The following is a 72089-nucleotide window of genomic DNA, read 5'->3' as shown; positions in this document are numbered from 1 at the left end:
GTAGCTCCAGTGTCCCAAACTGATTCAGGTCAAGGACGGAATGACCATATGTAAGCCTTTGAATGCTGAAATGAGTCCTCTGTGGCAGAAGGTTTAAACAATGATGACACGGTGATAAATGAGGGGTTTTTCAGGATTTATATGGGAGAATTCTCGATACCCACTTGATTGACGCCAGAGTGGGCAAATCAAGTAGAAAAGGCTGAAGCACAGTCAATGCAGAAGGTTGAATGGGTAAGACCAAGCAAATATAGAATGCTGGTTCTGCACCCTTGGCAAGAGCTAAACTGAAGAAACATAACGGGTAACTACCAAGAAAAAGGGATTCACTCAAAACAGACTTGTGTTCTAACTATCTGAGAGGGCATAGGTTGGAAATCAATCAACAAACAAAAATTTTCATGCATGTTTATTAAAGAGGCATTATAAGTATCTCATCAATGCGAAGAGTACTGCAGTACAAGTGTATTGATGTGTAAAGTGCATGTATATCCTATTCAAATCCTAGAAATAGGTGTGAATGTGTGACTGTCTAGCAATTTTTTGTACTATTCTCTAAATTATTTCACAGCGAGAATCGAGAAGTAAACATTGCAGCAGTCTGAGCAGCAAAGGAAGCAGCAAGTTTCTAAGAAGATCCATCTAGTACGGTGGGTGTCTAAGCTACTTTACTCATTGAATCATGCATCTAATAAAAATTAATCTTGAACTCTTGTGTAATTGAGAGTCTGTTTTCAAAATGACACCATTACAATAACATAATAATATTTTTATTCTTTTTTTATCATACCATTACAAAAATTTAAAGATGTTGAATTTGTGCCATTATCAGAAATGAAAAATAATAGTTTCTAATTTAAGCATAGTGCATGTAAAATAAAGGGAAGCAGCTATATCTACACTACCTCACAAAATTTCAATCACCTAATGTGGATGCTTACCATGATTCCCTATCTTCTTCTTTTGCCTGCAAAACAGTTAAAGCATCTGTCAGAGGAAGAACTCGAGACTGTGAATTCAACTTTAACTATTAACCTGAACATCACCTAATCTTACCCCAATTTTGTCAATCTCTTTTGTTATTATAGACAATCCATAGTCACTCAGCTTTGCAATCCCATTCTCATCAAGCAAGATATTTTTGGTCTTCAATTGGTTGTTGAAGAAACCAGGAAGCATTCCAGTATGTAGAAAGTGCACAGCCTTGGCAATGCCAATTGAAACTGCCAATCTCTCTGACCATTTGAGGACCTTCTCTGGGCTACTCTCTTTAGAGGGAAAACAATAAATAAATAAATGCATATAGCATTTAACCTCATCGAAACATGATGTATTATAAATAAGAGATGGTAGATGATGTATACTCATAATTCACAAGGCCTTTGTTTTCTAATGTACCCATATAAGTAGACATGGCCGGAATGCTTGTTAAAACATTGAGTTGTTGCAATTACTGATGTAGAAAAAAGAAAAACAATTTGACCATAATGTACTTCTTATGCTTTAGACTTGGTCATTCTCATTTTTGGAAACATTTGCAGACATTACTCTTCTAAATAATTGATACCATTCATGTCCACACCTAATATATACTCACCTGATAGATGAGAAAGAAGGTCCCCCTTAGGCACATATTCATAAATAAGAAACACTCTGTTGACACTGGAATCATCTTTTTCACCACCATCAATGCAATGCCCCAAAAGGCAAACTAAATTTGGGTGGCGAAGCTTTGAAAGCAAATCCAGCCGAAGTTTCAAGTTTCGAATTGAATATCTCTTAAACAATGCCAAACACCTAATGGCAACATAGGTTCCATTCTCCAATCTTCCCTTGTAGATCTGAAAAGAATTTGATAAAGTCAACTTGGTCTGTCAGAAGGTACAAACAAGCACAAGCATTTGAATCACGCAATCATTTGTTTCTCTTTATCATTGTACAAGACAAGCTATATGTGGTGGTACCCATCAACTATGTCTATAGAGGCGGAATATTTCAAGATGTGATCAATCAGAAACAATGTATAAACAATCAACCTTTTCTTGTGAAGAATTTGATTGGGGCGGAGAAGGTCATCACAGATGGATGTGTTTGGAGGGAATCCAGGACTAGTCGGTTGGCGAGCACTTCTGAGGACACACAAAGGAGAGGTGGTTGGCGCTACTACAAACTGTGGCAGAGTCCAAAGACGTTGTGGAGGGGATTAACAAAGCAATCAAACTGGGTTGGCATTGCATATGGATAGAGTATGACTCCACTGAGGCAGTTAATTCATTTCAAAGCAGCAGAGTACACTGGAAGGTCAAAGCACAGTGGGAAAGAATCAAGAACAAGGCCAACATCATTCTGACTAACTAGTACATGGAGGGAACCGAATTTTCGAGCTGACTTGTGCGCTAAGAAAGGAGCTACATTAGAAAATGGAGTGAAACATGGTGTAGAATCAGCATCTATTTCAGATTGCTTTTGTAATTTTCTAATGCTGGAGAGACCTAAATAAGGTTCTCACAAGCACAAACTGTAATACTTTTATATTTTGATGCCAATACAATTACGCTTTTTCCAAAAAAAAAAGAGGGTGGGGGGGGGAATGTAAGATTAGTTCCACATGTATATTTTTGTTTGTGCTACTGAATGCTGGCTCTGGTTCAATTAAATGTTGAAGTGCATCCAGCATTCAGCGTGACTGTGTGACTTTTTTGATAGTTCAAAAGTTCTGAAGGCCGGACAAATTTCAGAAAATAAGTTTGAATGTAAAATCCATAGATGAAACTAGACCCATATATCTTGTTAATGTAGAATTTAAGGGAAACGAAGAGAGGTTCAGACCAAGAAGAGAGTAAGAAGGTAAGAAACTGAATCTTGTAACTTTATTTCTTTTAGTATAGTAAAATCTTCTGAGTGCGCCATGGAATGAAGTACCCAGTTCGCTGAGCGACTCTAATTCTTGGTTTTGTATCTAGATACGTACCTCGCCTATTGATCCTTTACCCATAAACATTGACTGATCAAAATTGGCTGTTGCTTCCTTTAGCTCGTCAACAGTAAATATCCGGTAAACCGGAATACCTTGCGTCCCTAGCTTACTTGCTTCAGATAAAAACCCTGAAGGATAAGAGACAGAGAACATGCAACATTTGTTTTAATTATCAAAGAAACTGTTTACAAATTTGTAGCAAAAACCTCATACGAAAAAATAATTTGAACTATGAAAAAAAAAAAGAGACAAAAGATAACAAAGAGAGTTCCACAAGTGGATAACTTACTTGCACTTGCAAGAAGCTCGGAAGGGATCGCTGACTTATCTTGTGTGGATTTTGTCAATAAACGCTGCTCAGATGTCCCTCGTGGACAATATCTTCTACACAGAACTACAAGGCCAAATGCTAGAAATACCATCAATAAAACAATTCCCCCAACAACAGCAACTAATACCCCTATTTTCTTTCCGGCAGACCTATTTCGTTTTGACACTCTATCACAGTATGAAATCTGATGCTGGTTTTGTAAATCAACAGACAAGCAATTCCCACTGAACTTAACAACTCTATTTCCCAATGAAGATCTCAAGCAAGAAGGCAACTCCCCAGCCAATCTATTATTAGAAATATCCACAAATCCAAGTACACCACTGCAATGTAGATGGTTAGGAACAGTTCCAGTCAGCATATTGGAAGCCAAATTCAAATAACTGATATTTGGCAGCGAAAACAATTTTGCGGGAGGTGTTCCACGGAGAAGATTAAACGACATATCAAGGTGTTGAAGCTGAAACAATTTTCCAAACTGTTGTGGAATCTCGCCCGAAAAAAAGTTCTTGCTTAGAAGAGCATTGACCAATCCTTTGGGCATCGAAGGTAGTTCAGACTCGAGCTGATTCTCTCTCAAATCCAATACATGAAGATTAGTTAAGCTACTTAAATCAGGTAACCTCCCAGATATCCTATTTTGAGACAAGACAAGATCAGTAAGCTTCTCAAGTTTCCGTATCGACGACGGAAATGTGCCATTCAATGCATTGTTCTTCAAGCCCAACATTGTCAAATTCGACAACGAATCAAACCAATCAGGAACACTCCCATTAAAGAAATTCTCATTCAGTGTCAGAGTCTGAAGCTTATCCATTACACTAATCTTAGGTGGGATCATACCATACATAAAATTAGAACATAAATCTAACGATTCAAGCGAACGCAGCCGATGAATCTTATCAGACAAGGACCCCCAAATTCCTAAAGATACTAAACTAAGTACTCTCAAAGTAGATAATCTAGCTAAAGTAGTAACAAATGAATCAATTGAGAAACCATCTGATAAAGTAACATTAGTAATTGGGAAGCCATAAAACTTACTAATGTTAAAAGAAGGCTTGTCCCCCATAATCCTGAGTTCAGTAACACTGTTATCTTGACACACAATGCTTATCTGTGGTGATGAAGGCAAGTAGCAAAGATCTTTGTAACTGTCCCAAACCTCTAGTGCCTTAGGGTACTCTAAATGCTTCCTTAGCTGCAAAAGAACTTGGGATTGTGAGGATTGTAACTGAAAAGTTCCAGGTAACAAAACAAGCGATGTAAGACATAGTATGAAAAGTATCCAAGAACACTCCATTGTGACAATATGAGGTTGTTAAACAAAATGCTGGGGTGTGAAGAAAAGTTCAAGAAAACCCATGAAGGAGAAACAAACACTCAAGAAAGCATAGAGTGAAAAGGAAGTGAATGGTGTGTTTTTAAGAAGTGGGGCTAGCTGAGGAAAGAGGTGGGTAATATTGTTTGTAGTTATTTAAGTGAGACCACATGGCCATGCATTCATTTTTTCCAGTGATGTTGAGAGGCAAGACCTGTTTTCTTCCTTACCATTAATGGAATGGGAGCAGAAAAAAAGTACAGAAGATGATAGACACTGACTATTTTTTTACTCAGTGAGGACAGAAGATTCAAGTGACATTATGGCAGTATGACAGAAACGGCTCAACTAGTGTGTGTGCTTGTTTTGACATCATGATCTCATATTCTCTTCTGGATATAATGGATATAAACCATTCCCCCGATCACCTCTTGATTACCAAGTGTCAAATGCCAACATGCATCAATGTGTATTATAGGCTTCAGTAACTCCTAAACAATGAAATATTATAGCTTCTTTGTCAAAACTTTAAGTACAAAGTACTTAAAATCATTTGGTAATTAGTAGCTTTAATTTTTGGCATATGATTGCTTTTAGCACGTGAACTTCTTTGACTACAGTCAAGGACAATAGTATCATCTCAAATTCTCAATAGAAAAATCCACATTGGGAATGTATTTGCTGGAAGAATCCTATGTTGTCCATCCACTGCAGTGGGTTTTGTTGTTTTTTTTAATTACTAGGGGTTACCGTGCCTACAGCCCGCAATGAACATCCACCCAATTAATTTTTCCCTAGAGGCTCATCCAACACTTTCTGTTGACTTGTAAGTTTGTGTGTCGCGAGCAGCTTTTAGCTAACTGTAAAGGTGTGATGTGGTATTCCCTTACAAACAGTCTCAGGGGACTGATGTGAATGGTTGGGTGAGACCGAGTTCGGCTTTTATGAAGCTGAACGGCCACGTATCTTCTCGGGTCATTTTGGCTCGGTAGAATCGAATGGCGTAGTTCATAGGAATTGGTATTTATAGAGATTGAAAGTGTATCCTCACCCTCCACGTGTAAAGGATGTCACTGGCGTGGGGTGTGGATCATGGGAGCACGTGAGAAATATCTACATAGGTCGCTTTGTGATGATGAGGAGTGGCGATGCAATGCGAAAGTAACTTGCGGCCGTGACGGTGGACCGGTTAGGATGAGTGCAAGTACACCTTGGTCATGATTGCTTATGGATAGGGTCATGTGTCTTTGCACTGGCGTAGTTCGCATGATGTTGCGATCGTCTTGTGGCGCGATGTTGGCTCATGGATGCGACACAGGACCATAGGTCGGTGCATTAGTTCCACCATGTTAAGCGTCTTTGGATAGAGAATATCACTCCCCTATTACCCCCCCTACCGGTAGGTTGTGGTAGCGACTGGCGAGAGAGAAAACGATAACGCCAGCGTCTTATGTGATATTTGGGAAGCGCCACGATCGGTGTAGAAACGGTGGTGTGTTAACGCGCGCGTAGCTTAGTTAGTATATGATCGTGTGGCGCGTAATGCGACGCGACGCGAGGATCCGGCGATTCGGAGAAGAAAAGCGTGGCGCCGTTTTTCGGGATCGCGAAAAAGACAAGGCGATTACTTGGAAAGTCGTGGATGGCTAGGGCTAGGGTGTAATCATAATGCCTTGGAAGCTGGAGGCGGTTGTTCAAAAATCCTACTTGCGTGGACCGAGACTTCATTTCTTTGCGCCGGTTGGTAGAGAACTTCATTAAGCGCATCAATCTTGAGGTTAGTGCTCGCCATTTTGAACCCGTTTCCCTTGTTTGGTGCTAAGCTTGCTTGCTAGAGTTGTTAGGGTACTCTGTTAGATACTAGTAGCTAGATTTGATAAGTTTAGAGGAGAAAGATGTCGGATTCCGATGACACTCGTTCGAACGAGATCCGTGAAGTTTCCCTTGGTTGGGAGGATGAGGAGGAGACAGATGAATCAGTTGGTATGCGGGGTGAGGGTGATGAGGCTGTGAGTGAGGAAGGCGATGCTCGATCACATACGTAGTTCTTGGCGTTGGCGCGGGTAGCGGTGAGGAGAGGTCTTCGGAAAAAGCCGCCAACTAGGGCTGTGGATAAACACGCTTTGAGGCGTTTTCATATCGAGAAAAAAGATATGGTATAAGCTGTAGCGGTGCGGAGATCCACGAGCGATCGAGGCGTCTTGGTTTTAGCGATAGGTACGTCCCACCGCGCCACGGGGTGATCGTCTGCGAGGGCGGTGGCAAATATATGGCGATACCATTTTCGAAGTTGGTTTGTCAATTTTTGAACCAACGTGGCAAAGCGCTGTGCGATTCGTTGGTAACGCGTGGCGGTTGTTGAAGGTGTTCGACTTTGTTGAGCGCTAGCGGTGAATACCGGATCGAAGTCGGCCGATATTATTGAGCACTTCACCTTGAGGCGATCTAGGGCATATAACTTTAGCTTGCAAACCCGAGCTACTCATCACCCGTTCGGATGGAGTGAGTAACGAGTCTTGGGATAAAAGACCGTTCTGTTAGTGGGTAAACTCTTGGCGAGTGGGTTCGGTGTTGACAAGGAAGCGTGTGATTTCACGGTGGGTACCGAGACGTTTTCTTAGGTTTTATCGCGATAACGTTTGATCTGTATTGATCTAATATTTGTTATGTTGTCTTTTTGTACGGATAACCGCCCCGCACGTGAGACGAACCGAAAGCGTGTCGAGAGCTTAAGCTAGGTTGATTTCGGGGCGAAAATTGCGAAGTTGCCGAGGTCGCGAATTCTTTAAGGAGCGTGGAGGGCACTGTCGTCGGAAGAGAAGGGAAGCTTCGGAAAAGTAGGGCTCGTGGTAAGGGGGCGTCAAAGTCACGTGTTATGGAAGCGTGGGCGTTGATCGGTGACCGAGAGGATAGAAAACCGGGCCGTCTTGGGGTGAAGCGACCCCTGGAAGTCTTTGGGGGGCCTCGAGTGCAGGTCGGGGATGGGTCGGGAGGATGCTCCGTTCGGCGTGGAGGGCGAGCGCCCTCCGGCGTTCGGATACCGACCCGCTAAGGCTGCGAGGGGGCCTGTACTGGTGGTGAGGTGCGAATGGGTGGGAGGCAGATTTTCATGACCGAGGTCGAGGCCGATGCCCGACTTCAGCGTTACAGTTGAGGACGGCCCGGAGGTTGTCCGGAGGTCATTCGACCCGGGTGGTTAGGGATGGCTCGAGGCAAGATGAAGGGGAAGGTTGGCTCGAGAGATACGGTAAGGGGCCGTCCGGTCTTGGCAAGGACGATTTGGGCGCAAACGATGTATGTGGAAGAATGGCGGGAAGAAAGCGCTATGTGAAGAGGTCGGTTGCGCTACAAGTCCGCACCCATAGCCGCTTGCTTGTTGGAAGGGATGGCGCTTGATGGTGATAGGAAGGACCTTGACTCCAAGGAACTAGAGTCGAATCACGAGCGATGGATAAAGGCGATTTGCACGGTAAGTGGTAGTGTTATTACCGATTGTGCTATCCCTTATTATTATTACTTGTTGCTTATCGTTTGTTTGTGGTACTATATGCGAAGCTGCGAGATGGTTGCGGGTATCGGCCCGAAGACAACTACCTTGTTTCTTTGAGATGGAGAAGTCGGAGGTTGAGTCCTTGAGGCTCGAGATCTCCGATCTCCGGCGATATCTCAATCGGGAAAGGTGGAGCTGGATCTGTTGAAAAAGCTGTTAATTCTGTTCTCTGGGAAGGGACGTCGTCATTTGTGAACGAAGCGGCCGGGCGGTGAGACATGAGGTCGATGATGAAGAAGAAGAAGGTCTTTGCTTTGCTATCGCTCGCGACGTTGTAAAGCTACTGCAATGGAGGCGAAGGCGGCCTATCTTGCCATCCGTGCTGAAATAGAAGAACTGGAGGCGAGGTATGGCGACCTGCCCGAGGAGCCAGCTCAAGGACCTGCCATAGATCCTGCTGGTTCTGCGGTCGTTCTTGCTCCTGTTGGTGAGGTGGTTGCGGATCAACCTCCCGTCGTTGGCGGTCTGGGTGGGACGTTAACTGAAGCAGTAGTGGCGTCTCCTGGTGATCCGAGCTGTTCCCAAGTGTTGGACGTCCCTCTTGTGGAAGGCTTCGATGGTGTTATTTGAGAGGTCGTTGTCTGGTTTTTGTGTTTGTAAGCGGCCTCTGGCCTAAAACAATAGAGCTGTTTTCCCGGGGTTACCTGGGCAGTTCGTCTTTTCCTTTGTCTGTCTTTATGATACTGATGTTTTAGTTGGGCTGGATTTCCTGGGTAGACCCAGCAGCTCGGCTTATCTGGCGACTGGTTTGGCCGTGGTCTTGGTTTGCTAATCATTTTATATTAACGCTATGTTGTTATCCGTTGTTTTTCTTCCTTGCGTACTGTATGTCTGTTTGATTTGTATGCCCCTTGGGTTGGCCGACTTGTGTCAGTCTTGAACTGTTTTGCGTGTAGACGGTGTTAGCGTCCTCTACTTACTCAGTATTGAAATGCATTGGAAGCGCCCGCGGAGCAATGGTCACTTCCATTCTGATCGCGTGTTTGGCACGTGTCCGGATATGAACGGTTTGCGAAATATGAAATGATGGTTGCCAGTTGGATTGGCGTTTGGCGTCTCGATGCCTTAATGAGCTGCCTCGGGAAGAGACGTTTCTTTTGCATAAATAGAACCTGTTCGAGGAGAGCGATGGCATTTGGACTTCCTGTTGCTGCTGCCTTCGCTTCGCTGGACGTGCTTGCTTTTGTTGGTCATCTTCTCAGGTATGGTTGTTCTTTCGTTCTTCTGATTGTAAAGGTGTTATCTCTCCCTCATTGCCTCTGTTTTGTTCTTTTTGCTTTAGCTTTTCTTATGGCTCGTTGCTACGCTTTTGGTGTGGGAGAAGGCAGTCTACGAGAGAGCTCTCCTCTACTGATGGAGGAAATGGAGTTCCATCCGCATGCGCACGATGACCGTGGCAAGAGGAAGGTGGTGGCATCGGGGTCGAAAAAAGCTAAAAACGCCCCGGAGGTCGGTTCCAAGCTTGGAGGTGTGGTGATCGAATTAAGCCCCATCGGGAGGGCGATACCTCGGGCTGCCGAACGGATGGACGACACAGGGCGGGCGACATCGCTTCGTGGGAGTTAGCCCTACCAGCGTTAGGGGCGATGGGGGCGAAGTTCTTCGTCGGAAGGTCGGGGAAGAAGCGTGTTGTAAAAGCGTCGATTGCGGCTTCCTCTGCGCTATAGCGGCGAGTCTTCGGAGGGTATTGTCTTTGGGCGGGGACAAAGGCGGAGGTCGAGGGGCGGCGACATGGATACTCTTGGGGACCATGGACATGGCGAAAATGTTGGTGAAGTCTGTTGTTTGTTAATTTCTCGGTTGTCCTCTTTGATTGATTTTCATCGCTTCCGGTACTTGTAGTTTCTTGCTGGCTATGATGAAAATTTGAAGAGGGTTGTCTGGCGTTCGATATCGATATCGATGCCCGAAGTCGAAATTTGGGATGTCCGCGAGCTTTCGGGTAGCCGATAAGAAAAAATTTGGAGACTATGTCGGCTAGATGTCGTCTTTATTCGCGATGAGAATCGAAACTTCTTTGCGTCTATGGCTGATCTGCGCAAGTGGAGATCGCGGAAGTCACCGAGAGTGCACTGCGAAGCAATGCCGGAAGGGTTGCCCGTAAGGCTTCGGACAGCGATATACTTGCACTTTGTAGTGAGTACGTAAAATTTGGACGAAATATTGTCGGTGAAGAAGGCGGATGGTGCTCAAAGAGGCGGTATGCGTGTTGTTCTGCGGTACGCGGACATGTTCCCTCAACCGATCGTTCGAGGATAAACATGTGGTCGCTCCGTGATCTTTGATTCGCGTCTATTGGTGAGGGTATGTTTTTTGTTTTGTTTGATCTAACCGCGCGTTTTCTTTGCCCCTATGAGGGTTAAACATTAGAGCTGCGTTTTCGGGCTTGCCCGACCAGTTCGCTTCTATTGATTTGGAGAACTGGTTTCCACGAAAGTGGCAGTTCGTTCCCTTTGGTATTTGTAACTTGGTAACCGACCTGGATTTTCTGGGTAGACCCAGCAGGTCGGTGCTCTGGAGATGATTTCACTGGGTCCGATATGTGTGCTTCTTTTGGTGAACAACTGATTAATGATGTATATGTTGTGAGTACGATTTGTTCGTGGCTTTGATTCTGTGTATGAATTTTGCATCTGAAATGTATTCTTGTTACATGTTATGCTGCTATGATAATGCCTGGGAACACGCTATGTAAGTGTTTGATCTTTTAGGACGAGAAGGGGCCTTGCCCCTGCAAGCTCGTGGGTTATGGTGCTCACTGGGAGAGTTTTTCGTTGGTGAACCCTTGGAATATCGGTTCTTGTCTAGTGATGATGGAAGAGGCTACGAGCCCGTAAGCTCTCTAGGGCGTCCCCTTTTTCGGATGAGAGTTTGTTAGTTGATTCGAAAAGTGTATGCCCCCAACTTAGCGAGACTTCGGGCGTTGAGCTGTAAGCTCTGTAAGCCCCGAGAGCGCCCGTATATATGGTGGCGTGTTTAGCCCCGAGGGCGTTTTGCTCCGGTAGGCGTTCTCGCTTTAGTTGATCCTAGAAGTATAGGTCCTCAACTTAGCGAGACTTCGGGCGTTGAGCACGTAAGCTCTGAGGCGCCCCGCGTATATGAGCGTGTTTAGCCCCGAGGCGTTACGCTCTGAGGCGTTCTTGCTTAGTTGATCCTAGAAGTATAGGTCCTCAACTTAGCGAGACTTCGGAGAGGCGTTGAGCCGTAAGCTCGAGAGCGCCTGCGATATGGCGTGTTTAGCCCCCGAGGGCGTTACGCTCTGAGGCGTTCTTGCTTAGTTGATCCTAGAAGTATAGGTCCTCGACTTAGCGAGACTTCGGAGAGGCGTTGAGCACTGTAAGCTCTGAGAGGCGCCCCGCGGCGTATGGCGTGTTTAGCCCCGAGAGGCGTTACGCTCTGAGGCGTTCTTGCTTAGTTGATCCTAGAAGTATAGGTCCCTCAACTTAGCGAGACTTCGAGCGTTGAGCCCTGTAAGCTCCTCGAGGCGCCCTGCGTGATGAGCGTGTTTATACGAGGCGTTACGCTCTGAAGGCGTTCTTGCTTAGTTGATCCTAGAAGTATAGGTCCTCAACTTAGCGAGACTTCGGAGAAGCGTTGAGCCCGTAAGCTCCCGAGGCGTCCTGGCGCGTATGTAGCGTGTTTAGCCCCCGCGTTTGCTTCTGAGGCGTTCTTGCTTAGTTGATCCTAGAAGTATAGGTCCTCAACTTAGCGAGACTTCGGAGAAGCGTTGAGCCTGTAAGCTCCTGAGAGCGTCCTGCGCGTATGAGCGCGTGTTTAGCCCCCGAGGCGTTACCCTCTGAGGCGTTCTTGCTTAGTTGATCCTAGAAGTATAGGTCCTCAACTTAGCGAGACTTCGGAGAGGCGTTGAGCGTAAGCTCTCGAGGCGTCCGCGGCGTATGGAGCGTGTTTAGCCCCGAGGCGTTTCGCTCTGAGCGTTCTCGCTTAGTTGATCCTAGAAGTATAGGTCCTCAACTTAGCGAGACTTCGAGAGGCGTTGAGCACTGTAAGCTCTCGAGGAAGCGGCCCCGCGATATGGTGTGTAGGTATGGAACTTGCACGTGGGAAGTGTGGTTTGGAGATGTGAGTAGGTCCGCCATTTATGATACCAACTTGAGTTTCTTTCATTTGAACTTTGTTGTGCACGGGAGCGGGAATTACAATGCGTAATACAACTATTGGTAAAATTGTTTAGCAAGTATATGTGTTCCATGGTGGTGGCGGCATCCTTCCTTCTTGGGTTTTAATCCAATCTGGCGCCGTTATAGCAGCGTTCCGCGATGTAAGGCGGCCTTCCCATGTTGGTGCTAGCTTAGCATCGTCTTGAGTTTTCTTCAATCTGAGATCCCCGGTTGAAAAGATCGTGGGTGTACTTTCGTTTGTTGTAAGATCTCTTGAGGACTGTTGGTAGTGCCACTTTCGGACGGTTCGCTAGTCGTCGCCGTTCCTCGAGGAGGTCGATCTCGAGCTAGAACCGAGTCATTAAGGCTGTTTTCGACAAGTTCAGATCGGGTTGTCGTGATTGTCATTTCGGTGGGTATGGCGGCTACGTTCCATAGCATAGGGAGAATGGTGACTTCGCGGTGCTTGAGCGGTTTGTAGTCGCGATCGCCCGAGTATGTTCTCGGTGATTGGGCCTTGGCTTTTGTTCTTTTCAATTTTCTTTTTCAAATTCTCGAATGGCCTTATTGCTTGCCTCTGCTTGTCCATTGCTTTGAAGCGTCTTGTGGTGTAGAGAATGCATGAACGATCTTCCATTTGGCGAAACTCTTTGATTGTTTTGCCTTTTTGGGCTGGGAGCCATTATCCATCACCGGTGTATGTGGTAGGCCAAACCGGTGATGATATGAGTCAAATGAAATTTCGACATGTGATTCTTTGGCGTGTGCTAACGGAATTGCTTCAACCCACTTAGTGAAGTAGTGCGTGGCGGCAAGGAATGGCGGAAGCGGTGCTCTTCGAGGATGAATGGTCCCATAATGTCCATGCCCCACATGTGGAGCGGCCAAGGACTCGCGATGTTAATCGGCCAGCGGTTTGGTTGTATGATGTTGTGACCAAATGTTTGGCATTTGACACATTTGAGGACATCACGCTTTAGCATCGATCCGCATCACGAGGCGAAGTACCCTCGGGGAGATCGCTTTGTGGGCTAGTGACCGACCCTCGGTGACGTGGTTGCCGCACTCTCCGCCGTGAATTTCAGCAAAAATTTGGCGGCCTTGCTCTGGATTGATACATCTCGGATGGGGTCCCCCGCGGATTTCGCGGAATAATCTGCCGTTCACCAAACAATAGCTACGTAGCTTGGTGTGGAACCTTCTTGGCTTTTGTGCGCTCCTGCGGGAGTGTGCCGTCTTTGGATATCTTGTATAATAGGCTGCATCCGGGAGGCGACTTCGTCGATCTTGAGAGTGGGAGCAGTCGCTAATTGTCAAGACTTGGTCCCGCAGTAGCGAAGTCGGTCGACTACCGATAATCGGTTGTCGAGGGACCGCGATTCGGTGTCCGAGTGGCCAAGTATGCCAAGCTATCTGGCGTGGCGGTTCTCGTCACGCAAAAATGGTGTATCGTCGCTCGCTAAATGGCGGAAGCAAATTGTTAGCAACTTGAAGGTATTTGGAGAGGTTACCTCGCCATTTGGTAGTGTACTCTTTTGCAACTTTGGCGAGCGACCGATTCGCGAGTCACTAAAGATTTGGATCTCCTTTACTCGAATTTTTGGATCGCATTCCCATTATTAGTGCCGTACTCGCCGTTGTTTGGCGTTCGCGAAGTCTATCCGAGCGCCTTCTCTACCATAGCTCCTCGGGGAGACTAAGGCGATTCAATACCACGCCTCGGGGTTCTTTGGAACCATCGGCGTAGAGGACCCAGATTGTTTGCATGCTCGCTTTCTTGGGTGCGACCTCTGTTTGACCTCCCAATTAAATTCGTCGGTTGGGAAATCTGCTAGGAAGTCCGCGAACGACGACCATACTTCGGATATGCGGCGGGGACGAAGTCCACGTGGTGCTTCATGACTCTTGGCCCATATTGCCATCCCGGTAGTCTTGTTTTCTTTGTGAAGAATCCTCTTCAAAGGGAGATCGCTAAGCACTTTGATTGGATGAGCACGGAAATCTGGTCTGAATTTTCTTGCCGAGTATAACAAAGCAAGGACCGCTCTTTCTATGTAAGAGTAGTTCTTCTCGGCTGGAGTGAGTGTCTTGCTTGTGAAGTAGATCGGCTTTTCTGAATTGTGTTCGTCCTTGAATAGGACCGAACTGATGGCGAAATCGGATACCGCCAGATAGAGCCCCAAAGTTTCTCCGTCGGTTGGTTTGGCTAGGACGGGAGGTGTTGTGAGGTACTCCTTGAGGGTGGCGAATGCTTGGTGGCATTGATCGTTCCATGAGAATTGCTCGCCTTTCTTGAGTATCTGTAAGAACGGTCGGCATTTGTCTGACGCTCTGGATATGAATCGGTTGAGTGCGGCGACCATACCTGACAACTTTTGTATCTGTTTCTTTGTTTGCGGGTCGGGCATGTCGATGAACGCCCGAATTTGGTCTGGATTTAGCCGATGCCTCGTTGTGAGACCGATATCCGAGAAAGAAATTTTCGGAGGACGCACCAAAGAGACACTTGTGCGGGTTCGGCTTCATTCGGTTAAATCAGTGATGCGGAGAACGCTTGCTCGAGGTGAGTGAGGTGGTCGGCTGCTTTTTGCTTTTTGACAACCATATCGTCAATGTAGACCTCCATGGTATCGCCTAACATGTCTGGAACATGTTAGTTACTAAGCCGACCGATAGGTCGCCTGCGTTCTTTAGTCGAAGCGGGAGAAGCGTTGTAACAATAAATTCCTTGCTTTCGATTGATAAATGATGTCTTCTCGATCTTCTTGACTAGTGGTATCTGATTGTACCCGCTATCTGGCGTCCATGAATGATAGCATTTCGTGCCCACAAGTCCGGTCGACTAGTTGGTCGATTCTTGGTAGGGGAAGCTGTCTTTTGGAGTTTCTTGATTGGCGTTGGTGAAGTCGGCACAAGCCGGATTTGTGCCATTCTTTTGGGATTTGCCACTATGTTGGCGATCCACTCTGGGTAGTCGACCTTCCGGATGAAACCGACTTGTTTGAGCTTATCTACCTCGTCGTTGATTGCTTTTTGAAAGCGTAGTGACAATCGTCTAGAATTATTTGTCGAACCGGTTTAGCGCCGGGGTTGACATTTAACCGATGGCATGCAACAGCTTAGGTCTATACGGTACATCGATATACGACCAAGCGAATACATCTTTATTCATGGACAGAAAATTTACAAGTTGAGCCTTAAGTGTGGGGTCAAGGTTGGCTCCCACATAGACGAGTTTAGGGTCGTCTTCGGTTCCCGAGTTCACTTCTTTGCTTTGTCTTGAGTCGGTGCTTGGCTCAATGGCGTTCGCGGCTCTCACGGAGGATTGTTCTTTGTAGAAGTCCGTGCTAGTCATTTGGTTGGTTTCGTAGTAGTCGAGGAGGCTGGGGCGTCCTCGTGGTTACGGCGAGTCCGGAAGTGGCTCTTTGTTAGCGTGATGGCGGATAACAGATTCCGCGCCCTTTCTTCGGTTGGAGAGGAGGTGGTGGTGTTGCCCGCGAGACTTTGTTTGTTAAGTGATGCTTTCCAATGGGGCGACCTCGGGATTTGTCTTTGTTGAATGCGCGCTTTGCTTTGATAGTGGGAGATCGGGCGTTACGTTTTTTGCGCTAGTTCTCACCCGACCACTAAATCTTTGGCCATTGTATAGTTGGTAGGTTCGTTCTTTAGCGAGAGATGGGAGGTTCCGTGATCTTGGTTCTGCGGCAATGATACGGTTGCAATGATGGGCCTCGGTGATTGCTTGAAGCTCCATCATTCCCCGGGCTAGTAGGAAACGGATGATGACGATGCGCGGTGGATGGGCGATGCGGCTGCATCGATGTATCCAACGTCGTCCTAGAATTACGTTATAGGGCGACTTGGTATCTAGAACGCCAAACGCGTGTTGAAGCCGACTTTGTCTTCCGGGATCCCACCTGAGATCGGGAGGATGATATCTCTATTGGATTGGCTCACGGGAGCCGTTGAATCGAAGAGGAGTGCAATGGGGTCTATGAAGACCGACTTTGGTAAGTTCATCTCTTGGATCGTGTGGTAGAACGAGAATATCGCAAAGAGTTGCCAGGGGTCGATCAAAACTTCGCTTTGACGCCGGTCCGGTCAGCGATTTTGGCGTGGACCACGAGTGCATCGTTATCGCGGGGAGGCGGACTTTGTTGAGGTCGGCCTCTCGAGAAGGTGATGTCTCCTATTCTTCGCCTGAACCGCTGGCGTGTACGCGGCTTGTGAAAGAAATTGTATACTTCATGGAGGGCGCCGCCAGCGCCTTCTTTTTCTCCGTGAACTTGAGGCGGAATCGTCTTGGAGAGTGATCATGTGGATGGTTCTACTCTTGCTTTCGGCGACCTCTGGATGGTGGCGGCGATCTTAATGGATCGCGTTCGGGGGCGCCCTCGGTATGAGGCGACTTGGAGACCTCGAATCGCTCGTGCAGGTGGACCTCGCCCGTATCCTGCGAGCCATGAGTTTGTGGCGCAGTCGCCCGTCCCGGTATATTAGTGTATCTCGCTTGATGTGCCCGGCCGATCGAGGTCTTGCAAGTAATGCTTTAGCCCCCAGACGCCGGTCGGCGTGGCGGCACCGGGCGCTGATTGAAAAGCTTGATAGAGGTTTAAATGCAGGCGTCTGTTGGCTGCCTTATCTGCAGTCGGTAGAATCAAAGACGTTTGATTTTTCTAGTATGTGACTAGGAGATCGGTGAAACCGCGGCGAATTCCGATCATTTCTTGGTTTAGATCCGGATGGTTGCCGCTTGTTGTCGGGTCGCTTCACAGAGGATGATGCTACTCGTAAACCCGTCCCTCTTCGGGCCGCTTCTTCTTCTTCTCGTTTCGCTTTTAGCAAAGCTTCTTGCAGCTTGATGTATTTGTCCACTCGAGCGCGCATTTCGCCAACGCGTTCGGGTTGGTCTTTCAAGAGCGACCGGTTAGGTCGGTGTTATTCGCGGCAGCGGCGGCGGTTGTGAAAGCCATGCGCAAATGATTCCTTGAGGCCGCTTTCCATGTCCAAGAGTTACGTTTTGAACCGGCAGAAGAAGAGTCGAAGGTTTCCTCCCCGCCAGAGTGAGTTGGAAGAGTGAATTGAGATCACCCTTCTTGCGTCACGGTTATTAATGCGTCGGGCTTTGCGAGCAGTCGGTAAAAGCCGTTCGAAGCTTCTATGGAGTCCGCCTCGCGGAGAAAAACCAATCGAGTGGCCGCCCCTTCTTTGGAAAGAGCTCGCATCGGAGATGGTCGAACTTCTGGCGCTATTTGTAAAGTCGCGAGGCTTTGAGCATATCGTGTTATATGTTGGCTGGGCATGTCGCGACCGTCATATAGTGGGAACCGTGGTTGGACAAAGTCCGGAGGGAGACCTGCGGAAGTCTTCGGCAGAAGAAATGGAGATCGCGCGATAGGTTTTCAACATTTTACGCACTATCATGGTGGAATCCTTCTTGACCGCGATTCTTGTCGAGCCTTTGGTTTAGCTTCGGTGATCCGTTGATCGACGTTGATGGCGTCGTCGTCTGCGATGGTGCCGGCTAGTGGGCTTTATGTATCTACTTGCACGTAATGTGACGTTTTCTTACGAGTTGGGCAATTTGTTCGATTCATTGTTCCTACCGGGCGGCCAAAGTGTTGAATTGAGTTTCGAGGCTTACCATGCTTCGTGGGCTTGAGAATCTTTTGGTTTGGTTTTGTTACCGATTAGTGTGAAAGTGGTTTGGTTTCTCAAGTGTCGAGACCCGCGAACGGCCAATGTAAAAAGGTGTGATGTGGTATTTACAAACGATCTCGGGACCGATGTGAATGGTTGGGTGAGACCGAAGTTCGGCTTTATGAGCTTAACCGCTTACGATATCTTACTCACGGGTCACGGGCTCGAGTAGAATCCGTATGGCGTAGTTCATAGGATTGGTATTTATAGAGATTGAAAGTGTATCCTCACCCTCCACGTGTAAAGGATGTCACCAACGTGGGGTGTGGATCATGGGAGCACGTGAGAAATATCTACATAGGTCTGCTGTGATGATGAGGAGTGGCGATCAATGCGAGTAACTTAGGTAATGCGGACGTGACCGATGACCGTGATTAGGATGAGTGCAAATACACCGGTCATGATTGCTTATGGATAGGTGCAGTCGTATCATTGCGGCGTAGTTCGCATGATGTTGCGATCTGTCCTGTGGCGCGATGTTGGCTCATGGATGCGACCTGGGACCATAGGTCGGTGCATTAGTTCCACCATGTTAAGTGCGTGCTGGATAGAGAATATCACTCCCCTACACTAACCATCACACTGTTTGAGCTCATTTAAAAATGTTATGTCACAACTTGTTGAAATTATATATAGCCTTTGGATGAGGGCCCCACCTGTATTATTAGATAGATTGGAAAATTAGCATCTCGGCAGTAATTTACAGGCAAAAGCCAATGTGAATGATGAGTTGTGATGGGAGCCCGTGTCTTAAAATTCCAAAACAAATAAGTTTGTGTACTGTTTCTGTGGCCCATGGAAAATGACATATTGCGCCCACTGATCCTGCAGTGTTTTCTGTCTTTCGTGCATCAGTAAAGGTCCAGTATCTACTGTCTACCACGTTTATAAGGTGATCCAAATCAACCTTACTCGGTCGGAAGAATAAGGGGTCGTTTGTTTTTCTGAGCCTATGAATGCTGAATGCTGAATGCTGAATGGCTCATTCTCTGAATGCTAAATGCTGATTGCTTAATTTAAAAAACGTGTTTGTTTTCTGTTTAGAATAACGCGGCGGGCGTGAATATAAATCATTGGACAATTTTACTCATCTTTATCTATTTTAAACACTAACTCGATTTTCGTTAAACAAAATATATATTATATTTGAGGGAGAAGAGATGGATTATCGAAAAAAATAAATGATAAATAAATTTATTTAAAATATGTTTTCACAAATATATTTTAACGGTTTATTTTCATATTTTGTTTATTTTCGTAATATATATATGTAATTCTATTTTTAACAAAGTGGATATCATTCACCCAAAAATGAAAAACCCGTGACGCCAACATCAAATTTTGAAGAACTTATTTTGAAGCCATAAAAGTCAAGATAGGAAAGTAGATGGGTTCTTAAGATTGGGTTCTTAAGAAATGGCAAGAAGGGACTTTCTTGTTTCAAGTATTAAATTCAAAGATTCGGAAGAAATTTTGGTCTTTGAATCTAAAATCTTAAAACCAATGAATGCTTAAACTACTTAAAAAAAACAAACAAGTTTTGAGCCTCTGAATGCTTAAAACTTAAGTTTAAGAGGCTCTGAATGCTGAATTAAAAAAAAACAAACAACCCCTAAATGTCATCGGCTCTATTCCCTTCCCTTCAAGCTTCATAACGAAATAAGCATTTCCAATGGATAGAAAAATATAGATTGGTTTGGTCAAGGTACATTAAATTTCCTGTGAACAATTACCAAGTCTGTTTTCATCTGGCCACTGGCTATATTAATGTTTACCAAATCATCTTTGGACATGGGTCTTGTCAGTTACAATTCAAAGAAAGATCAATCGGGTCGAAGAAACAAGACGGTGCCATGTGACAATTGACAATGTTTTGTTATCAAGTATAAAAATGTTATGGCATTTAATTTATGTTTTTATAGTATCGTCATTCCAAAATCTATATCAAATTAGGGGATCAAATTATGCAACTTTAAATTCTGTGATAATCTATGCAAACTAGATTGTGCATGTAACTAAGCGAAAAAAAAAGGTGTGTTCTATTCCAGATTTCCAGTAGAGAAATAGATCTTTGCGATCACGTTGATATAAACAAAGTGCAAATGAATCAGAGCCCTGAATACAGCTTGCCATTGTATCTATAACAACCTGTATGAAGCCATGTCGTGAACTCGTGAGCCACATTAACTTGATGAAACGGAGAGCACGGTCAAGTCCTCTGAGTACTCATTACCTTGCCAAGTGCCATGTGAACGCAAGGCCTTGGAAACCAATATCCATCAAAATGTTTAAACTTCTAACTGTGATTCATATATAATCTTTCCACCTCTTAATCCATCACTACTTGTTATGTCATCAAACTAACCTAAACATATCCAAGGATAGATCAGCATCATCTGGTTGCAATTGTTGGAGTAACTGCTATCGAGTGTACCTAAACAGAAAATTGCCAGACAAATACCAGAACCAGTTAGCCCTTCGATTCTTATATGGATAATCCATTTATCAGGCAATCAGTGAGCACACCGCTTCAACATCATCTTCATTCTCCCATAAGATCCATAATCTAAAGTTGCACTAGAACTGAAGCATTTTATCTCAGTTTCATAATTATCAATGACCCAGACATTTATCCTGTTTAATACCCCTGCTCTTATAATGGGGCACACACTTTGGTGAAGCTAGCAGCATTTTACAATTCTGGACCTTTTAAAAAAACAATCCCAAAAGACACTAAAACGCATAAAAACAAGCAACTGAAATTGATACTAATATTCAAGTCCGAATGTCCAAGCGATCCATAAAAGTTTCCTAGTGACCACATCAGGCAAGAACTCATTTAGAACACGCCTACTCACAGTTCAGACTTCACATTAAGTTACATATAACCACATTTACTGGAAGGAAAACTATGCGACAACATCTACACAGCCCTCTTCAATTCCAAGGATGTTTGAGCCCCTTTTCACATAAATATAGCCTTCATCTCCCCAATCGCTGCCCCAGCTGTTTTGCACGATCCACACTGGCTTTCCATACTTCTCGGCATATCCTACAAGCAACATTGCATGCCGAATTTCAGTGGGATGAAGTGTCTTGTTCACTTTGAAAGTATGTTCTACGTCAAACACACCCTGAAAATGTATGAAATGAGTTAGTAGCAGAGAATAGAAATTGCGGAATTGAAAATCTAATAGATGCTTACCCCTCTATATGAGAATAAAGGTCGGCAATCATTAACTTTGACAACAACAGGTCCTTGTACTACTGCCACCTTAAGAGTCTCTGCATTTGTGATTCTTTCCCCAAAGTCTTTTATCATTGCTTTCCTGGAGACCTGCAAGTTTTTTTGGAATCTCAAGAAAATTTTCATTTTTTACTAATAAAAGCCCTAGGCCAAACAATCCTAATTTCACTTTTGTCAAAGATCTTATTTAAGAGCATGAAATACTGTTCTTATTGATTCTTTTTTCACCTGCTATATAGCTAAATAAAAATAAAATAAAATAAAATAAAATACACCCATAAATATAAATCAACCTGATTCCATAAGTTGAATTCCTGAAAATAACAGTATTCTAACTGTTATATCATTTTTCCACTGGCTAACAAAACGGGATAAAAAACATCAAACACCTCAAAAATTTAGCATTCACAAAAAATATTGGAATTTAATCTGGAAAATCCACTATCCTCATGTAATACAGTTATATCTTTAGAAACTTTTTCAGAACTGTTTACGTACTAAAGACATTCTCATTTCTAGACACATTTTAAATGATCAACTGAGTCCTAGTTGTAATGATATTAATGAATCTTGTCACATGCTATACATTCATGAACAAAAGTTTGCCATATATGGGTTGCCTTCAGTTTTCCCTTAGAACTGAACATCTTTCTAACAACCTTAACATTGCAGATCTCATCATAAACCTTGTCAAATATTATCCACTGAAAGAATTTATGCTCTACCAAATTATGCTAATATACCTTACTTTGTATGGCTTAACAGAAACGATGTTATTTTCAATAAACCCGTCCTAAACCCTTCCCAAATACTCAATCAAGCCAAAAGCACCCTCATATACCAAAAAACCTAACATATCACATCCCAAAACTTTAAAGGAATGTGATGGCTCCTCTGGTAACTCACATCAGAATTAAGGCTTGATTGAGTATCTTATGTGCAAGTGGCCTCATAGTTATGTACCTACAGGAAGTTCAAGTGGCAAAAGGCCAGAAGAAGCAGACACCCTTGTTCTGATCAAGGGTATGCAGGAAGCTTGGAAGTTGGGAATCAAGAATAAAGTAGCTGTATCTTAATGTCAAACTTTGGTAGATCATGTAAATACTCATAGCAGTGATAAACTAGAAGTATCTTGGATGGTCTCTCGGATTAGGAAGGTAAGGAAACTTATCGCATAATAGATAAAGTGTACAAGGTCTGTCAGTATAGTTGCTGATGAACCAGCTTGTTGGTACAGTTGGTACAACAGTATGCTATGGAAATGTATGGACAGAATGTATGAATATACGTTTTTTTGCTATACATCAAAAATATTATTAAAAAAACCTTAATATAGAGTGAAAACTACCTGCCGAGACTCGTATTCCCTTTCCAGTGACAACCCATTTTGCTTGATATATGCCAATGCTTCGAGGACGCTTCCACCACAAGAGTGTTTTGCACAACAATCAATCGGGTCCTGATCACCACAAGAAGACTGGCTCTGTTTTGGGCAACAATCTAGCAGCTCCTTAACAGCTAATCTATCCGGTTGTCTCTTATTTTTAATCGCCAGAGCACTCTCAACCATACTAGTCGCGTGATATGCCCAGGAGCAATCTACAAAATAAACATTTTAGAGCTTAAGATTTAATAATCAAAATTCTCTATGGCAAATTTCATATAGGTCTATTTCAATTCATCCTTCGTTTTCTATTTTCTTATCCCTGCATCAATCTAGGCCGCATGTATGTGTTAAAACACCTCACATACCCTTCTTTTGTTGATTCCTTAAATCCTGTAATTACAAGCGCAGCCACCACATCTTCAAATTTTCAGACGTGCTGCTGCGCCTTCTGTGTTACCATTCTAGCACTCAAGTTTCTCATTTACTTAGCTAAGGTTCCCATGTACCCTACAGTTTTGATTTCAGTATATGGATCAGAGACTATCGAATTAATTATTTTATTTTACATCGAGGCGTACACCTTCCTCATACACCTTCGCGGCTAGCCTTCCCTTCAAGAAGGTGTTCTGAGCTGCGGCTCAAGAAAGGACTTTTAAATGTTGGGTACATGCCACTCCAGCTAGGGATAGTTTCGAAAGGACTACTCTGATCAACTCTCAAAACTCGAGCATTCCCATTTTTAAAGTCTTTCAACACCATCGCTATGAGCATGGCAAACTGAGACTAGTATGAGAAAATAACTCTGGGATCAATGGAAGAGATGTAGCAATTGGTACTTGTTTGACTTCTACGGGGTCATCGGAATGTCCCAACTGTCCCGTAGAAATTTAACAGCATTTACTATAATCCTATAAGTCTATAACCAACACTTGAGTTGGTTCAAAGTTGCCATTTTGTAGGAAGAAGACGAGCCAACTTGGAAATGTAATCACATAATCTTTCTTTCCGTCATTAGTGAAAACAATGTCCTGACAAACCACCCTGAAGGAAGCTTTTCAACAAGAATTGCTTAAAGAAAACTGGAAAGTTCAATTATCTTTTGGCCTCTCCATAAGAAGATCCATTTGCAGCAGATGAATTGAAAAGAAGGGTTGTTAAGATGGTTGATCACTGCTTTTTGTAATTTGAGGAGGTACTATGGCTGTCCATTTTGTCTCAGTTTAATCATGACGCTAATCAAGTAGGACACTGATGTTTGCTTCCACAAATTCCATTGAACAACGTATGACACTATTAACCAAAAGATCCTACTACAAGTGAAAAGAGTAGGATATAACCATCTGTCTAATTATTCTTTAGTTGTTTGGTCATGATTAATCTGAGACAAAAAAACAGCCAGAGTACCTCCTCAAACACTAGTGTTGTACTAAATAAAATGTTCAAAATATAAATGATTTTTCATATTTCCTTATATGAATAAGCACACAAAAGTACATAACCAAGTCTAAAGAACAGAGACAAATTATAAGTGAAATAAGCGTTAAACTCTGATTTACTTCCTATTTCCTAGAAAGTGAAAAGACTTACCATCAACCCACCAGTTGCATTCTCCTTGTGGTGGGGAAGTGCAGGTTTCACGTGCTTGAAACTCTCCTGTCAAATCAATGGTTATAACAAAGTGTCAGACATGTCTTAACAAGAATTAGTGGTTTATGTTAAAATATTTATCTTCACTAGCCCTTAAACAGATTATATAGATTGAAAAAAGGGTGCAGTTCTTCATGCCCATGAAAAAAAATATGAAATACCAACCATTTCAATTTTCACTATGTAAAATATAGCCTATACTCACCCAAATCCCCAACTCATTAATAATATGTGCCAATCTTTATTCCCTCGGGTACCTTTCCCTCCTATAAATACCATACCAAAACCATTCACTCCTTCACATCAAGCAGAAGTAGAGTGAGTGCACAGCAATACTAGTTAAGTGCATGTTCTCTTCCTCACTGGCTAAGTTTTCTTTGCTTGTCGCTCTAAGTGCTTAATTTTCTTATATTTTTCCAAGCCCAAGTATCTCAACAATCACAACGGTAAAGCGAGCAGCGCGAACAGAATATATACACACTAAAACCAATTCACAGGATTCAGTCCTAGGCCAGTGTTACCAAACACTAGGATGAGTATAATGAGATAATGAAGTTCGCTGCTGTAACACGGCATGTAATCCAGCCAAGAGAACTTCGCTTGCCTCATTTCCACAATGCACCTAATCTCACCTACATTGTATAAAGGCTAGTCCTTACCAAATTTTTCCTGAAGTATACATGAGTTGACCATAACTTAGATTCCCAAGCCCATCAAAATTGATAGCATCAGTCCATGGCCATTGTATGAATGCCCAGAACATTTGACCAAAACACGTCTGCCCGGCACCTGTGCTATTTGCTCAATAAATTAAATAACCCCAATAGAAGGCAAGGCTTTCCGTGGATTCTAGGGCAGGATATTTATGTATTTACATTTCTTTTCATTTTTTTAAATCCACGAGAACCTTGTCTCTATAAATATCAAATTCCAAGTTTGAACAGCTGGTAGCTCCTTAGGATATCATACATTCATGTTAGTCTGTGCTCGGTTAACGAAATGCTGTTTCAGCAGGAATTCAATTTATTTTAAAGTAAATTCCTTGAAGTCCTCTGACAATAATATCTTTTCTGTTCGTTTGCAGAAAAGTAATTTGAGATTAACATGCACCTAGAGCACTAGGTGATGTGCCGAGAAGTACAGAAAAAAACCAATTGATAAACCCCAATCTCTCCTAAACAGCTTTAAAGATCCCTCTTTCTTCTCTTTCTCCATCCATGGCTTATACTCAATTCCTCTCTCTTTTCTCTAAATGGCAGTGAAAAGACAGTTTCTCTTTTTGGGATCGCATCAAAGGTGTAATGATAACACAGGGAGATGCAGAATTTTTGTCTTTAACATAAATGATACATGTGAACTCTTCATTTGTTTTTTTTTTTTTCGTTTTTTTACCCAGGTAAAACAACAATTTTATTAATAGAAACTAGTTTCACAGAGGAATCACACTGTGGCCCTACATGTGAGATTTATGGAGAGAGAAGAGTAAGAAGGTTCTTTTTGTTCTAAAAGGAAGCTGAATTCGCTGATTTTGACCCAGAGCTTTCCACTTTTCTGTTTTCAGAAGTTACCAAACAACCAAGGATTTCTAATTATCAAGAAAAAACCTTCTTTTCCTCCGTTTTCCTGTGAACCAAACGCAGCCTTAATTTTTATCATACGCCGTGTCTAATTGTTTGCATGCTTCAAATGCTTAGGTGTTTGCAAGGAGCAGTCATTCCTGCTTGTCCAGAGTCATACCAATTTGAGCAACAACCAGTGCGACATGTGTGGGGACAAAGCCAACTAAGGAGGTCTTTACGTATATACAGGCATCCAAAGGTCTGGCGTTTAGCCAAGGAGATGTTGTAGCAGCACTGGTCGGAGTGGCTAAGTGGCTCTACAACGACGGTGACACCCTACTTGTTCTACTCTCTCTTATTGACACAAACAACTACAAGAACCAACTCGATGACAAGTGTAGCGTAAGAAATCTTCAAACAAACACTAAAAGTGTGTACTTACAAACAACTGAAACTAACTTCATTACAAAATATGATACTAACCAAAAGTGTCTGTTTTAGTCACTCTACACCGGTGGTAACCCCCCCAACGACAACACAACCAGAGAATTCATCATAGGATTTCCCAACAAGAGACTTCCTCCAATAAAAGTTTCAATTGATTCGATAGTCGGATTTTAGCCGAAATTTTCGGTGTTAGTACAGAAATGACAAGAAGGTAAAAGTGAGCTTCAAGCGATTAGGCCACTACGAAGTACAGATTACAAAAGAAGAGGATGAGGATGAGGAACAAGAAGGGCAACAATGGAGAGAAAATGGTTTAGCATAGTCATTCTTTTTTTCCTTTTATCAGCAAAAAGAATATTTTACATTACAACAATAACGATGTAGTGTGAGACGTCTCACACTACAAATAGTACAAGCATACATAGGCTAAGCCTAAATCCCAGCATCTCACCTAAATACAAGATCCTCCAATTTTAAACTTAGCATTGTCATTCTGCAACATGAAACTAAGGCAAAACTTGTATAACCCCTCATGTGCAGATGACTACAACAAACGAGCAGGACGACTTCCTAGACTCAACTGCAGGGAGGAGTATCCTAAACTACTTGTGATTAAATGCTGGAAGGAGTTCTTTATAGGCGAAAAATAGAAAAATACCAACACTTTATGTTTGTACAGGGTACCCTCAATAAAATACAAGTGTTGAGGACTTGAGGGTGCATTTTTTCGCTTGGGTTCATGCACCAAGATAACTGGATAACATTTATGATTTATCTAAAACCATAAAGCACCTTTTCAACACTATGCCCTCACGTTTTTTTAAACGAGAACACTCAGAAATCAATTATTGATTCATCACATTCTTGTAAACTAATGAAAGTGTTTCAATGACTCTGCAGAATGCTCTCACTACTCGTCATTGGCATATGAACTCCCACTCCATGATATACATCACTACTAGTAATGCATTCTAAGTGAGGAACTCTTACATCACACTCTGGTTTTGTTGTTTAGTTTAACTACTGAGAAGCATAGTTAAACATGTTTAACAAATTCTAACAGAAATAAGTAAGCCTTTCAGTTCTAAATAATAAGTTACTAAAAGCGTGCATGTCAGATGTTAAATGCAATAATAAAACTGGTCTAAGTCTAACCTTGAGTAGGAAGGGAAGTATCTGGTACTACGGGAGCAACAGAGATATCCGCCGAAGCAGCAGTACTAAGACTTGTCGTTGCATTATCTTTCTTCTTGTTTCTCTTCTTCGTCATTCTCTAGTACCACACTACCACTACACACTAAAGCCCTAACAAGTGACAACAAGAAGAAGATATTTCTCAGCTTTTCAGTTGTCGTTTTGGACAGTTACTGTTTTCATACTCATGTTTGGGTCCAGTATTTCCAAGCCCATATTGCCCAACCTAATGGACCCAAGAAAATTGGGTGAACTTCTTTCAACTTCCAAGGCTCGTAAGCTGTTATAGAGAACATCAAGGACAGATTTGATCCACCACTTTTCCTATCGCAATATGGTTGCAATTGTTGGAGTAATTGCCATTGGGTGCATGTCTTACTTATGCTTTGTAATTTCCATATAAACTTAACGCCTGATAAATACCAGGAAACACCGGATTGCAGTTTGCGCTTTGATTTTTATATGGACAATTCACTTATCAGAGAACGAAACTTCTTCATTTCCCTCGCCTTGTTTTGTAGTCCTTTATTTCGCCTGTAGTAGTTAAAGTTGCAGATGAAGTGAAGCATTTTCCCTCGCCTTGTTTGGTAGTTGCTAAAGATTTTTCACTCTTGGACAGTGAAACACGGTGATCTAATTTATAAAGCTATTTACAAAAGGAATAAGTATCACTAACATAGTAACAGGTTTAATACACTTATAAGAGTGCAAATGATTTGGTAAGCCTTGAAGACTTGAAGTAAGTAGTCTATAAGAATACAATAATCTATGAAACAGAGGCAGCTAAAACTGAAACTAACATGCAACTACAGGGAGCACTTATCAAATAAGCAACTCGTATCAAAAGAGATCTCCCCTACTTCAGGAACTCATACCTAGACATGCACATACACACAACCTTCTTCAATTCCCAAGATGTTTGGCCCCCTTTTGACGTACGCAAAGCCTTCATCCACCCCAAGTGCTGCCACAGCTATTTGGGACTATCCATACTGGTTTCTCATACTTCTCAACATACCCCGCAAGCAACATTGCATGACAAATTTTAGTTGGATGCAGTGTCATGTTCGCCTTGAGTGTATGCTCAAGGTCAAATACATCCTGAAAATGAATGGAATGATGTTAGTGGTGCAGTCGGTGGAAACTGTGGAATCAGAAATCTAGATAACGCGTACCCCTCTATAAGAAAATAAAGGTTGACAGTCATTCACTTTGATCACAACAGGTCCTCTAGCTACTTCTTCTTTCAGAGACTCTGCACCGGTACAGCTTTCACCAAAGTCTTTTATCAATACTTTGTTTGAGACCTGTAAGTTTTTCTGGAAATATCAGTTACTAATCTTCTTTTTTTGGGTAGTTCACTGACTTATTCATAACTTCAACAAATAAAATAGTCAAAACTTCCTGAGGCGACTTGTATTCACTTCCAAGTGACAATCCATTCAGCTTGATGTATGCCAAGGCCTCAAGAACACATCCACCACAGGAGTGTTTCTCTTTTTCACAACATTCAATCGGCACCTGACCAGTATAAGGTTTTGGTTTTGGACAACAGTCAAGCAAGTCCTTAACAGCTAACATTTCCCGTTTCTTGTTTTTTATTACCAGAGCACTCTCTACCATACTGGTCACCTGATATGCCCAGGAGCAGTCTACAACGGCAAAACAAATAAAGCGTAATTATTAATATTATAATCAAAATTCTATATGCAATTTAGGTTTATTTCAACTCATACTTCATCAATAACTATGGTCCTGGCATGATTGTAACTTGTAACAACAGTTGTACTTTCAGTCATGGTCGAAATTCAATCCCATCATCCCATGCATGCATATACAAACTTAATATGGGAAATGGGGATACGACTCACATTTTTCCAAGAGACAAATGCAAACATGTTTGTCCTAAATATTTCTCAAAGTTCACAATGTATATTAGTTTTCAAACTTTTTATATGGATAAACACATAAAAGTACAGAAGCAAGTTTAAAGACACTGAAACAAAATATTCAGCAAGTATTGTACCTTGTTTTTGTATGAAAGTTAAAGGACTTACCATCTTTTTCCTTGTAATGGGGAAAAGCGGTTTTCAGGTGCTTGAAACTCTGCTGTCAAAACAATGACAGACAAGTTTTTACAACGACAAATATTTTAGTTTAAAGTATTAGTCTTCATTAGACCTTAAACAAATTGCAGAATGAAAGAAGGGTGCAGATTTGCACACCCAAGTAAAAGCCAAACAAAATTAAATTATATTTTGAGTTTACCACACTTTGGTCTGCTATGTGGGTTAGGTCTTCAGGTGGGTGAATTTGGCTTCTGGTAAGTTTTGAATTTACATCGGTGTAAAGAACAGCACCCATGAAAAAGTTGAAATGTTAACATTAACGAGCTTAAGAGGATATTTGTAAAAGGAAATCAGTGCAGCGTGAGGGATTTTATTCTTGGCAAAAAGAATACATTTAAATGGTGAAACAACTACGATTACAAGTAATGGTCTGTACCGGATGAATACAATCCTTCAGCACCCTTCGGAATCCAGCAGGTGTCTTCAAGAACAATTCGTAGGATGACCATGCACTCCCTAGATAAACAGAATCAACTAGAGCCCAAGGGATAACTAAACTATGAATGAACCCCGATCAACAATATAAACCAGAAAGGCAGATCTAAAAAATCAGGTTGTCCAGGGGACAAGATAAAGAAACTCAACAATGACGAAAAGTCGGTCTAACCCATGCCCCTTGAGTCAGAGATACGCACTCAATTACCAGAAGGATATGGAGTGAATCTAACATAATGAACTCATAGTTAAAAAGGACACGCTTAAATCCAATGAAAAGCATGAACAGAACCAAACAGACATAATGTGAAATGGAGCTAAAAAGCATATCTCTATTGAAGAAAATTCAGTAGAAACCTAGAAAGCAATAAAGTTAGCATTGGGACCAGAATGCTTTCAATTGAACTGGAGGTAAAAAGTATATCTCTATTGAACAGAATGTATTCACTTTTGTGTTATAAGGAAAGTACAGATCAAACACAATAGAAACAAAATTACCAAACAATGTAAAGCTTGTTAGAAAAATGATTTGCTCAAATCCATTTAAATATGAATGAGTAGTTTGTCTCCCAAGTTACCCCACTTAAGATGAAATGGGTTTTATCTTGAAACAGTACGTAAAGTGAGAAAAACCTTTTCGAAATGGTGCACTAGTTCGAAACAGTGCATCATGCCGAAAAGGTGCGACTTTTCGAAATGTGCACTGGTTCGAAACAGTGCATCATGCCGAAAAGGTGCGACTTTTCGAAATGTGCACTGGTTCGAAACAGTGCATCATGCCGAAAAGGTGTGACCTTCAAAATAGGCGGTTCAAAATGTGCTTTAGCTTTATGCCTAAATGGTGTGTCTTTTGAAACATGTGACTTTTCAAAGAGTTGCTTACTTTTTCCCAAGAGTCACCGTGTTCTTTCAAGAGGCACCACTCACCTATAAATAGTGGATGAATTTGGAGAGAAAAAAGACCGGATCACACACGAAGTTCACGCGAGTCTTTCTCTTCTCCCTCTCGCTCTTAGTCAAATACTATGTTGTGTTCGGCCGAGTCTCATGTAATTGAAGTGCTAGCTTTCTATGAAGGAAATCCGTTCTATCTTGGGAGATAGTTTCCCATCAACCTTCAAGCAACCGTGAGAGGGGAAAATCTGTCTTAAGGACATAGTGTATCTACACTAGGCTCGGATTTAATTAAGAAGTACAAGACACTTACAAGACAAAAGGTTTGTATAGTTTGGTAATTGGTAAAGAGTAAGTACAATTAAGTTGTATATTCCTAACAACTTAAAATGATTCCCTTTTTCTTCTTCTTCTTTACCAAACGGAATTTGTTTTATTTTTCTTTTCTTTTGGTTTAAGGAAATAACGAAGGTGTGTTTCTATTTTAGAATAGAAATGACAACACCTCCGTGTTCTCCTATTCATCTCATGTTTCTATTTCATTTGTTAGACCTACTAGTTCGTTGAATGGTATGAACATTTTGGTCCCCGATGGCGACTTTTATGTTCGTAGAAGTGGAACTCAATAACTACGGGTGTATACAGCAATGGTAGATATTGGTTCAACTCAAATGTTAATCTCGAAAGTATGTATAATGGGCTATTGGATTGAAACTTCATGAATGTACGGGCTCTATGAGAGGCTTGAACCAAGCGAACCGGTGAAAGGACTTCGCTTTGGAAGTTGACATTAAGATGCATAACCGGGCGAGGAAAGGTAGACCGATGGTAGCTCGCTTAGACCATTTTCAAGTCATTCTTGGAATGGACTTCTTGAAAGCAAATAAGGTGGTGGTAATGCCACACTTGGGGAATTATGATCCAAGATTCCGAGAATCCTTGCTTCATTCCGGATGTTAGGAATGGTCGGTGCTAAAGGGTTCTAAAAATATTGTATTATTTGTAAGATGTAATGTTTTACTATTATTGCCAAAGAGTGCCAATAAAGAAGATTGTTTAAGATATTGTTCTCAGAAGCATACTTGTAAGCAAAATTGAGGTCTTAGAAGTGGACACTATATGAATGATATGTAACATTCTTTAACAAGGCGCCTCACTTGCTAAAACATATATCTAAATGGTTTTCCAATTTATTGACTTTTGTCATGAGAAATTGGGAAAATATGGGGATTATGAATCTCCTTGAATTAATTAATTCAAAATTGGAAATTTGTTGAAGCATTACTCAAAAGACATCAAATGTGGTGTTTTACTCTAGGAGAGATGCATAAATTTCTTGGAAATCCTCAAAGCAAACGTGCATAGCGAGGTCCACTATATGGAATCGAAATTCATAGCATTGGACAAGATATTTGGAGAAATTCCAGAGCGAGTGGCCGAAATTTCTTAGAGGATATTCCAAAGCTGGGCTAAACACATAACTGTGATGAATCTGCTATTGGTAGAGCACATGAGTAGCAACACATACGCCAGAAAGCATAATACTGGATTTAGACAATTGTTTCAAATGGAGTTATCTCAATCGACTATGTAAGGTCAAAAAAGATAACATCATGGATCCGCTTACAAAATGTTTAACAAGAGAGCAAGTAGAAAGATTATCAAGGGAATGGGCTTAAAGCTTTTGAGATAATCAACCAAGAGTCCTCATAATGGAAAAACCAACCTAGTTGACCGGAGATCCCAAGATCTAGGTTCAACGGGCCAACCGAATTATGTTTGTGACTCGGTTAGCACCGGAAGTAATATTATACTCTAACCCATTCCTATATAAAACATTGCATATCCATGCGAGAACCGGGATAAGTCAAGCTTTTAATGATTTACTATATCTTGGAAAGTTATGTTATCCAAGTGGAGTATTGCGGGATACTCTTTTATAGAAATCACCTATGTTAGTGCGAGTGTGGGGCTTCTATGAGAATTTTAAAGGCAAATGTCTCAAAAGCACTATCCGAAACCAAGAAGTGTTCAAGGCCAAAATGAACACAAACGTGAGAACCAACAAGATTCGAGAAGGTGCTGGCGTGAAGATGATTGTCTAGGTTTGGCCGACGGTTCAAGGACATTAATAGAAGTCTACCGATCGTCCAATTAAATCCGATCGTCTTTCACTAAGGCAAAGGCAAAGGCCTCCCATGCTATGGCTGACACGATCGCGGTATCTTTTCATTTGTAAAAGAAAGAATCCAATGTTTATGATAAAAGAAGCCAAATTTTCATTCATGGGGATTGTTAGAAAAATGATTTTGCTCAAATCCATTTAAATATGAATGAGTAGTTTGTCTCCCCAGTTACCCCACTTAAGATGAAATGGGTTTTATCTTGAAACAAGACGTAAAGTGAGAAAAACCTTTTGAAATGGTGCACTAGTTCAAACAAGATTGCATCATGCCGAAAAGGTGCGACTTTTCGAAATGTATTTGGTTCAAAACAATTGCATCATGCCGAAAAGGTCGCGACTTTTCGAAATAAATCATCATCCGAAAAGGTGTGACCTTTCAAAAGCAACCGGTTCCTCTTTATGAAAAATGGTGTGTCTTTTCAAACATGTGACTTTTCAAAGAGTTGCTTACTTTTTTCCCAAAGAGTCTGCGGTTCTTTTCGAAGAGGCACCACTCACCTATAAATAGTGGATGAATTTGGTGAGAAAAAGAGACCGGATCACACGAGTTCGATCTTTCTCTTCTCCCTCCGTTTAACCAGTCAAATACTATGTTCAGGTTCGGCCGAGTTCATAGAATTGAAGTGCTAGCTTTCTATAGAAGGAAATCCGTTCTATCTTGGGGAGATAGTTTCCATCAACCTTGGCAACCGTGAGGGGGAAAATCGTCTTAAGGACATAGCATCTACACTTAGGCTCGGATTTAATTAAGAAGTACAAGACACTTACAAGACAAAAGGTTTGTATAGTTTGGTAATTGGTAAAGAGTAAGTACAATTAAGTTGTATATTCCTAACAAAGCTTTTAGAATTTGAAATTGAATACGTGCTAAAAAACAAGTCAGGAATTAAAATAGAAAGGCGGACCAAACCTAAAGATGGCAAAGGCGTAGAAATAGCAGAAATATAAATGACGAAAATGCCCTGCCATGTGAGCGCACCCGACATAGAAATAGCAGAAACATAAATGACGATAACGACCTGCCATGTGAGTGCAGCCGGCATGGCAAAGGCCGTAGAAATAGCATAAACATAAATGACGATAATGACCTACCATGTGAGTGTAACCGTCATGGCAAAGGCCGTAGAAATTAATAGAAATATAAATGACGAAAATGACCTGCCATGTGAGCGCACTCGGCATGGCAAATGCCGTAGAAATAGCATAAACATAAATGACGAAAATGACCTGCCATGTAAGCGCACCCGGCATGGCAAAGGCAGTAGAAATAGCAGAAATATAAATGACAAAAATGACATGCCATGTGAGCGCACATAGTAGGTCAAAGGCTGTAGAAATAGCAGAAATATAAATGACGAAAATCACCTACCATGTGAGTGCACCCGGTATGGTAAAGGCCATAGAAATAGCATAAACATAAATGATGATAACGACCTGCCATGTGAGGGCATCCGGCATGGCAAAAGCCGTAGAAATAACAAAACTATAAATGACGATAATGACCTTTCATGTGAGCGCACCCAGCATGGCAAAGGCCGTAGAAATAGCAAAACTATAAATGATGATAATGACCTGCCATGTGAGCGCACCCGGCATGGCAAAGGCTGTAGAAATAGCAGAAATATAAATGACGAAGATGACCTGCCATGTGAGAGCACCCGGCATGGCAAAGGCCGTAGAAATAGCTGAAATATAAATAACGAAAATGACCTGCCATGTGAGTGCACCCGGCATGGCAAAGGCCGTAGAAATAGCAGAAATATAAATGACAAAAATGACCTGCAATGTGAGTGCACCCGGCATGGCAAAGGTCGTAGAAATAACATAAATATAAATGACGAAAATGACCTGCCATGTGAGAGCACCCGGCATGGCAAAGGGCGTAGAAATAGCATAAATATAAATGACGAAAATGACCTGCCATGTGAGCGCACCCGGCATGGCAAAGGCCGTAGAAATAGCAAAAATATAAATGACAATATTGACCTGCCATGTGAGCGGTGCGGCATGGCAAAGGCCGTAGAAATAGCAGAAATATAAATACGATATTGACCTGCCATGTGAGCGCACCCAACAGGTCAATAAAAGTTTTAACCAGAGTGCAGCTAATGACAAAAAATGAAGTAGAAAAAATATATAAAAAGTAGCTTGCAAATTTGGTCATAATGATGACCATTACACCATGGTCTACAAAAGGCCAAATGGTTATAAACTTGGCTTGCTGTGATAAGAGAGATTAAGAGCAGACGTCAAAAAATTCGAAAGAAGTAAATGCAGTAGCAGTCGCCTTCCATTGTAAAAGACACTGGACAAACCAAAGAAGTTGGTAAGATAGACTATTAGCAGCCTTAATCTAAGCAAATGCTAGCCAGCAAGACCAATTAATTTAGTGCTACTTAATAGATAACTCATGACTAACAAAAATTTAGTGCTATCTAATACCGAAAAAGAAGTGAGATATGACTAACAATTAATGCTAACATCGTACAATTTGGCAAAGCAACTAATGATACCTAACGTATATTAAAATGTGAAAGTTAGACTATATATGTAACTGAAAAACAGATGAAATTTAGGCAACTTGCGTTTAGACATGACTAAATGCAAGCATTGAAACCAAGTCAGAAAATCAATGCACTTAAATGATGAAAGACACTCATAAAAGGGAGTAGGAATTAAAAAGAACACTGAATAAAAAGGAGCACAGCATTGTGTTCACAATCAAACAGAAATTTGATGTAGGAAGTAATAAATTGACAAGACCATTCTACTATTAACCAATTGATTAGATCTGTTTAGCAAAGTAATCAGAGCAATTTCTCAAGAACGTGTTCTAAATGAGTACTTAAAAAGAAATTGAAAAACTCATTACATACAGCGTACATCGAGAGAAAGTAGAGATGATGATTCTTCACATTCAAGAGTTAATCAGTCAATAGAAAACAATCATGAATGGACAAATGAAGGATATTTACCTGGTCTAACAAAATAGGTAGCTAGTACAACAGATTTAAAAGAAACCCATAAAGGCGAGAAATATTACCTGAGGCACTTGAAAAACAACCTAAGACAACTTGCAAGGATGCGAATTCACTTGCATAATAATTAAAGGAATCTGTCGGCTGGAAGAAGTGGAGGAGAAGATTGGGGGAAAGTAAATTGAAGTTGGCAAGACTGAATGGTGGCCTTTAGATGGAGTCCCTGTGGGCCCCACATCAACCTATTTTACTAGATAGATAGATAAAAGATCAACCTTAAGATGTATCAGAAAAAGTAAATAACAAAAGACATTTATAGATTGACAACATTAAAAGGGGAGTCCATTTTCATACTCTGAAAGCAATCTAATAAACAATGGAAATAATAGTTGCATATCAAACTTGACACAAGTAATTAGGCCATACCAAGAAGAAGAATTGAACTTAAAACAATACCGGAAATGAAGAAGGTGGCTGAAGAAGGCTCAGTATATCCAGTGAAAAATGGATGTGTGCTTCTTTGCTTCTAATGGATCCTCAGAGGGATTAATTCCTAGTCATTATAAAGAGTAAGGCATCAAAACTATAAGTAATTTGCAGACCAGAAATGAACATTTGAATAGTTCACATGACCCTGTAAGTAAGAAGTGAGTTATAACACATCAATTAAAGACTTAATCCAAAAAATTTACATTGATAATACCTATCTTCAATCAGAACAACAGTTGGGATATGTGAAATACTTACTGAACAATCGTTCATAATTAAGTTTTACAAACATTTCATACCTTTGAAGCTCAAAACCACACCTTTTTGGATCCCCCATAGAAATATAAATTACGATATCGACCTGCCATGTGAGCGAACCCGGCCATGTATAAACACTCATTTTCCCACGCAGTTTGACATGGAATGATCAATGATTCCTTGTTGACGCTTTCGCCTTGGTGTCATATATATATTGTTGCAGTGTTATTGGGTGGTAATAAAAAGCTCAGTAACACTAAATTTTTTGTTCCTACAAGAAGCAAGTGTGGGAACCACGTAAGCATGTTTCTTTACTATCATTTTGTATATATATATATGATAAAAAGCGGTGTTGAGAAGCATATATACCAGCGGCGTGTGAAGACGGAGTTGCAAGATGCGATCTTCTGTTGTCGGGGTCTGTTTGGGTGTGATTAACTACGAATAATAGGCAGCTAAATTCTAGTAATAGTACGTGGATCATGACACGTGACCTAGCTCTAAAACTAGTATACTGCTAAGCAGTGGGGGTGAGCGGAGTGGGAGAGGAAGATGGAGGAATGGAGATGGAGAAGGAGAGGGAGAGGAAAAGGGAGAGTGAGAGAGACAAAAAGAGAAAAAACAGAAGGAAGAGATGAGGACAGGTTGGTTTCTGTCTGAATAACCCCCCTTCTCCCAAAATGTTCGCTCCGCTCACGGACTAAATCTAGCCATATTATGGTCCCTACTCCCTAGTCAGTTCATGAAGTTGACCATCAGATAATATGATCCATTTTATTCGGTGACCTTGTTCACACTGTCCAATGACCTTACTAGTATTAGAGCTCATCTTTTTCTTTTGATTTTTTTTTTTTTAATTGGCAAGCCTATTTTAAATGAGATCAGTAACTCTTTGATGCTGGTGGGGTTCGAGCCCCAGATCTCTGATATCATCACCCAAAGATTTTACCGACTTTGCTAGTCTACACCTACTATTGGTCGGTTGCCATTAGGTTGCCTACGATCAACCGTAGTTCACTATTTTCTCCTCTCTTCTCTCTTTTCCATCTCCACTTCTAGTGGAGTAGCCGCTTTTCTTGGAGAAGTCCCCCCTCTTCTTTAACCCCTATTTCTTATGCGCTTTATACTTTTAATTTGTCTCTCTCTATTACTTTTGGGTTAAATTGATATGCTCCGATCTCATGCAGGTGTTATACTTTGGGGAATTTACACATGGGATGTCAGTGGTCATAAATATGGCTACTACACATGGAACCTGTGATATACACATAGATGGAGATGTAAGGGGAGGAAGGTTTTGAAGAACTATTATGTTTTATATATTATCGGTATGAATTTTTTTGAATACATATGGGTTCGCCCTCCCTCAAAATAAGTTATGAACCCCATTATGTGTCAAGTTTTGGTAGAAATAGAAAAGTCAACAATTTATTATCTTATAGATAAAGTGATTCGTCATGTGTTGACTTTACCTGTTTCAACTGCTACATCGGAGTGTGCATTTTCAGCAATGAGGATTGTAAAGACTAAACTGCGTAATAGGATGGAAGATGATTATCTAGCAAATTATTTACTCGTGTTTATTGAGAAAGATATTGCTAGACAATTTGATACATATTCTATCATAGATGTTTTTTATGTCTTGAAGAAAACTTGGTGAGAGCGGCTTCAAATGCCTGACTTGACTACTTGAGCTCCTTGTTCGATCTTTTTGTATAAGAGGATATAGGCTAACAGACTAGTAGCTCATTTTGTTTGTAAATGTGGTATGTGGATACAAGTGATCATGATTAATTGTATATCCTCTTTAATTTTGTAATCATACTTTTTGATGACAAGTATATGTATGCAGAAACTGTCAATCAAAATGTGATGTGTGTATTATAAGATTTTGATTATTGTTTACTTACTGTCCATTATTATGGATAGTGTATAAGTCATTTTCTGGTTCTTAATTTATGTGTTGGACTATAGTGTAGTGTGAGTGAATTTGTACCAGAAGAATGAAAAAAATATAAGTGATGCTAAATTGTTTATTAATTTTTGTTTTCAGGCCTTGATGTGGTGATGACCATAGCTGTTATACCTACTTACAAACCATCCAATTGAATATATGAACATACCTCTTAAAACAGTCTATATAAGTGACTGTTGGGAGCTTAAAGTGGCCAAACCTTTGCTTTCTCCTAGTCTGCCTTGATTGTTCATTTTCGAGATCCATGGGTATGTTCATAATTTGAATGTTTTACTTCATCTACTAATATGTTTTGTTATCCCTTGTTAATTACATTGTCAAAGTGGTAAACACGCTTCATGCTATTTCAAATAGTATAAGCACTCCACCCTAGGTCAGATTTTGGCTTCGTCCGGCCATCCCCGTATTTTGATTATGCGTATACACTCGCCTCCCCTAGGTCAGATTCCTGGCTCCGTCCCTAGATATACATACTAATTATGCCTCTATCAAAGAGCACAATCTTTAAGAGTCAATTGGTTGACAAGCAGTGTGCGAAGGGGGTAATTAATGGTGCATTTTCTGCCAGGGCAGTACTAGTACATGTGTGTGTGTGTTTATATCCCTGGGTACCTGGCAATCTCTTTGTTGTGCTTTTCTCCAAACTTTTGGATACACAAAATTGCATCGCAAATCACGCAAAAATATGAATAACTACCATTGACACACGAGCCGACAACTATGGTAAACTAGTACGAGATTAGCTGTGAACAAAAGAAGAGTAGGATGAGCTAATCAACAAATATAACGAAAGTTGAGACCAATTTAAGTAACAAAGTTAACATCACTCTATTAGTACAAGAAAAAAAAATCACATTTCTGACTTTACGCATATAAGCATGAGCTATAGTTACTGTGAAAATGAGACAGTTTTTCGATAGTTTTCCTCGTCTTAATACCTAATGTCCCTGACCAGCCATAAAACTCTAGGAAAGTGACCAAATTCCCTAATCTTTTGCTTGGAAAATGAAACACAGTAAAAATACCACACTTTACAGCTACCTACAAAGAATAGGGTATCACTTATATGTTTAATACCCCTGCAATTATAATGGGATGCAAATGTCAGTGAAGTTTGTAGTATTTTAATTTACCCTTAGGCTGTGTTTGTTTACTGGCAAACCAAGCTGACAAATGGTTTTTTCCCACTTAAACAGTGATTTTCTTGTGTTTTGCTGCCAAAAATGGTATTGGCAAACAAAAAACTGATTTGCCAGGAAAATGATATTTTTCCATCAGAAACGAGAAAATAGGCTCCACCTCCCCTAAAATAATCTTTTTTGCCAAGAGGGAAAACAACCGAAATTTTCCCACTACGGCAACAATATTTTCCCACTATCTCTCACTCTCATCTCTCACACTCTCAGTGTCGCCACTCCCATCTCTCGCTTTGGATCGAAAGGTAGTAACGTTCTCTCCCTCATTTCTTCTCCTCTCTCTCTCGATTTGAACTAGTTTCTAATCTCTTTCGAATCTCTCTCTCTCTCTCAAGTGGACAGTTGTTTCAGCATCAAAGGAGGGATTTTTTTTGTTCTAATCATCAAGTACAGGTACGATTTCTAATAAGTTCTCTCTATGCTTTTTTTCTCTCTAGTTCTCTCCTCTCTCTCTCTCTTTGTTATGCTTTTTAGATAACTTCTTCAATTTATTGATATAAACTAATTTTTTTTATAGGTTTTAGTAGTAAAACTCGATATATAACTCGTTTATAGAAATTATCTAATGTTATTTTAATTATTTGCTTGAATTGTTGTTTGAGTTTGGTAAAAAAACATCATTTTTTTTTTTTTTTTTTTCGAATAGTTACAGTTTTGCAATTTGGGTGTGATTTAAAAGGGTGATGAAAGATTCTAATCAAGTGTAAAATGTTCCCATTTATGATATTTTATTGTTCACTGATGTTTTTTTTATACTATTGAAGAACTTATAATTGAAGTTTTCAATTTGTGTATGTTTGTTTTAGCAATTATAGCAATTATCTCAGTGTTTGCTGTTATTCCATGCTATGCTAAACTTTCTGTTGAAACTGGGTAAACTGTAAACACTTTCTTGGAATTTAAATGTCTATTGATTTGTTGTCTCTAGTTGATGAACTTTTTGTTAAATGGTTTATTCTATTTGAGTTTTTTGTAGAATGAGAACAGAACGTGAGCGTAGACTAGTTGTGACTCTTCTTATTATTATGATGGGTCATATTACGATGACATGGTGGTATAGGAGAAGGTATATAGGGAGGTATAGGCCTAGGCCTAGGCCTAGGGCTCTCCCCACTCTCATTAGAGCTCCTTGTAGAAATTGAGATTCTATACGGGCAACTGTGTTGGGTAGGATGTATACTACCACTGACAGATATTGTCATGAGCAACTAAGGATGAGACGAGGAATGTTTCGTCATTTGTGCACTCGTTTGTGTGGTCATGGTCTATTCAATAGTAGACATGTCACCGTCGAAGAGCAAGTGACTTTGTTTCTTAACACTGTTGGGCATGACATGCGTAATCGAAATGAAGGATTTCAATTCTTTCACTCGGGAGAAGCAGTCCACCATTACTTCCATGTTGTGTTGGCTGCATTGCTTCGGTTATTTAGGGAGTTAGTAACAAATGCTACTGCTGAGAACTCTCCGTGCGAGTGCTCCAACACACATCATTGGCATTGCTATTTCAAGGTTAGACAACTTTTTCTTACACAGGTTAGGATGAGTGTTATTTCAAGGTGAGAGAATTCAATCTTAAGGAATTTTCTTTGTTAGGATGCAGTGGGTGTGGTTGATGGTACACACTTTCCAATCAACTTACCATTGGAGCAACAGGCTAGGTATCGTAATAGGAAGGGTAACGTCACCCAAAATGTGTTGGTGGCCTGCACATTTGACATGAAGTTCACATACGTACTCGCAGGGTGGGAGGGATCTGTCCACGATGGACGATTGTTGAGAAGTGCCGTGTCTCATCCAGGGCATAAGCTTACTCTACCCATTGGTATAGTTTACAACTTAAACACCCCTTGTTCCGTGTTGCATTACACTTAAAATGGCTAGTTACTTATCAACCTACTTTCTGTCTTCAATTTAAGGTGGCAAGTATTACCTAGCGGATGCTGGTTTTGCTTTAGTCCTAGGGTTCCTCACATCTTATCGCTGTGTGCGGTACCATCTCAGAGAGATAGGTGAGGTTCAACCTCAAAATCATAACGAACACTACACCATAACAGGTTATTTGCAATGGCAAAAAACCGCTGCTAATAATTTTCGCAACGTTTTTTAAGCGTTGCAAATATGGCGTGGGTAAAGTGTTGAAATTTTTTGCAACGGTTAATAAGCGTTGCAAACAGAAATTTCCAACGGTTATTAACCGTTGCAAACTGAAATTTTCAACGCTTATTAACTGTTCCAAACAGAAATTTCCAACACTTATTAACCGTTGCAAGAAAAACTTTCCAACGGTTTTAAAGCGTTGCAAATATTATTTGTAACACTTGTTTATACTGTTTCGTAGCAACGTTTTTAAATTTGTAACGGTTATGAACCATTGCTGATGGGTTACAAATAAAAAAAAAAATAATTTCTCATATTTCCCTAAACACCAAAAACACCGGACACCAAAAAACACCAAAAACATTTTAACCCAGATGCCTTCAACTAAGATTAACATATATTTAAGAGAACCTAAAAAAAATATCAATGCTTGTCAAACATTCATTTAGATTATCCACCCTTCACTTATTCTCAAGTTTCTACAAGAATACCAAGGTCTCATAAAATTTACACCAAAACAATAGTACTAGTAGCCTTAGCTCATTTGACCACCGTAAAGGTGCTGCAATACTTCAGAAGTTCAAATACTTGAAATCTAGGCATATCCAAGGACTCACGACCTGGATGAAAAGAAGAAAGAGAAAGAAAGTAAATGTGCATAACATAAAAACAGATCCATAGAATCCAAATGGTCGTGCAAATTAGTGTCGATTTATAGCAAAAACGATGAGCCAATTCTAATTATGGTTCATAAATCAATAAAGGTTCTTCAGTTCAACCGTGCAAAATATGCACATTCATCTTGAAGGCCAACAAAATAGACGAACAGACGATGTACTGTACGTTAAAAGCTTCACTCGCATAAATCAAATGTAAGTCTCTATCTACATAAATTTGGACTTCACCACTCACCAGAACAGACTTGAATGTGCCAAAAACCAGAAAATTTCTTTCAACAAGATAACTAAGAATGCAAATTTGGTCTAAAATGTAATGATAACAAGTATTAAGATAACAAGATTAAGATACTTGTGGACAACAAAGAATAAGATAACAATTAAATCCTAGGATACCTACAAGAGTTTCCCTAAATTCAAAAACACTTTTTTTTATGATACCTACTCCTTTAATTTAAGATTTTTTTAGCGATGTAGCTCTCTCTCACGTGAAACTATAATAACTTCGAGAAATAAGAAATTGGACACGAAGTTATTTTGTAGGACATCATATGGAATTAAAAGTACATATCTTAAGATACATCCTAAATGATGATACCATTAAGAAAATCCGAGAATCACAATATATTCACATCCAAAATAGTCAGTGCACGAAACATTGCAACTATGTCGAGTTCGAAGGAGTCCTTTGCGGGGATTCTACTGACTAGTTCAGTGACTTCCTTGTACTTTGTCCGAGAGAACAATTCTTGGAACCGTTGGACAACCTGACGTATGAAAACGATGAAGAACATGTAAACTGTGATGCCCAAAGAAAATATATAGCATGACATACAACATTCATGACCATGATCACTGTGAATCACTTACTCGGACAGTTAAAATCTTGGTTTCTTTGTTACTTTTGTGTTTTCTTATGAAATATCTAGTTGAACACTTAGCTAAAGTTTCAATTAAACGTGTGCTACCATTATAATACCTATATCATTTCTCCCATGTGAGAAGGCGGACACACTTCTCACAAATGATGCCAATAGAAGTTCTACTTCTTAACCAAAAAAGGGGCTGGTTGTACTTTAGACACTATATAAAGGTCTGCAAACCCTAGATTCTCTTGTCTTCTCTTTATGAACTCAAGTAATATAACAAATCAATTCCATGTTCCATAGCATAAAGTATATAACAATGAATCTCGATCGATGAATACAAACAAGCATAGTTCTGGCAATTTCAAATTATGAGCAGTGAACCATTATTGATTTTAACCATGACAAGTTAAATGTTTAATTTTAAACACCTCGTTGGATACTTACTAGAATAACCGATCCATTATAGCACGCGGGCACAGGTGTCTAATGGATTTTGAAATAAATAGTTTGAAATATAGGGTAAGAAACTTTTCTCTCTCGACAACTCTATGAGAATAACTTCTGCAAAGCTCATTAGTCTGCTAAAGTGACGTTGGTTTATACCCGCCAATCATTTGTGAGAAACCCAATATATAATTATTAGTCTGCTAAAGTGACGTTGTATTCAACCCGCTAATCAGACTGCTGGAAACACGATACGAGACCCAATCCCAAATATTTATTAAGAAATAAACAACTGAAAATAGTTTTTACTTTAGTAAGCATCCTTTCTGAGAAAGACCCTAGTAAAGCTCTGATATACCAAATGTCAGATTCACCAAATTGGGAAAGGCAATGTGTATCAATTACCCTCCACCTTCTATAAAGTAACTTTTTTCATTGGTAATTTACTAATTCACTTATTTAACATTTACAATAAATTTAACTAAAAAAAGTTACGAACAATATTTCAAGTTGCCCCTCCCCATGTCTAAGCAAGCCAGTTGAATACAACAATACATTCCCTTTCCACGATCTGCAATCACATATCACACACTTGATGCATGTAAACTAGCATCATGCCATCATAGAGGTGCAAGATCGCACACACACACACACGCGCATGCACATACACCAAACTAGATAAACTATGCTACCCAGTAGTGTGAATATCAAGTGCTCATGCAATACAATAAAAGTGAGGATAGAAATTATTTAATCTACTATTATAACAGAGAATAATTGAATTGAAACTAACAAAAGATGACAGAAAAAGCATACCTTAGGGGGTTTAAAAGGATAATCAGGTGGGAAATGAATGGTAACTAGAAACGCCTCCTGCATAAGGGCTGTCAGGAAGGCCCATTATAGTCGCTTGCCAATGGAACATATCTTCAGCTACAGGACCTGTGGAAATCAGGATGTTAATTTCATAAAATCAAGTAGTTGTAGATAACACAAACTATAGGATTGAATATCCCAATAGTAGTTGCCTGGCTGAATCTATCATTCTTATGAATTATGCTAGTGAAAAACATTCACGTCAAAGTTTCATATATGCCTAAGTTCCTACTAAAATCATTTATGGAACGGTCCCTAATCAAATAGTACGTGCCTGGTTGAATACCATATGACTGCTGATGAACTACTACACATGAGTAACATCCAACAAACATATTGCCAAGTCATGACAACTCAAAACTCTAACAGCAAAACAACAAAAGCTCAAGCTCATGACATGATACGTTTATGTAAATTAACTGCTAGCAGGTCTATGATATCAACTCACACAAACTTTTCTAAGCTAGCTGGCGTATTGATTAAACGACAACAACGGAACCACAATAATTACTTAAAGCCATTTCACCAAAAACTATTATTACATTGGTAAAACAAGACAATATAGTAATAATTATGTTTGCATATAACAATATACAAAATAAACTATATATATACCAGCACTGCATGACGTGGGAGGGTCCTTCTGCAAATCCTTAAGTTCCTTCAAAATCCTTTTGGATGCCATCATCGGAATAAATTAACCCTCCTAAACCAAAGTGTATAACACAAACACCTGTGATAAGAGCCCAAAACTGTAGTTTTAACCCCTTAACAATCATACTTTTAGACCAATTATGTGAGTAATAAATAAGAGTTAACACTGATTACGTGTTTTTATGCATTTCAGGCAGTAAAGTCCATTATGTGCAGAAATATGCCACTTTAGCGAGATAAATGAGCAAAGGTTGGTTGCTAAAGAGTTCTGTGATTAAAGGTCAATTTTCAAGAAGACAAAGCCTTTGTAAAGCCCGGTCAAAAGATGAAAAGTCAAAGTCCACGCGGGCAGAAACAGTGCACAAAGTCAGCAGAACTTTCGAAGACCATATCTTTGGACTTAGACCTCGGAATTGGGCCTACCTTACGTCAAAACGACCGGCTCGGAAAGAGCTTTCCAATGGTTTAAGCCTTGACCCAATCAGAGGAGTAGAAGTGGACGAAAATTCTGTTGAAGCTAAACCTAGCTGAAGAGCCCTTTTCGGACTAAAATAATTGGGTTTTGGGCCCGATTTTCCGGCCCAAAACATGGCTCCAAGCCCATGCACGATTTTTGGATCTGAAGCATATAAAAAACAAAAGCTTAGCTCTTTGTTAATGATAGCTAATTAGACCTAAACTATAGATAATTCTAGATCTAGTTTTAATTGTTTTTAATTAAGTTAGTTTCAATTCAATTCTTGTTTTAGATTAAACTCTTAAATCATCGTTCTTCATCATTAGATAAATAAAATAGTAGATTCTTGTTCATTTCGATTTTTTGTCATTTACAATTATTTAATTAGATCTAAATTCCTTTATTACTTGTTATTCATTTCCTAGTTATTACCTAAGATTTCAATTAATGTTTAGACAAATTACATAAAGATAGAATTTTTATATGATGTCTAGTTTTAATTCAATGGGAAATAATAGTTGCATGAATTAAGGCTAAACCTCCATTAGAGGGGTTGAAGAAGCCTTGATGAAGCTTGATCTTTGTTAAACTTAGAAATCGTCGTGATAATTATTCCACTCTAGAAACAATTAATTCACCATGAGAATGGGTTTAATCGCTCACATGCTAGTTATGAATTGGTAGAAATGCCATGTAGGGATTATAATTACTATTTTGATATGTGAAGCATTCAATTTGGATCACGACGAGTCTTTGTTAGTAGGATTAAGTCGAGTTAAGGTGGATTTAATTCCCTTTAATTCTTTATCTAGATTCAAACCCTTAGCATTCTCTCATTTCGTTATTCGTAACTTGTTAATTGAATTCACCTTGTAGTATAGAATTCCCCTCGTAAATCTCTCACTAGACTTATGATTGATTAGTTGATACGAAACCATCGCATGCTAAAGAAATAGGAGTGGAACGAACTTCCTACTTCACTATATCTTAATTTGATTGAGAGTAGAAAAATATCTTTGATAAATCTAGTAACAAAGCTGTTTTAGTTTTACTTACGTTTTGAGTTTTATCATTCATTTCGTAGGTAAACTATCATCATTTAATTTATCAAATGGCGCCGCTGCCATCTTAGTTCCCTTTAGCATTGGTTTCATAATATAATTAGTCATTTTTAAGTCCCATTAAACCCACCCACCCTTGTTTGATTCATACTGTGGTTGTCCGTTTCAGCATTGAAAAGTTCCTCGAAAAATTACACGGAGCGCACCTACGCCCAAACGGAGCGCACCTGGAACCCTGAGCGCGACTTGCACCCAAACCGAGCGCGACCCGTGCTCAAACACTGTAACTTGAACTTACACGGAGCGCACCTGCGCCCAAACAGAGCGCACCTGCGTCCTCTGCTGAAATTGTCCGATTTCCCCAGGTTTGTTTCAAACTTTCCATTTCTTCAAGTTTTTAGTGTTCTAACTTGTTATACACACTGATCACGCGTAAACAAGACGCTATTCGTAAGCGAAGCAAGGAGACATTCAGGTACTCTTTTCTTCCACACCTCGCATCTCCAGTTAGAGGTTTATACTAGTATATCAAGATTGTTTGGAGTGTTATCGTGTTTAGACTTAGACTTGCATGAGATTAAGGTCTGGCCAGAGAAAAACACTGAACGAAATTAACCGTCAACATCAACAAACACGTCTATCTAGTATACCAATCATTACACCTCTAGCTACTATTCCACACACCACACTTGACATAATGGCTGAAGAAAAAGAGACTCCTCTCTCCGACTTTTACAAAGCCTTGAGTGATAGCCCTAAATCTTGCATCGTTCTAGCAGACCCAGTGGGGGATTTTCGAATCCCCCCAAACATATTTAATTTGTTACCCGTTTTTCATGGTTTAGACCATGAAAAACCTTATCAGCACATGCGTAGGATTGAACAAGTCCTTACAACAGTCCACCATCCTACGGTTGGTGCGGAACAAATTAAACTGAGGGTATTTCCCTTCACCTTAGCCGATAAGGCGGCGTCTTGGTTAACTGCCCAAGCGCCTAATTCTGTGGACTCGTGGGCTGAACTTGTTCAAATTTGTTTATGGAACATTTTACCCACCCCTAAAGGCGGATCGCGATGCTTTCCAAGATTCATTTCTTTTCGACAAAATCCTCATGAATCATTTTTGAGGCTTGGAATCGTTTCACCGATCTCCTTATAGATTGTCCACATCATAACCTAGCGAAAAGACACGTTAGTTCATGCCTTTTCAAAGGACTTCTACACCACCATAAAGAAGTCCTTGACATAATGAATGGGGGTAGTTTCCTAAGTAAAGGAGCCTCGGGAGGCTTACAAATTTTTAGAAGATCAAACTAAAGCTTAATAATAATTGGGGGGTAGTGATGATATCCCCCACTCGCTAGTTCTGCTTCAATAGTTAAGGCCGGCGGTATGTTTGAGATGAAACCTGATCCAGAACTTAAAAATTTAATCGAATCTCTAATTAAAAAGGTAGAGGCTATTTCTGTTCAACAAAAGCGTATCCCCGTCTTGAATGTCAACTCCAACCCATGTAATTTCTGTTTGAGTCCTGAGCACCCTGACTCCTATTGTCCTCTCGCCTATGAACAACAACAATCAGAGCAAGATAATGTTTGCTCCATTAATAGCTATCCTATTCCTAATGCCCCATGGAAACAATATCCCAACTTTAGTTGGCGAAACAATCAACAAGTTACACCTCCAGGGTTTAATAACCAAAATGTTAGGCAAGCAAACAATTATAACCAAGCTCCACCTAAACAAGGACAAGGTCAGGGGAATTATAATAATTATAACAACCAAGCACAACCACGACAAGGTCAGGGTAATTATAATAGTTATAATACCAATAGAGGTATCGTTCCGATTAACAATAATAACTATCACACCCCGCCCATAAATAATCAACGTGAGATAGTTCCAATCGCACCACCTGTGACTACTACACCTACACAACCGGATCGTTTCGACACCTTTATACAGGTTACCCAACAACTTTTCCAATCAATGACTCAATCGAACCAACAGATCTTACAATCCATAAATCAGGGCATACAACAGTTAGCCCAACCAAAAGGCGTGTTTCCAGGCCAAGCAATATCAAACCCTAAAACAGCAAACACAGCCTTTGAGATAAACGGTAATACTAGTATGGAAACTACAACCATAGGTGAGCTAAATACCATCACCACTCTCCGTTCTGGTAAAGTGGTTGATAACAAAGTAACTATGCCTATAGTTAGCCCACCAGTAGTCCCTACACCGGATATCGAACTAGATACCGAAATAGAAACTGAATAGCCTACCACTGTAGAGGTACCAGTTAAACCACAACCTAAGAAACAGATACCCAAGCTTAGACATCCAGTTGAGCCATACGCTAAATATAGAGAGAAACCACCGTTTCCCCAGAAATTAGCCATGCTAACCAGGGATACAAACTTTGAGGAGATTAGGAACGTTTTCAAAAATCTAATGATAAACCTTCCTTTTCTCGAAGCTATTAAAAAGCTACCTAACCACGTTAAGTTTCTTAAGGAGCTGTGCACTACTAGGCAAGACCAACATACCTAAAGACGCCTTTCTAACTGAACAGTTCTCAACTTTATCAGAAAATAATGGAATTGTTAAGTACAAGGACCCTGGTCGTCGTACTGTAAAATGCACCTTAGGAGAATCCCACACGACGACCGCTTTATTAGACCTGGGGGCGAGTGTTAACTTACTCCCGTTTTATATGTATAAACAAATAGGTCTACAAGAAATGCAACCTACAAAAATAACGTTGCAGTTAGCAGACAGGTCTATAAAGTATCCTAAGGGTGTAGTGGAAAACGTGCTTGTTAAGGTTCAGGATTTCTACTATCCTGCAGATTTTATTATTATCCTCGACGTGAAAGTCGCTAACGACTGTACCGATCATCTTAGAAGCCCCCTTCTGGCAACTGCCAATGCGCTTATAAATTGCCGCGATGGTAAGATGTCCTTATCTTTTGGCCATCTTTATGTTGAGGTAAATGTTTTTAAAATGATGAAACAGTTACCAGAATTGTCTATAGATGGGGAGGTTAGCATGATTGAGAGCTTAGCTCAAGATTATTTTAATAACACTATTCCCGAAAACCATATGTATAAATTCCTTTCTTTTGGAATTTCAGATTTTGTAAATGACTCCTACTTAGAGGAAGTCAACACCATCCTTGAGTCCACACCAATTGTAAACCCTTCGGTTGCTCCATATACTGAGTATGAAGACTTGCTACCTAAGCAAGTATTCATTACGCAAGATGAGGACCCTGACGAAACATCTATTGACTTTCCTTCCACCCCGGTGCTTAAACCTCTTCCCCCGAAGTTAAAATATATTCAACTTGATCCGGATGGTAGTCATCTGGTAATTATATCTTCTCTGTTATCTAAGGATGAAGAGACAAGTTTAATCAGGGTGATTAGGGAACATCGGTCTACGATTAGTTGGTCCCTAGCCAACATTAAGGGAATTGACCCTAATGTTTGCACTCATCGTATCCATTTAGAGGATAATGCGAAGACTTCTCGCAAACCTCAGCGTCGCTTGAACCCTGCCATGAAAGAGGTGGTTAGGAAAGAAGTCTTACGATTACTCGATGCGGGTATCATATACCCAATCTCCGATAGCGAATGGGTAAGTCCCATTCATGTAGTTCCTAAGAAATCACATAATGCTAAGGGTGACTATGTTTTCACACAAGGTCCTATGAAATGGAGAATCTGTATTGATTACAGACGTTTAAATGCTATGACACGAAAGGATCACTTTCCTTTACCTTTTATAGATCAGATGCTCGAACGTCTAGCTGGTCATGCTTTTTATTATTTTCTGGATGGCTACTCTGGCTATTTTCAGATTATTATTGATATTGATGATCAAGAAAAGACTACATTCACATGTCCCTTTGGAACACATGCCTATAAACGAATGCCTTTTGGCCTTTGTAATGCTCCTAGTACCTTCCAGCGGTGTATGCTTCATATATTTAGTGACATGGTAGAGCGCTTTATGGAAGTTTTCATGGATGATTTTTCTATCTATGGAGACTCCTTCACAGATTGCTTGTCTAACCTGTCTAAGGTTTTGACACGGTGTGAAGAAAAGAGCCTCGTTTTAAATTGGGAAAAGTGTCATTTCATGGTGAAAAAGGGCATAGTACTAGGTCATATTGTATCTAGTGATGGCATCGAAGTAGATAAGGCCAAACTAGATAAGATAGCGACTCTACCTATACCACCAATTTGTCCGTGATATTAGAGCATTTCTAGGCCATGCCCGGGTTTTATAGGCTTTATTAAAGATTTTCGAAAATAGCTAGGCCTTTAACTAATCTGCTTTTAAAGGATGCCATCTTTGATTTTAATTTTAACCGTAAGCAGACTTTTGAAACTTTAAAAGCCGCCTAACCTCTGCACCAATTATCTGACCTCCCGATTGGTCTAAACCTTTCGAACTCATGTGTGATGCTAGTGATTATGCGGTTGGTGCCGTCTTGGGACGTAAAACTAGATAATAAGTCCACTGTTATTTATTATGCTAGTAAAACCTTAAACGATGCTCAATGAAATTATACAACTACTGAAAAAGAATTCTTAGTGTCATTTATGCTTTAGATAAGTTTCGTCCTTATTTGGTTGGTTCTAAAACTTTAGTTTACACGGACCATGTAGCCTTTAGGTACCTTCTTGCAAAGAAGGATGCTAAGCAGAGATTAATCCGATGGATTCTTCTCTTGCAAGAGTTCACATTAGAAATAAAGGACAAAAGAGGGGTCGAAAATGTAGTTGCCAACCACTTATCTAGACTTACAAACGACGATGATAGTGATTCTGAGTCCATATCGGACTCTTTTTCTGATGAACATCTGTATGCTATTTTTTCAGCACCTTGGTATGCTAACATTGTAAATTATTTAGCGGCTGATGTTATTTCTTATAATTGGTCAAGAAATGAACATAAGAAGTTCTTGGCCAGAGTTAAGTTATACTACTGGGATGAGCCCTACCTTTTTAAGTATTGTGTGGATCAGATTATTCGTCGTTGTATTCCCCAGTGGGAATATAATGAAGTTCTATCGTTCTGCCATGACAAAGAGTGTGGTGTCCATTTTAGTGGAATGAAAACAGCCGCTAAAGTTCTTCAATGTGGATTTTATTGGCCTACCCTTTTTAAGGATGCCCAAGTGCATTGCAAGACGTGTATTCGTTGCCAACAACTTGGGCGAATCACGAAGCGTAATATGATGCCATTAAACCCAATCATGATAGTAGAAATTTTTGATGTTTGGGGCATTAATTTCATGGGTCCCTTTCCTGTTTCCCACGGTTTCATTTATATTCTAGTTGCCGTGGACTACGTGTTTAAATGGATAGAGGCTATGGCTTGCCGTAGCAATGACCATAAGACAATGGTAATTTTTTTATTAAGGAGTACATTTTCTGTTGTTTTGGCATTCCTAAAGCCATCATTAGTGATGGTGGAACACATTTTTGCAACAGAGTTGTTGCATCCCTAGAGAAAAAGTATGGAGTTACACACAAAGTAGCAACTCCTTATCATCCATAAACTAGCGGACAAGTAGAAGTTTCTAATAGGAAATCAAAAAAGATTTTAGAAACAACAGTAAAATCGATAGGAAAGACTAGTCAAGCGTGCCTATCGGATGCCTTATGGGATATAGGATGGCTTTCAAAACTCCTATAGGTATGTCTCCCTTTAGACTTGTATTTGGGAAACCATGTCATTTGCCCGTTGAATTAGAGCACACCATGCGCGGCGCTATAAAAAGCCTTAACTTCAATATTGATGAGGCGGTGTCAAACGCAAGTTGCAATTGAATGAGCTTGAAGAAATCCGTGGCGATTCTTACGATCTCGCTGAAGGATTATAAAGCTAACATGAAACGTGTTCATGATAAGCAAATCTTGCGCAAAAAGAGTTTGTGGTTGGTCAAAAGGTTTTGCTTTATAACTCCCGCCTACATATTTTCCCTGTGGAAACTAAAACCCGTTGGTCCGGTCCTTTTTAAGTTATGAAGTCACCCCTTACGGGCAATCACCTTGGTAAATCCAAGGACAACAAGTACCTTTCAAGTTAATGGTCAACGGTTAAAACATTTTCACGAACTTCTGGCCCCTGATGTAGAGGAAGTCCTTTTACTGGACCCTGTCTATGAGGATTGACCTTTGTCATTTAGTGTACTTCCTTTCACTTCCATATAGTGGTAAGTGCACCATTAAGGTAACCGGGCCCTCCTTATGGAGTGTGTGGCTGTAAGTACCGGATCCTAAGTTCACGTTTCACATAATTCAAGTTTTCCACTTTTGCATGTTTTCTCTGTTTTTGAGTCATGTTCCTCTATGGGGTGAATTATGTATTTATTGTTTTTCGTTTTTCTTATAATAAACTAATAAAAAAAAATAATAAAAAAATTTTAAAAAAAAATTCTAAAATCATAGAAATAGCAATCCAACAAGTCTTGGGAATCTGACTTTAAACGACCCACGTTTAAAACAAATTTTGTGTTTAAAAATTTGTTTGGGGGTGGGCAGTCGGTCTTTCCATCCGGATTGCTCGAACTTTCCATTTGTGTTGCTTAGGCCCATTAGTCGTAGTTCATTCGGGTTGACGTTATCTATAACTTAGATTTCCTTCGTTCGCATAACTTACGTCACACACACACTTTGAGGCATTTTTCCACCTTCTTATACGTCACCCATGGCTGGAATTGAGTCTTTTATGGATCATTGGATTGGAAATTCTCTACTGATCATTTCTATAACTCATTCGCCAAAATCGAAACAGTAATGAAGCGACAAATTGAATTTGAAATTGCGCGAAATATCGAAAAAATTCGAAAAATTCGAATTAGGCTTGGACCCAACTTCAAGACCGCTTAGGCGCGACTGCGCCCTTTGTTTCCACCAACAGTCGTGTTTCCTTTTCCATCTCGCCAGTTAACAAGGTTTAAAGGAAACCTAACAACCAAAAAAAAGAAAAAAAAAAAAAAAGAGAAAAACAAACACCTATTTACACCATGCCCATTGTTAACCACCAGCCCGAGTTCTCTCAAACAAATTTCCCAAACCACCGAAAACAGCTGCCAATTCAAGCTTTCAACCTGCCACTGTACCCACAATCACCACCACCATTGTTTTTAGTTGTTTTTCATCAAACTCGTCTCCTCCACCGTCTACAAAACCATTGTTTGTTTCAAAAACTTCAATGGCGCTACGACGAAGAATTTTGCGAGAGCACGCATTTGCTGCCGACCGCTTCACGCCATTTTACGACGCGGAGATGATTAGGAGGGATTGGAATGGACTGTGGTACTCGACTGAGGAGTTCTATCACTATGATTTGGTAAAACAGTTTTATAAGAAGCGAGAATTGGAGGGGATAGGATTTTCATTAAGGTAGTAGGAACGAGGAGGAAGTAACAGAGGCGGTTGTCGAAAGTTTGTTAGGCGTTTTGCCTCGAAGTAACCTAGAAGCCACCATTCAGGAATCGCAATATACTGGAGTTCCTGCTTTGATGAAAGATACTGTCGTAGAGGGTGAATACAATACGAGTTCTCATTGCTTCCGCCAGTCAAGTCTGAGAACCAACCAACCGACCGTGAGCTCGCTGGATTGGTGGTAGAACGCCCCTCGGGGAAAGAAAAAGTCAGCAATATCGGTCTGCAATGTCTGCACGTTCTCTAGATTTTGCAAACGAATAAGTATAATTTCTGCATCCTCGATTTAATTTTTAATGTGATTAGAGGAGTGGGAAAGAGCATTGCGCCTCTTCCCGTATTGATCACTAAGATCTTGCTCTCATTTAGAGCTGTCGCAAAATCTGCTCCTATTAAGATCAAATTGCATTCTAATGCAAGTATTTATACAGATTGCATCCAAGAGACTTGGCCGTTGTCTGAAGGAAATGTAGTTGAGTTGGCAGATGAAATGGAAGATATGACATGTCTGGATGAAAATGCATTAAATAGTTGTAATTCTAATTTAGAATGCATGCAAGTGTTGCAAACTGGCTTGCGTTGCGTTTATGGTATTTGTGAAGATATACGAAATAGATAGATTGTAGTTCAAAATAAACAAACGAACCTTCAGACGAGAGTTGAAATGCTCGAAAGGGGTCAGGAAGATATCTTGTCTAACATGGAGACTATCCACCAAAGATCACCAAGCCCAAGATGCTTCAGGGTGAGATGGAAGGAAGTAGCTTGTTCGAATAGAGATGCTACGACGCATGCCACCCTTGGAGGATTCTATTTCAGCCGAGTCTAAGAGGCATGAGCGTCGTCGCCGAAGGACAGATGGCTCAAGCCATTCTTCATCCCAGGACCAATCTCCATCTCAGGGTCCATCTTCATCACATGGCTAGGTGTTCACAATCAGTTTGTGTTCGCTATTATTTCATTGTTTTTATTGTTTTATTAGTTGGATTTTAATTCAGTTGTTAAATTTAAATATTAATGTGTTTGTTTTATGTTGTTTGGATTAATTTTTTTTTAATATAATTGGTTATTTTCGAATTGTGCGTGTTTTTATCATTAATCCCACCTTCCCGAATTGTTTGGGGGTGGTAATATTTATACCGAGCATAATTCGTTATACGATCAACTTCTGTAAAGTTGTCTTGGAGTAAAGGTTGAGAAATTGGCCGATATCGGCATATCTATGATTATGTGTGGTGGTAGCATGAAATCTAGGAGAGTTTAGAAGTTACTATTCTAAATCCAGTATAAAAGATACCGGGGTTGTTATAAAATTAAAAATATGGTTTGTTTCCGTTTTCGGGTTTGGAAATTTTCTATTTCTGGAAATTGCCTTAAACAATTTGGCAACTTGCCAATTCGTTTTGGAAGCTCATAACCTATTTAAACTTCCTTCATTCTACACTCATAACCCACACTACACCCCACCATCATCTCTCACCTTTCACTCCAAGCTTTTCCTTCTTTTTCCTTGTAAACTTCTGCTTCAGCACTTACGAGCGCACCTGCGCCCTAGACACTGTCATACATTTTACTCAGAGCACACCTGCGCCCAAGTTGAGCGCGACTTGCGCCAAACATTGTAAATCCAAAAACACCCGAGCGCACCTGAGCCCAAATGGAGCGCAACTGCGCCTTGCCTTCCGTAAACACGAAAATTTCCAATTTTCTGATGGTTGTTCCAGGATTTTTGGAGCTGTTCCAAAGAGTAGTTGAGATGACATCTCCTATAGTCATACCTGAACAGTCTTTCGAAGACGTGTTGGGAACCGAGACCTATGGACATTGGTTCTCAAACAGGATCCGCGCAGATTAGGATGGCGCCATCTACGGTAAGTGATGACGATTCATATTCAAAGACAACTTACCGCTTATTTCTATGACCAAGTTAGTTTCTATTGTAATCGGGATGGAGAACAAAATTCTCCGTCGTGAGTCGATGACACGACACTAGAATTCAATAAATATGTGGTAGCTTTAGTTTTGGGATTACCAATACCGATCCCCATCCACACATGGGGATATATGACCGATAATGCATACCTTTATGATTATACATATTTCCATGAGTATTATGGGGAGGAGTATTTCGAGTAATGGACCGTGGGCGATATAGCATTGCCCTTGGTAGCTGTCCTTAAACGTAGGCACCACCATGTTATTCATCCCGATGAATATTTTGGGGAATAGCCAGTTCAAACAAAACGATACACTGGTGACATTTTCCTCGCTTTAGAATGAGGGGACGTCGCCCGATATGACATTCCCCGAGTTTTAGTCGCTAGTCTTAAGAGAGCCCAAAGCATGAGGTGTAAGTATCTTCTTATGCCTGTTTTGGTAAGCCGCATCATGCGTAGTTGTTTACCTGTATTCTATGCCCAATTCACAGATTGGAGAAGGGTTGAAGTCATGAGACCCACCAATTGGGTGGTTCATTCATTGCAAATTATGACTTGGCCGGGATGGCAGGTGCAACCTCATTTGGTCGCCCCATACATCCCATCAGACATAATAACACTTAACATGTTAGCATTAGTAGATGATAAATGGCGGCAAGCTTGGCAAGTTATAATGGCCTGGTAGGATGCGAAGGAACCTCATCTCTTTGATGAGGAGGAGGATGCTTAAGCAGGAGATAAGGTAAGTTTTTAATTTTGTTATTGTCTGCTTATGTCCCAAGCAATTTAATTCTGTTAACCCCATAACGGGTGGAACTCTTATAGAGTTGCGTTAGTTTTCTTTCCTATATTCGTATGTTCTACCCTTGTTTTGCATATGTTCTAGAATTTCACGCGTTTCCATGGTATTTTCCTACCCTCGTTATTTAAAATACTTTGAGGACAAAGCATGCATTTTTGTTTGTGGGGCATAGAAACACGTGTAATTAAGGCATCTGTTAGGATATAGATATGTATAATATGCACTTGTTTTCTAGTTAAAATTTTAAAAAATTCAAAAATATAAATAAATAAGTTTATGCTATACACTTAGGAATATTGGTATTGTTTTCTTTCTCTATGCTTTTAATAATCTAGAAGTCTCACGTAGCTTTTGCATTAGAATAATTGTTAGAAACTTAGGTTAATATGTAGGTAATAATCTTTGCATCTATCTATAAATATATTACATGAGTATCTATGATTGTTAGTTGATAAGTTTATGAAATCTAGGCTAGAGTACTTATTCTACAAATCTGTGAGAATATAGCCTAAAGCCTTATATGAGCGAAACATTTGAGAAATGACGAGAGGAGATGTAAAATCTGGATAGAGAAATCACACGTCCACTTGCTTGATCACTATGCCATATCCTAAGCGAGAATTTAGGCCCTCTTTGGATCGATATAGCTAGAAATTCAAACCTATGAATTATTTTCCGCTAGTAAGCCCCTCGAGCCTTTCTTTAGCCTTCCATAAACCACAATTCCTTTACCCCATTACAAAACAAAACAAAATAAAAATTCAACTTACCCAATCTAGAATAAGTCCGAGAATAGAATGAGTGAAGAAAGAAGAAGAGAAAAACCCGTGTAAACAAAAATTAGTTAGTTGCTTCAGAAAAGAAAAGAAGTTTCCATCCAAGGAAAAGAAAAAAAATAGAAATAAATAAAAACCAAAAAAATAGAATAAAAGGGAGTCAAAAAGCCAAAGAAAAGTAAAAGAAAAAATATGGCTAAGGATGGAAACAAAGTGTAGAAGCAAAAGTAAATAACAAGATTTTCTCTAGTTACATAATATGAAGACTCTATTATCTCGGACTTGTCCTTTTTGAATATCCATTTCCTTCCTTCTTAAACCATCTCCTAATCCCAGAACACCTAATAAAGACCTCTAGCTCAATTAGGAATAGGTTAGTGTGATAGTAAGTGGCGGATGTGTTTGATCGACTCGCTTCCTTGTTTGTCATTGAGAGATTGTAAGGTAAAGTGTGCTTTGCTGCATTGCTTTGGAGTAGCTTAAACTTGAGCGGAAAAATCAGAGTAGTTTTTGTCTTGACATTTATCTAAGGACCTACTTAAGGACGCTATTCCGAGTTTTCAGAAACGAACCTGCTAGGCATTTCATAGTATTACTCATAGTATATATATTTGTATCATAGATGATTGATTATTATGCATATATTAGCTTAGGTTTCGACTTGATTATTCTATATTCATTGTTAGTGAGATGTATAGTTAATTTAAAGCATGAATAAGGAAACAATAGTTTTATTTCTTAGTCGTTGTAGTATAGATGAAGTTTGTGAGTACCTTCACTGGAAAACTCTCACGAGGCTACAACTCGTCCACTAGGGAATTCCTAGTGGTTTAAGGCCTTGTTGCATATGGTCAATGCAATCGCACTCAGCGAAATGAGATTAGTTAGAACTCCATTTTTTGGTCACTTATTCTAATTTCTCATATTTGCTTGAAGACAAGCAAAATGTTGTTTGGGGGTGGTTTGATAAGAGCCTAAAACTGTAGTTTTAACCTCTTAACAATCATACTTTTAGACTAATTATGTGAGTAATAAATAAGAGTTAACACTGATCACGTATTTTTATGCATTTCAGGCAGTAAAGTCCATTATGTGCAGAAATGTGCCACTTTAGCGAGATAAAGGAGCAAAGATCGGTTGCTAAGGAGTTCTGTGATTAAAGACCAATTTTCAAGAAGACAAAGCCTCTGTAAATCCCGGTCAAAAGATGAAAAGTCAAAGTCCACGCGGGCAGAAACAGTACACAAAGTCAGCAGAACTTCCGAAGACCATATCTTTGAACTCAGACCTCAGAATTGGGCCTACCTTACGTCAAAACGACCGACTCGGAAAGAGATTTCCAATGGTCCAAGCCTTGACCCAATCAGAGGAGTAAAAGTGGACGAAAAGTTTGTTGAAGCCAAATCCAGCTGAAGAGCCCTTTTCGGACTAAAAGAATTGGGTTTTGGGCCCGATTTTCCGGCCCAAAACATGGCTCCAATCCCATGCACGATTTTTGGATCTGAAGCATATAAAAAACAAAAGCTTAGCTCTTTGTTAATGGTAGCTAATTAGACCTAAACTATAGATAATTCTAGATCTAGTTTTAGTTGTTTTTAATTAAGTTAGTGATAAAAGATAAAATGATAGTTTACCTACGAAATGAACGTTGAAACTCAAAACGTAAGTAAACTAAAACTTATTACGAGCCTAATTTATCAAGTTTTCTACTCTTAATTCTATCGAAATAGAGTGGAGTAACAAATTCGTTCCACTCCTAGTTTTCTAGCATGGAATGATTTCATAGTTAACTAATCGGTCTAAAGTCTAATGAGAGGTTTACGAGGGGAATTCTATACTACGAGGTGAATGAAATTAACAAGTTACTTAATAAATCTAAAATGATATTGAATAATTGAATGTGAATCTAGATAAAGAATTAGAGGGGAATTGATTCCATCTCGAATCCAACTTAATCACCTAGCATAGACTGTTGTAATCCAATCCTTACGTTCTTACTGTAAGGATTGCTCGTTCTAATCCCTAATTAACATGGCATTTCTACCAATTATAACTAGCATGTGAGGTCGTTTATCCATTCTCATGGCGAAACACGACCTTCTAGATTGGAATAGACTCTACAACGATTCTACACTTATACAACTAAGTTTTCATCAAGGCTTCATCAACCCTTCTAATGGAGGTTTAGCCTTGATTCATCAACCCATCATTTCCCATATTATTATAACTAAACATCATATCAAAATTCTAACTTGACTAATTTAACTAACAATACTTCAATCTAATTTAACAACTCAGAAATGATAATCAACAAGAATTAAAACTAGATCTACAATTTGAAATGACAAAAATCGAAATTGACAAATAGCTATTTTATTAATCAAACTAATTAAGAACAATGATTCTAAGAGTTGAATCTAAAACAAGAATTGAATTTAAACTAACCTTAATTTAATTAATGAAAACTAGATCTAGAATTATCTATTGTTTTAGGTCTAACTAGCTACCATTAACAAAGAGCTAAGCTTTTGTTTTTATATGTTTTCAGATCCAAAAATCGTGCATGGGCTTGGATCCATGTTTTGGGCCAGAGAATCAGGCCCAAAACCCAATTCTTTCAGTCTAAAAAGGCCTTTCCAGCTGCAGTTGGCTTCAATAGACTTTTCGTCTACTTTTGCTCCTCTGATTGGGTCAAGACTTAGACCATTGGAAAGCTCTTTCCGAGCCTGTCATTTTGACAAAAGGTAGGCCCAATTCCAAGGTCTGAGTCCAAAGATACGGCCTTCGGAAGTTCTGCTGACTTTGAGTGCTGTTTCTGCCCGCGTTGACTTTGATTTTCAGCTTTGATCGGGCTTTAGAAAGGCTTTGTCTTCTTGAATCTTGGCCTTTAATCACAGAACTCCTTTGCAACCGACCTTTGCTCCTTTATCTCACTAAAGTGGCACATTTCTGCACATAATGGACTTTGAAGCCTGAAATGCATAAAAACACGTAATCAGTATTAACTCTTAATTATTACTCACATAATTGGTCTAAAAGTATGATGGTTAAGGGGTTAAAACTACAGTTTTGGGCTCTTATCAAACCACCCCCAAACAGCATTTTGCTTGTCCTCAAGCAAAGATGAGAAATTAGAGTAAGTGACAAAAATGGAGTTCTATCTACTCGTTTTTTGTCGAGTGCGATTGCATTGACCATATCGCAACAAGGCCTTAAACCACTAAGAGTTCCCTAGTGGACGAAGTTATAGCCTCGTGAGAGTTTTCTAGTGAAGGTACTCACAAACTTCATCTATACTACAACGACTAAGAAATAAAACTATTGTTTCCTTTATTCATGTCTCAACTATCTATACATCTCACTAGCAATTGAATAAGAATAACCAAGTCAAAAAACCTAAACTAATATATGCATAATAATCAATCATCTATGATACAAATATATATACTATGAGTAATACTATGAAATGCCTAGCAGGTGTTCGTTTCTGAAAAACTTCGAATAGCGCCCTTAAGTAGGTCCTCACATAAATGTCAATACAAAACCACTCGATTTTTCCGCTCAAGTTTCACTACTCTCCAGTGTGCGGTGGGCACACTTTACCTTACAATCTCAATGACAATAAAGAAGCGAGTCGATCAAACACATCTGCGCCACTTACTATCACACTAACCTATTCCTAATTGAGCTAGAGGTCTTTATTAGGTGTCATGGGATTAGGAGATGGTTTAAGAAGGAAGGAAATGGATATTCAAAAGGACAAGTCCGAGATAGTAGAGTCTTCATATTATGTAACTTAGAGAAAACCTTGTTATTTACTTTTTTTTCTACACTTTGTTTCCATCCCTTATTTTTTTTTTTTTTTCTTTTCTTTGGCTTTTGACTCTTTTTATTCTATTTTTTGGAGTTTTTATTTTTTTTTTTTTTTTTTTTTCTTTGGATGGAAACTTCTTTTCTTTATTTTCTGAAGCAATTAACTAACTTTTGTTTACACCAGTTTTTCTTTTCTTCTTTCTTCCTCATTCTATTCTCAGACTTATTCTAGATTGGGTAGGTTGATAATGAAACAAGAAGCATGCTTTGTCCTCAAAGCATTTAAAGAAAGAGGGTAGAAAAAATACCATGGAAACGCGTGAAATTCTGGAACATCTGCAAAACAAGGTTAGAACATACTAATATAGGGAAAATAAAAATACTGACGCAACTCTATAAGAGTTCCACCCATTATAGGGTTAACAGAATTAAATTGCTTGGGACATAAGCAGACAATAACAAAACTAAAACTTACCTTATCTCCTGCTTAAGCATCCTCCTCGTCATTAAAGAGATGAGGTTCCTTCGCATCCTGCCAATCCATTATAACTTGCCAAGCTTGCCGCCATTTATCATCTACTAATGCTAACTTGTTAAGTGTTATTAAATGCGGTGGGATGTACGGGCGACAAATGAGGTCGCACCGCCATCCCCGCCAAGTCATTATTCGCGAATGAGCTTAACCACCCAATTGGTGGGTCTCATGACTTCAACCCTTTTCCAATCTGTGAATTGTGCACAGAATACAGGTAAACAACTACGCATGATGCGGCTTACCAAGACAGGCATAAGAAGATACTTACGCCTCATGGTTTGGGCTCTCTTAAGACTAGCGACTAAAACTCGGGGAATGTCATATTGGCGACGCCCCTCGCCTAAAGCGAGGAAAAATGTCACCAGCAGCATCGCTTTGCAGAAATGAGCGCCATTCCCCAAAATATTCATCGGGGATGAATAATAAGTGGTGGTGCCTACGTTTAGGGAAAGGCTACCAAGCGGCAATGCTATATCGCCCGGTCCATTACTCGAAATACCCCTCCCCATAATACTCATGAAAATATGTATAATCATAAAGGTATGCATTATCGGTCATATATGCCCATGTGTGAACAGGGATCGTATTGGTAATCCCGAAACTAAAGCGATCACATTTTTATTGAATTCTAGTGTCGTGGTCATCGACTCACGACGGAGAATTCTTGTTCTCCATCCCGATTACAATAGAATTTAACGTGGTCGTAGAAATAAGCGAAGAAGTCGTGGTGAATATGAATCGTCATCACTTACCAGTAGATGACGCCATCCTAACTACAGGATCCTGTGTCGGAACCAATGTCCATAGGTCTCGGTTCCCAACACGTCTTCAAAAGACTGTTTAGGTATGACTATAGGAGATGTCATCTCAACGACTTTTGAACAGCCCAAAAATCCCCGGAATGACCCTCGAAAATTGGAATTTCGTGTTCACGATGGCGGCGCTGGTGCATTGGCTTTGGGCGGTCGCTCGTGGGTTTTTGGAATTACAGTGTTTGGGCACGAGTTGCGCTCAAGGAGGGTGCGGGTCACACTCTGAGTAAACTTTCTAAAAGTGTAGTATGGCTTTTCGTAAGTCTTTGAAGTAGAAGTTTAGAGGAAAAAGAAGGAAAAGCTTGGAGTGAAAGGTGAGGGATGATGGTGGGGTGTAGTGTGGTTTGTTAGTGTAGAATGAAAGGAGTTTAAATAGGTTCTGAGCTTCCAAAACGAATCGGCAAGTTGCCAAATTGTTTTAAGGCAATTTCCGAAAATAGAAAAATTCCAAACCCAAAAATGGAAATAAACCATCTTCTTGATTTTCTAAAAATCCTGGTATCTTTTATACTGGATTTAGAATAGTAACTTCTAAACTCTCCTAGATTTCATGCTACCACCACACATAATCATAGATATACCAATATCGGCCAAATTCTCAACCTTTCCTCCAAGACAACTTTACAGCAGATGATCATATAACGAATTATGCTCGGTATAAATATTACCACCCCCAAACAAGTCGGGAAGGTGGGATTAATGATAAAAACAAGCAGAACTCTAAAATAACCAATTATATTAAAACTAAAATTTAAATCCAAACAACATAAAACAAACACATTAATATTTAAATTTAACAATTGAATTAAATCCAACTAATAAAAAAAAACATGAAATAATAGCGAACACAAACTGATGGTGAACACCTAGCCATGTGATGAAGATGGACCCTGAGATGGAGATTGGTCCTGGGATGGAGAATGGCTTGAGCCATCTGTCCTTCGGCGACGACGCTCATGCCTTTCAGACTCGGCTGAAACAGAATCCTCCATGGGTTGCATGCATCGTAGCATCTCTATTCGGAACAAGCGCTGTGCTTCCATCTCAGTCCTGAGTACTGCATACTCGGCTTGGTGATGCTGGTGGATAGTCTCCATGTTAGACAAGATATCGTCCTGAACCCTTTCGAGCATTTCAAGTCTCGTCTGAAGTTTCGTTTGCTTATTTCAAACTACAATCTGTCTATCTCGGATATCTTCACAAATACCATAAACGCAACGCAAGCCAGTTTGCAACACTTGCATATGTTCTAAATTAGAACTACAACTATCTAATGCATCGTCATCTAGACATGTCATATCCTCCCTTTCATCCTCCGACTCAACCACCTTTTCTTCAGACAATGACCAAGTCTTTTGGATGCAATCCGTATAGATACTTGCATTAGAATGCAATTTGATCTTAATAGGAGCAGATTTTGCGACAGCTCTAAATGAGGGCATGATCTTAGTGATCAATACGGGAAGAGGCGCCAAGCTCTTTCCCACTCCTCTAATCACATTAAAAATGAAATCGAGGATGCAGAAATTATACTTATTCGTTTGCAAAATCAGAGAACGAACGCGGACATTGCGGACCGATATCGTTGACTTTATCTTTCAGGGACGTTCCTACTAATCCAATCGAAGCTACGACCCGGTTGATTGGTTCTCGTGGTTGATTGGCGGACGAAATGAGATTCGGATTGTATTCACCCTCCACGACAGTATCTTTCATCAAAGCAGGAACTCCAGTATACTGGGATTCCTGAATGGTTGTTTCTAGGTTGCTTTCAGGCGTAATTCCTAACAGCTCAGCCAACAACTGTCTCGTTACTTCCCTCCTCGTTCCTGCTACTTTAATGAAAATCTTATCCCCCTCCAATTCTCGCTTCTTTTAAAACTGTTATACCAAATCATAGTGATAGAACTCCTCAGTCGAGTACCACAGTCCGTTCCAATCCCTCCTAATCATCTCCGCGTCGTAAAATGGCGCGAAGCTGTCGGCAGCAAACGCGTGCTCCGGCAAAATTCTTCGTCGTAGCGCCATTGAAGTTTTTGAAACAACCAATGGTGTAGTTAGGTTTTCCTTTCTTTTTTTATTATTATTTATTATTATTATTTTTTTAATTTTGGTGTTTAAGGTTGAAATTTTGTTAATGGCGGTGGTGGGTTGTTAGAGCGATACTGTTCGTGGAAACAGAGGGTGGAAGATGAGTCTTACGCCGCCGGTCTTGTGGTTTGGGCCCCAAGCCCAATTTGAAATCCGAAATTTTTCGATTTTTCTCGCAATTTCAAATTCAATTTGCCGCTTCGTTACTGGCCCGATTTTGGTGAATGAGTTATGGAAATGATCAGTAGAGAATTTCCAATCCAATGATCCATAAAACACTCAATTCCAACTATGGGTGACGTATAAGAAGGTGGAAAAATGCCTCGAAGTGCGTGTGTGACGTAAGTTATGCGAACGAAGGAAATCTAAGTTTTAGATAACGTCAACCCAAATGAACTACAAGTAATGGGCCTAAGCAACACAAATGGAAAGTTCGAGCAATCCGGATGGAAAGACCGACTGCCCACCCCCAAACAAATTTTTAAACACAAAATTTGTTCTAACGTGGGTCGTTTAAAGTCAGATTCCCAAGACTTGTTGGATTGCTATTTCTACGATTTAGAATTTTTTTTTTAATTTTTTTATTAGTTTATTATAAGAAAAACAAAAAACAATAAATACATAATTCACCCCATAGAGGAACATGACTCAAAAACCGAGAAAACATGCAAAAGTAGAAAACGTGAATTATGTTAACTGTGGACTTAGGATCCAGTACTTACAGCCACACACTCCATAGGGAGGGCCCGGTTACCTGAATGGTGCACTTACCACTATATGGAAGTGAAAGGAAGTACACCAAATGACAAAGGTCAATCCTCATAGACAGGGTCCTGTAAAAGGACTTCCTCTACATCAGGGGACAGAAGTTCGTGAAAATGTTTTAACCGTTGACCATTAACTTGAAAGGTACTGTTGTCCGTGGGATTTACCAAGGTGATTGCCCCGTAAGGGGTGACTTCAGTAACCAGAAAAGGACCAGACCAACGGGTTTTTAGTTTCCCTGGGAAAATATGTAGACGGGAGTTGTAAAGCAAGACCTTTTGACCAACCACAAACTCTTTGCGCAAGATTTGCTTATCATGAACACGTTTCATGTTAGCTTTATAATCCTTTCGAGATCGTAAGAATCGCTACGGATTTCTTCAAGCTCATTCAATTGCAACTTGCGTTTGACACCTGCCTCATCAATATTGAAGTTAAGGCTTTTTATAGCCCACAGAGCACGGTGCTCTAATTCAACGGGCAAATGACATGGTTTCCCAAATACAAGTCTAAAGGGAGACATACCTATCGGAGTTTTGAAAGCAGTTCTATCGCCCATAAGGCATCCGATAGACGCCGACCGACCCGATCTTTCCTATCGGGGTTTACGTTTTTTCTAAAATCTTTTTGATTTCCTATTAGAAACTTCTATTTGTCCGCTAGTTTGTGGATGATAAGGAGTTGCTACTTTGTGTGTAACTCCATACTTTTTCACTAGGGATGCAACAACTCTGTTGCAAAAATGTGTTCCACCATCACTAATGATGGCTTTAGAAATGCCAAACCGACAGAAAATATATTCTTTAATAAAAAATACAACGGTCTTATGGTCATTGCTACGGCAAGCTAGGGCCTCTATCCGTTTAGACACGTAGGCCACGACAACTAGAATAGAAATGAAACCGTGGGAAATAGGGAAGGGACCCATGAAATTAATGCCCCAAACGTCAAAAATTTCTACTATGAAGATTGGATTTAATGGCATCATATTACGCATCGTGATTCGCCCAAGTTGTTGGCAACGAATACACGTCTTGCAATGCACTTGGGCATCCTTAAAAAGGGTAGGCCAATAAAATCCACATTGAAGAACTTTAGCAGCTGTTTTCATCCCACTAAAATGGCCACCACTCTTTTTTGTCAATGGCGAACGATAAAACTTCATTATATTCCCACCGGGAATACAACGAATAATAACTGATCCGCACAATACTTAAAAAGGTAGGGCTCATCCCAAGAGTATAACTTAACTCGCCAAGAACTTCTTACGCTCATTTCTTGACCAATTATAAGGCATAACATCAGCCACTAAATAATTTACAATGTCAAAGATACCATGGTGCTGAAAAATAACATACTGATGCTCATCGTGAAAAGAGTCCGGTATGGACTCGTAATCACTATTATCGCCGTTTGTAAGTCTAGATAAGTGGTTGGCAACCACGTTTTCGACCCTCTTTTGTCCTTTATTTCTAATGTGAACTCTTGCAGGAGAAAGATCCATCGGATTAATCTGCTTAGCATCCTTCTTTGCAAGAAGGTACTTTGGTCGCATGGTCCGTGTAAACTAAAGTTTTAGAACCAACCAAATAAGGACTAAACTTATCTAAAGCATAAATGACGGCTAAGAATTCTTTTTCGGTAGTTGAATAATTCCGTTGAGCATCGTTTAAGGTTTTACTAGCATAATAAATAACAGTGGACTTATTATCTAGTTTTTGTCCCAAGACTGCACCAACTGCATAGTCACTAGCATCACACATGAGTTCGAAAGGTTTAGACCAATCGGGAGGCTGTATAATTGGTGCAGAGGTTAGGGCAGCTTTTAAAGTTTCAAAAGCCTGCTTACAGTTAAAATTAAAATCAAAGATTGCATCTTTTAAAAGCAGATTAGTTAAAGGCCTAGCTATTTTCGAGAAATCTTTAATAAATCGCCTATAAAAACCTGCATGGCCTAGAAAGGCTCTAATATCACGGACAGTTCGTGGTTTAGGTAGAGTCGCTATCTTATCTAGTTTGGCCTTATCTACTTTGATGCCATCACTAGATACAATGTGACCTAGTACTATGCCCTTTTTCACCATGAAATGACACTTTACCCAGTTTAAAACGAGGCTCTTTTCTTTACACCGTGTCAAAACCTTAGACAGGTTAGACAAACAGTCTATGAAGGAATCTCCATAGATAGAAAAATCATCCATGAAAACTTCCATAAAGCGCTCTACCATGTCACTAAATATATGAAGCATACACCGCTGGAAGGTACTAGGAGCATTACAAAGGCCAAAAGGCATCCGTTTATAGGCATACGTTCCAAAGGGACTTGTGAAGGTAGTCTTTTCTTGGTCATCAATATCAATAATAATCTGAAAATAGCCTGAGTAGCCATCCAGAAAACAATAAAAAGCATGACCCAGGCGCTCGAAGCATTTGATCTATAAAAGGTAAAGGAAAGTGATCCTTTCATGTCATAGCATTTAAACGCGTCAGAATCAATACAGATCCTCCATTTCATAGGACCTTGTGTGACAACATATTCACCCTTTCCGTTACGCACCATGGTAACTCCCGATTTCTTAGGAACTACATGAATGGGGCTTACCCATTCGCTATCGAGATTGGGTATATGATACCGCGATCGAGTAATCGTAAGACTTCTTCCCTAACCACCTCTTTCATGGCAGGGTTCAAAGCGACGAGGTTCGCGAGAGAAGTCTTCGCGATTATCCTCCAAATGGATACGATGAGTGCAAACATTAGGGTCAATTCCCCTTAATGTCGGCTAGGGACCAACCAATCCTTGAGACCGATGTTGCCTAATCACCCGGATTAACGCGTGTCTCTTCATTCTTAGATAACAGAGAAGATATAATTACCGGATGACTACCATCCGGATCAAGTTGAATATATTTTAACCCGGGGAAGAGGTTTAAGACCGGGTTGAAGGAAAATCAATAGATGTTTCGCCGAGTCCTCATTTTGCATAATGAATACTTGCTTAGGTAGCAAGTCTTCATACTCGCGATATGGAGCAACCGGGCGGTCTACAATTGGTGTGGACTCAAGGATGGTGTTGACTTCCTCTAAGTAGAGTCATTTACAAAATCTGAAGTTCCCAAAGAAAGGAATTTGTACATATTATTTTCGGAAACGTGTTGTTAAAATAATCTTGAGCTAAACTCTCGATCATGCTAAACCTCCTCATCTATAAACGAATCCGTAATCGTTTCATCATTTTAAAACATTTACCTTAACAAAGAAGATGGCCAAAAGATAAGGACATCTTACCATCGCAATTTATAAGCCGCCGTTGGCAGTTGCCAAGAAGGGGGCCCTAAGATGATCGGTACAGAGTCGTTAGCGACTTCTGTATCGAGGATAACAAAATCAGCAGGATAGTAGAAATCCTGAATTTTAACAAGCACGTTTTCCACTACACCCTTAGGATACTTAATTGACCTGTCCGCTAATTGCAACGTTATTTTTGTAGGTTGCATTTTCTGTAGACCTATTTGTTTATACAAATAATATGGGAGTAAGTTAACACTTCCCCGTGTCTAATAAAGCGCCGCCGTGGTGGGAATCTCCTAAGGTGCATTTTATTGTAGGATCGACTGTGGTCCTTGTACTTAACAATTCCATTATTTTCGGATAAAGTTGGGAACTGTTCAGTTAGAAAGGCGTCTTTAGGTATGTTTGTCTTACGCCTAGTAGTGCACAACTCCTTAAGAAACTTAGCGTGGTTAGGTAGCATTTTAATAGCTTCGAGAAAAGGAAGGTTTATCTTTAGATTTTTGAAAACGTTCCTAATCTCCTCAAAATTTGTATCCCTGGTTAGCATGGCTAATTTCTGAGGGAACGGAGGTTTCGCTCTATATTTAGCGTATGGCTCGACTTGATGTGTAACCTTGGCTTTCTGTTTCTTAGTTTGTTGTTGAACTGGTACCTCTACAGTGGTAGGCTCTTCAGTGTCTATTTCGGTATCTAGTTCGATATCTGGTATAGGGAGTACTGATGGGGTAACTATAGGCATAGTTACTTTGTTATCAACCACTCTTCCAGAGCGGAGAGTGGTGATGGCATTAAGGTCGTCACGATTGTAGTTTCCGTACTAGTATTACCGTTTACCTCAAAGGTCGTGTTTTCTTTGTTTTAGGGTTTGTTATCGTTTGTCCCGAAACACGCTTTTGGTTGGGTTTTCTCTTAGGCTAATTGTTGTATGCCTTGATTTATGGATTGTAAGATCTGTTGGTTTGATTGAGTCATTGTTTGGAAAAGTTGTTGGGTAACTTGTATAAAGCGCCGACACGATCGGTTGTGTAGGTGTAGTAGTCACAGTGGTGCGACCGAACTATCTCACGTTGATTATTTATGGGTGGGTTGTGATAGTTACTATTGTTAACCGGAACGATACCTCTATTGGTATTATAACTATTATAATTACCTTGACCTTGTGCTAGACCTTGTCGTGGTTGCGCTTGGTTGTTGTAATTATTATAATTTCCCTGACCTTGTCCTTGTCCTTGCCTAGGTGGAGCTTGGTTATAGTTGTTTGCTTGCCTAACATTTTGGTTATTAAACCCTGGAGGTGTAACTTGTTGATTATTTCGCCAACTAAAGTTGGGATGTTGTCTCCATGGGGCATTAGGAATAGGATAGCTATTAATGGAGCAAACATTATCTTGCTCTAATTGTTGTTGTTCATAGGCGAGAGGACAATAGGAGTCAGGGTGCTCAGGACTCAAACAGAAATTACATGGGTTGGAGTTTACATTCATGACAGGGATAGGCTTTTGTTAAACAGAAATAGCCTCAACCTTTTTAGTTAGAGATTCGATTAAATTTTTAAGTTCTAGATCAGGTTTCATCTCAAACATACCGGCGGCCTTAACTGTTGAAGAAGAACTAGCAGAGCGGGGGATATCATCACTACCCCCCACATTGTTATTGCGTTTAGTTTGCTCTTCTAAAAATTTGTAAGGCTCCGGGGCTCCTTTACTTAGGAAACTACCCCCATTCATTATGTCGAGGACTTCTTTATGGTGATGTTGAAGTCCTTTGAAAAAGGCACCTAACTAACGTGTCTTTGCTAGGTTATGGTGTGGACACTCTATAAGCAGATCGGTGAAACAATTCCAAGCCTCTAAAATGATTCATGAGGATTTTGTCGAAAAAATGAATCTTGGAATGGATCTCATCCGCCTTTAGGTGTGGGTAAAATGTTCCATAAACAAATTGAACCAGTTTAGGCCACGAGCCCACAGAAAGTTTAGGCTTTGGGCGCTTAACCAAGACGCCTTTATCGGCTAAGGTGAAGGGAAATACCTTCGCTTTAATTTGTTCCGCGACCAACCGTAGGATGATGGAATGTTGTAAGGACTTGTTCAATCCCCACGATGTAGGTAAGGTTTTTCATGGTCTAAACCATGGAAAACGGGTAACAAATTAAATATGTTTGAGGGAATTCGAAAATCCCCCACTGGGTCTGCTAGAACGATGCAAGACTTAGGGCTATCGCTCAAGGCTTTGTAAAAGTCGGAGAGAGGAGTCTCTCTTTCTTTAGCCATTATGTCAGGTGTGGTTGGTGGGATAGTAGCTAGAGGTGTAGTGATTGGTATACTCGATAGATTTGTTTGTTGACGTTGACGGTTAATTACGTTCGGTGTTTTTCTTCGACCAGACCTTAATCTCATGCAAGTCTAAGTCTAAACACTACAACACTCCAAACAATATTGATATATTAGTATAAACCTCTAACTGGAGATGCGAGGTATGGAAGAAAGGAATACCTGATAGCGTCCTTGCTTCGCTTATGAATAGCGTCTTGTTTACGCGTGTTCAGTGTAAATAACAAGTTAGAACACTGAAAACTTAAAAATCGGGTTCAAAACAAAACCAGTAGAAACCGAAAAATTTAGCTTAGCGCTGGGGCGC

General features: G+C 40.2%; 2 protein-coding genes and 2 long non-coding RNA genes across 11 annotated transcripts in view; all 4 read right to left on the bottom strand.

The window, feature by feature from the left end:
- LOC147487793 (Leucine-rich repeat protein kinase family protein) overlaps window positions 1-5032 on the bottom strand; it is a 6994-nt gene extending 1962 nt beyond the window's left edge. For 2 of the 5 annotated variants that reach the window (XM_086571435.1, XM_086571436.1), the window contains exons 1-5: window positions 3267-5030; window positions 2972-3105; window positions 1598-1841; window positions 1057-1268; window positions 942-967 (exon numbers count right to left, since the gene is read on the bottom strand). In XM_086571435.1, the coding sequence (XP_086427561.1) occupies window positions 942-967; window positions 1057-1268; window positions 1598-1841; window positions 2972-3105; window positions 3267-4611 (1961 nt within the window). In that variant the 5' untranslated portion in view covers window positions 4612-5030. Of the gene's footprint in view, window positions 1-905; window positions 968-1056; window positions 1269-1597; window positions 1842-2971; window positions 3106-3266 lie in introns of all 5 variants that reach the window. The other 3 variants (XM_086571438.1, XM_086571437.1, XM_086571434.1) reach the window with 3 other exon arrangements.
- A 15706-nt stretch (window positions 5033-20738) lies between these two features.
- Window positions 20739-27706, bottom strand: LOC147487792 (uncharacterized). 2 transcript variants are annotated; one of them, XM_086569894.1, is made up of 5 exons: window positions 27440-27706; window positions 24219-24284; window positions 22593-22843; window positions 21203-21334; window positions 20739-21131 (listed from the first exon to the last, which is right to left on the bottom strand). In XM_086569894.1, exons 1-5 carry the CDS (start codon window positions 27552-27554, stop codon window positions 20907-20909), a joined length of 789 nt encoding a protein of 262 aa, XP_086426020.1. In that variant the 5' UTR covers window positions 27555-27706; the 3' UTR covers window positions 20739-20906. The 2 variants fall into 2 exon arrangements, with proteins under 2 accessions (XP_086426020.1, XP_086426022.1); XM_086569896.1 differs by having other exon boundaries at window positions 20739-21049; window positions 27440-27672.
- A 421-nt stretch (window positions 27707-28127) lies between these two features.
- LOC147487791 (uncharacterized) lies at window positions 28128-37353 on the bottom strand. 3 transcript variants are annotated; one of them, XR_015200730.1, is made up of 6 exons: window positions 37216-37353; window positions 36888-37117; window positions 36556-36652; window positions 29536-29584; window positions 28654-29130; window positions 28128-28579 (listed from the first exon to the last, which is right to left on the bottom strand). It is a non-coding gene; the product is annotated as an uncharacterized LOC147487791 (long non-coding RNA). The 3 variants fall into 3 exon arrangements; XR_015200731.1 differs by lacking the exon at window positions 37216-37353 and having other exon boundaries at window positions 29536-29587; window positions 36888-37026; XR_015200729.1 differs by lacking the exons at window positions 36556-36652; window positions 36888-37117; window positions 37216-37353 and having other exon boundaries at window positions 29536-29984.
- Window positions 37354-43501: 6148 nt separating this feature from the next.
- On the bottom strand, window positions 43502-45715 carry LOC147487790 (uncharacterized). Its single transcript, XR_015202713.1, has 3 exons — window positions 45598-45715; window positions 44923-45048; window positions 43502-43560 (listed from the first exon to the last, which is right to left on the bottom strand). It is a non-coding gene; the product is annotated as an uncharacterized LOC147487790 (long non-coding RNA).
- Window positions 45716-72089: the final 26374 nt, after the last annotated feature.

The sequence above is a fragment of the Coptis chinensis genome, chromosome 7, assembly GCF_015680905.1.
Source record: "Coptis chinensis isolate HL-2020 chromosome 7, ASM1568090v1, whole genome shotgun sequence".
Lineage (NCBI taxonomy): Eukaryota > Viridiplantae > Streptophyta > Magnoliopsida > Ranunculales > Ranunculaceae > Coptis > Coptis chinensis.
This window is presented reverse-complemented; position numbering and strand designations above follow the sequence as displayed.

Coding starts and splice junctions, on each gene's coding strand:
- LOC147487792 (XM_086569894.1), bottom strand. CDS start 27,554: ATGACGAAGAAGAGAAACAAGAAGAAAGATAATGCAACGACAAGTCTT. Junction 21,335..22,592: donor GGGAATACGAGTCTCGGCAG/GTAGTTTTCACT, acceptor AAAAACTTGCAG/GTCTCCAGGAAAGCAATGAT. Junction 21,132..21,202: donor CTTTATTCTCATATAGAGGG/GTAAGCATCTAT, acceptor ATACATTTTCAG/GGTGTGTTTGACGTAGAACA.